The sequence below is a fragment of the Meles meles genome, chromosome 13, assembly GCF_922984935.1.
Source record: "Meles meles chromosome 13, mMelMel3.1 paternal haplotype, whole genome shotgun sequence".
Lineage (NCBI taxonomy): Eukaryota > Metazoa > Chordata > Mammalia > Carnivora > Mustelidae > Meles > Meles meles.
In genome coordinates this window covers 60,198,930-60,256,853 of record NC_060078.1, presented here as the reverse complement: position 1 = coordinate 60,256,853, position 57,924 = coordinate 60,198,930, and the positions used below count along the sequence as shown (strand labels likewise).

At 51.9% G+C, this 57,924-nt stretch overlaps 1 protein-coding gene and 1 long non-coding RNA gene across 2 annotated transcripts; both read left to right on the top strand.

The window, feature by feature from the left end:
- Window positions 1-12: 12 nt before the first annotated feature.
- On the top strand, window positions 13-1,563 carry LBX1 (ladybird homeobox 1). Its single transcript, XM_046028032.1, has 2 exons — window positions 13-337; window positions 1,043-1,563. The coding sequence occupies exons 1-2, from the start codon at window positions 13-15 to the stop codon at window positions 1,561-1,563; spliced, it is 846 nt and encodes a 281-aa protein (XP_045883988.1).
- Window positions 1,564-21,186: 19,623 nt separating this feature from the next.
- LOC123955623 lies at window positions 21,187-40,385 on the top strand. The gene is made up of 3 exons (XR_006821314.1): window positions 21,187-21,502; window positions 23,645-23,747; window positions 40,299-40,385. It is a non-coding gene; the product is annotated as an uncharacterized LOC123955623 (long non-coding RNA).
- Window positions 40,386-57,924: the final 17,539 nt, after the last annotated feature.

Sequence of the window (57,924 nt, the reverse complement as noted above, 5' to 3'; positions counted from 1 at the left end):
AACGAGGCCGAGATGACTTCCAAGGAGGATGGCAAGGCGGTGCCGGGGGAAGAGCGGCGGCGCAGCCCGCTGGATCACCTGCCGCCTCCCGCCAACTCCAACAAGCCGCTGACTCCGTTCAGCATTGAGGACATCCTCAACAAGCCGTCTGTGCGGAGAAGTTACTCGCTGTGCGGGGCGGCGCACCTGCTGGCGGCCGCGGACAAGCACGCGCCGGGCGGCTTGCCCCTGGCGGGCCGCGCGCTGCTCTCGCAGACCTCGCCGCTGTGCGCGCTGGAGGAACTCGCCAGCAAGACCTTTAAGGGGCTGGAGGTCAGCGTCCTGCAGGCAGCCGAAGGTAGGCGCCGCCGCTGGGTTCCCCTGCGCCCAGCACCCCACGCCCCGCTCCCTGTGCCCCACTCTTTGTGCCCTGTGCCTCTTGCCGCCTCCTCCCGCGCCTGCCGTCAGGGCCCTCCAGCCCAAGCCGCTGCCGCTGGGAGTGGAAATGAGTGGGACAGGACCCAAACCCTATTTTCTAGGGACCTCTGGATAGGCCAGAGTCCAGTGACCCAGGAGGGGTGGCGGGAACCCAAGATCTTTCCGCAATTTGCCTGGTCTGCTTGGCTCCCTCCTGTTCCCAGTGGCCTGGGCGCTCCTCGCCCTGTTGCTGGGTTGGAGAACGGAGAGCCTTTCAGCTAGGAGGACTTTTTGGGTATGGGGAGAGTCGGGGTGATTGGGAAGAGGCGTAGAACCAACATTTACCCAGCAGTCAGGACGTCCCTGTCTGGTTCCGTTGTGCTCTAGCGACCTCGGGTCTTTCAAATCAACTCTTATGTGGGGAGCAGAGACTAAAACAATTTCTCCTAGAGACTTCCGGTAGACAGTCAGGGGGAAGGAGGTTTGCCTTAAGCGAGTCTTGCCCTAGTCAGGGAGGGAGGCCGAATCAGATCCGAGAAGGGTATTGCAGCAGACCTCAGGCCTGACGGGCCTGGGTGGGGTGAACTAGAGCCGGGGTGTGGTCTCCTCTCCCCTGGCGCAAGCCTATCGTATGGTTTCCTCGCAGGCCGCGACGGGATGACCATCTTCGGGCAGCGGCAGACCCCCAAGAAGCGGCGAAAGTCGCGAACAGCCTTCACCAACCACCAGATCTACGAGTTGGAGAAGCGCTTCCTCTACCAGAAGTACCTGTCCCCCGCTGATCGCGATCAAATCGCGCAGCAGCTGGGCCTCACCAACGCTCAGGTCATCACCTGGTTTCAGAATCGACGCGCCAAGCTCAAGCGGGACCTGGAGGAGATGAAGGCCGATGTGGAGTCTGCCAAGAAACTGGGCCCCAGCGGGCAGATGGACATCGTGGCGCTGGCGGAACTCGAGCAGAACTCGGAGGCCGCGGGCGGCGGTGGCGGCGGCTGCGGCAGGGCTAAGTCGAGGCCTGGCTCTCCGGCGCTCCCTCCAGGCGCCCCGCAGGCCCCGGGCGCCGGGCCCCTGCAGCTCTCTCCTGCCTCCCCGCTCACGGACCAGCCGGCCAGCAGCCAGGACTGCTCAGAGGACGAGGAAGACGAAGAGATCGACGTGGACGATTGAGCGGTGCCCGGGATCTTCCACCGCGCCGGGCCCCTAAGCGCCGGTACGCCCACCGCCTCCTGGACAGCCGGACAGCCGAGGGGAGCTGGGACCTCCTCTGCAACTCCCGCCTTCTTCCCCCCGTCCCTGGCCCGGACTCAGCTCCCGGCAGCCGCCTCCTCCCTCTCGAAGCAATAAACCCGGGCTGGCCGGCCGGGCCGGCCGCCGCGCGCGGCCTCCGCCGCCCCGGGAGCCCTCGCCGTGCAATTCTGTATGGCTCCTGTATAAATATTTAAACTTATATAGCGGGTTCTTCCGACCTCGGCCTGACTTTTTTCTTTCTTTCTTTTATTTTTTTAAATCTCGGAGATTTCCATGTTTTCCAAGCTCTCGGGCTGCTGGGTTTGCTGAGGGCGAGGCACTATCGAGGGTAACGAACCCTGAATCCCGCGGTCTGGAGGAGGGGCCCACCCCGACTGTTTTGATTTTTCTCTGCATGTGGCGAATGCACTGGCCCTCTTCCTCCTCGCCTCCCTAGGCCTACTGCAGTTGACTTCTTTTATTTCCTTCTGCCCTTTTTCCCCCGGCGTGGGAAGGGGCTGAGGACAGCCGGGTCCTGAATTGCAAGTTTCAAATCGATCTTTTCTCCCCCATATCCTCCCGTCGGGCAGAAGTCTGTTTTCGATGCCATTTCTGCCTCCTGATCCCCACTAACGCTATTTTTAAGATTCTTCCTGGCCCTCTCTATCGGTTTTCTTGGATTGACTGCTGGGGTCCGGGTCTTCAGGACAAAGCAGGGAGAAATCCAACCAATCAACCAACTAAAATGGAACCCAAAGCCCTAGAATTATTTTTTACTCTTTTTAGAATTTTTTTGCATGTGACAGAGACTGAGAGGAGGCCAGCGGAAGCCCTCCCCCACCTCCTCCGCAGCTCTGGGTCTGACTGCAGTCTCTAACGCCCTGCTCCTGGCTCCACTTGCCCAGACAAGGGATGACTCGATGAGGGTGGGTCCCGCGTGCCCCTTCCCTGCTCCTGCCCTGCCCTCTCCGCCCAGGACTGTACCCACGGCCTCTTTCTCCGATAAATAAAGTCTTTGCCATTTTACTAGAACCGGCAGTGACCGTGTCTGAATGAGTGGGCCCTTTTCAGGGAAGCCGCGGCAGTCTCGGTGTCTCGCCGCTGCTCGCTGTCGGATTCCCCGGCCTTGGAGATTTGGAGGAGTTTCGGGGCAGGGGCGAGGATAAGGGGTGCGGGGAAAGCGGGAGAAGAGGGCGCTTCCGGCTCTGAAACACACGGCAGCTACCAAATTGTGGGTGGGGGCGACAGCAGCTGTCTTCGCCAGGTCGGGGTAAAAAGTGAGGCGTGTGCATTGCTGGGAGAAAGAGTGCATACATTGGGGGCGTCATGGATGGGAAGTTAATTTGGGGGGGAAACGGTGGGTAGATGGGGGGACTAGCCCTGCGTTCTGTGCATCCCATGCCCACCCCAGGGCATTCTTCCCAGTTCTGCGGGGGCGGGCTAAGCGTCCTGTGTACCTCAGGTATAGCTCAGGGGCAGCAGGGTGCAGCCCGAGAGCTCCCAAGTTTTGGTTCCGCCGGAGGGCCTTGCCCTTGGGCGGGGATGAGGAAAATGAGGCCGGCGGCGGCACCAAGGGCAAGCTGAATCGCGCACACTCGCACAGGGAGGTGTGAGCCCGAAGCTCTGCCAGTTGGGGTGAATTTCTGGCAACGTTCAAAAATTCTGGGCCCTGCAAACTCAGCTGGGGGCACAGACATCAATCTCCCAGGACTCTCTGGGATACCCACGCCCCCAGGGCGGCTGGGGCAGGGACGAAGGCAGCTTTCACTTTTCCGGACAGAGCGGGTTTTCTCTCTGGGCTTTTGTTGTCGCTGGGCTGGCGAGTGGCCGCTGTCACCAAAGGAGGGTCCCGCCTCCGGGCCGCGAGGCTCTCTTTCTCCGCAAAATTGATGTGAGAAATGCGCATCTGGTCTCGGGCAGGCGATGGGGCCCCGGGGCCTGCGTCGTCTCGGGCAGGCGATGGGGCCCCGGGGCCAGCGTGCGTGTCCAGGAGGAAACTAAGAGACAGAAACAGAAAAAAGGAGCACAGAAAGACACTCCAAAGGCAGAGCAAGAAAGCGGGAGCCTCGGAGACAGGGGTGGCGGTGGGGGGCCGGGTCGGGAGGAGAAAGAGAAAAAGCGTCGCACGGGCAGAGACTGAGAGATCGAGACTGAAAAGAAGGGAATGGGAAGGGAATGAGAAAGGGGGAGAAGAGAGAGGAGAGAGCGAAAGGAGGAGAGGCGGCGGGGCAACCAGGCGGGCGTGCGGCCGGTTCCTCCCGGGCGACATAAATCGCCCTCTCTCAGGATGGATGGGTCTGTAATTCGGAGCGCGGACCATGAAGGCCGGGACGAATGGACCCGGGCGGCCGCTGACAGGCGACAATAGCCGGGCCCAGCCCCCCGCGGCTCCGGGTGCGGGCGCGGCCGCGGCCCTCCGCAGCCCAGAGCGCGCCGGCGCTGGCGACCATATGGTTTTTGAATTTTCTTCACAATTTGTAGACAATTTGATGGATTAGGTCCCCGCGCGCGCCTCCCCGGCACAAAGGCGGCGCGGGGACCGCGGCGCGGCGGTCACCCGGGCATCTGCGCCCGCCGTGCGCACCCCCGCCCCCGCCCGGCCCCCGCCCTGCGCCCGGAGCCCGGGGCCGCCCGCCCAACACGCCCATGAATCCCAATGAAGCGGCCCTGGCACCTTCGGCCGCTCGCAGCTTTGCGGCCCCCGGCCGGGCCCTGCTGGGTCCCTCCGGGCTGGGGGCGGCGGCCCCGGGGCTGAGCCCACCCGAGCTGCGGCGCCCGCGGGGCGCGCAGCTAAGCAGGCGCATCGGGGCTGAGGAGAAACGGGGCCATTTATCCGCCCGTCTAGTTAAAGCGGGTTATTTGTTTGCTTCTCCGGCCTCCCCTCCCCTCCCCCTTCCCTCCTCCCCCTCCTTCCCCTTCTGCCTTTTATTCTTTTGTCTCTAAATGGATTTAATGAGCCTGAAAAACATGACAATTGAATATTACCAAGAAATAAAAAATAACGAGGGAGGAAGGAAGGAGGAAAAGAAAGAAGGAAAGAAGGAAGGGGAAGGATTAATAAAATAAAGGGAAAATCCATTCCGTTCAGCAATTGTTTATTGTGCGTCCTTTCTGCGCCAGGCCGCGCTGGGGGCTGGGGAAATGGAAACGAATCAGATCCAGTTCCTGCCCTCAAGGAGCTCCCAGTCTAGCTGACGAGCCCCATCGCACCCCCCTGGCGCTATCAGGAGGCCTGAGCCGAGGGGCAGGGAAATGCCCTTCGCAGAACTCCGAGAGCCGGCTCTGGGCTCGGGGCGGTGGGGGCTTCCCGGAGGAGGTGGCACTGGACCCAGGCCTTGAAAGATGAGAAGGAATTCGTTGTTTCTAGAGGTCAGAAAGAAGGGCGGGCAAAGGAAGGGCCAGACGGTCGTCGGTGGGAAGCGGAGAGAGGCTTACGCCCGAGCCCTGGGCTGAGCCGAGCGGAGGACGCCTGGGGAAAGCGGGGCGCCCGTTGGGTCCCGCACAGTTTAGGGCGCGAATTCCGGTCCCCCATTAGTCTCCTGGGCTCTGCTGGTTGCGAAGCCTCCGCCAGGCTGCCTGTGGGCTTCCGGAGCCCGGCTGCCAGCACGCGTGGACGTTTGGGCCAGTCTCCGTCCGACCGATCACTGCCGCCGTGGGGTAGTGTCCCGGCCCCTTAGCACAGGGAGGCGGCAGCGGTCGTGGGCAGGGCTACTGTAGGCGGCAGCTAGGGGCTAGGAGTCAGGGAGGCCTGGACTCCGACCTACTCTCTCTTCAGCTCTCCTGGCTCTGGCGGAAGCGCTCGGATGGCCTTGGCCGCGCTTCCGTAGCTACCACCCGGACCTGCGGTGTGAGAGGGCCTTGCATCCCAGCCGGCCCTGGGCCTCTTAGCGGCCGCCCACCCGGCCTGCGTTGGGGGCGGCCGCCGAGCCGTGTGCACCGCCTGCGTGCGCTCCGAGGGCGCGAGCCGCGCGCCTTCCGCGGTGTTCCCCGCGTGTGAGTGTACGTGTGAGCGTGGCGTGGATGGCGCGAGGGACTGGGGGCCCTGCGCCCATTCTCAGGGCGAGACTCTTTAAGGCTTGGGACCCTCTGGGCCACCCGCCCTTTGGCTGGAGTTCCTTCCGCGCCTGGAGCGGTGGTAGGCAGGTTCCCTGCGGACTCTGGCCTCTCTGCCGACCCACTTTCGATTCCTGGCCGCGAGGGGGAAACGGCCTGGCTTTGCCTCTTCCTTCCCTGTTTGGTGCGGGGCCTCCGCGCGACTTGCCAAGCTCCAGGACGCGGGCGGTCTCTGCTCTCCCTGCCTCGGACCCCGCGGCGCGTGGCCTGGCCGGACCCCACCAGGCAGGCCGGCGTCTCGGCTTTCCCCTCTCTGCCTTCCCCGGCCCGACCCGGCCCGGCCCAGCCCGGCCTGGCGGTCGGCGCCGGGTGAGGCCGGGAGGCGCAGTTCCTTATTTTACGAGGTGTCGGGCCGGTGTCAGACGCAGCTCCGATAAGTAATACTCCAGTCTGAGGGACCAGAACGTGGTAATTAATCCCAAAGACTTAAGTGTATTTTAGTTCAGGAGAAAAAAAATCACTAATTCAATCGTCCGGAAAATTGAAGTTTGATGCATGAGTCCCCCCTGAAAGGGACGGGCTGGGGCCGCGCGCCTCCCCTCCGCCCCTGCCCGTCGCCGCAGGGACCCCCTCCTCCCCACCCTTCTGAGCCTCGGGGTCCAGGGAAGTCCACTCACCCGGTCCTACATGTCCTCAGCCACGTGAACCCAGAGGCACCTTGGCTTTGCTCCCTACCCCCACAACCAAGCCCTCTTTCTTGGGGCCCAGAAAGTGGTTTGTGCTGAGACTACAGATACTCCCCCAAACAGGCACACCAGGGACGGGGTATAAGGGAGCCCAGGAGGAGTGACTGGGTAAGGGGCCCAGAGTGGGGAAGGTGAGGAGATGCGGGGTGAGGAGTGGGGTCAGGAGGGCCAGAGGTAGGAGGTTGCTGTTGTCAGGTGGAGAAGGACGTGGGGCTGGCATCGAGATGATGCCAGTGGCCACTAGAATTGCTGGGTGAGGGATGTGGGGCTGGAATGTAGAACTGTGCGTGCTCATGTGCAGGACTCCTTGGCCAGAAGTCAGCAGGCCTCAGGGAGCTGCAGCCTGACCCTTAGTGGGTCCAAAGGCCACATCTCCCAAAGGAGTGGCTCCTGGGCCTGGAAGTGAGGAAACGTGGGGGCTCCCCAGCCTGGTGCAGGCTCATGAGTGGGGAGCAATATGCTGGAGGGAGAATTACCACCCTGAGTTTGGGGGGGGGTCCCACCTCTGCACTCACAATCCATGGCCGCCATCAGCAAGTCACCTTTCTGCCTCCTAACAGTGGTCGGTCCCAGGAGAGACCTGAGGCTGAGAGGGAGGTGTGCCCGGCGAGCTTCACAGGCATCCATGGGGTGTGCCAAGGAGTGTGTCAGAGAATGCGTGCAACCAGAGACTGGGCATGTGCGGCTGATTGATGGAAACAGAGCATGTGCAGCTGGGGGTGACCGGGGGTGTGCTGCTGTGATTCTGTAACCAATTGTTGCCAACTAGTGTGTGCAACTAGGTGTGACTAAGTTTGTGCAATGGGGGGCGGCGGAGTAGCGCTGTCCTGGGGTGGGTGTGACCAGCAGGTGAGTGACTCCCTGGGGTGTGTGATGTGTGCAGGGAGCTGGTGGGAGCAGATAACCGGGAGAACCAACATCGATGTGAAACTGAAGCTACAGACAGACAACCAGAGTCCTAGCTCCGAACAGCTTTGATTCAGCAGGCTACTCAATTTTTCACTTACAACCAGGGGTGGAGAGCGGCCTGAAGGGAGGGGGGGAGCTCATGAAAGGAGTGAGCAGAAGGTGGGATGAAGGGCCTTAGCCTGGGCATGAGTCTGCTCTGAAGGCAGCTGAGGTCAGTATAACACTACGCAGGCAGGAACTCTGCTTGCTTGAGAACAGCTTGGGGTGGGGGTTATCCTTTGCTGTGCTGTTGGGGAAAGGCCAGTCGGTCCTGCCTGCTTCCTCCTTCTCCAGTTGGGCCCCAGGCTGAACCCCTGTCTCTAGAGTAATCTGCAGACCCACTTTGTCCCTACCAGTTCCAGGACTGCCTTGAAGGGCCAGGTTCCCCCAGCTCGTTCAAAGGAAGCTCCTCCTCCCCGTGAAGGCTCCCGTAAACAGGGAGGGTATACTTGGCACCACGCACAAGTGGGCTTGGTGGATTGGCAATGCCGCCAGCAGGGTTGCAGGTGACTGAGTCCTGTCCGCTTTGGAATCTGGTTGTGTTATGTGTGAGTGGGTGTGCAGGGACTGCTGTGCATCGGTGTGTGCATGTGGGCAAGGGCGGCCTTCCCCAAGAAGAGCTGGATGCAGCTCACTGTGTGTAAGCAGGGGTGGACTCGGTAGGGAAGGAAGATCAGTTACCTGTGAATATCATGGGACCTGCGTGGATTGAGTTATCAGTGTGTGTATATGGAGGTTTGAGAGAAGTTGTCGTCACATGTGGAAGGGGCATCTGACGATCTGGGACAGAGGAGTTCCTAACCTGATGTCTACACCTCTACCCCTACCATATTCTGGTGCCGAAGTCAGAAGTGGTGGGTCGGGGGCTCTGTGGAAAGGGATCTGCCGAGGGTCTGGGAGTCCCTGCCACCAAGAACCGGAGCCCTCCATTTGCCCTTCCTTAACCCCACCCCACCTCCACCCCACAGGGAAGCTGGGATGGGGGCTAAGGTGGGGAAGAGGTGACCCCTCCTACCTCTCAGAGACCACTCAAAGTCAAGTATGAGGTCTCCATAGGGCTGTCTCCCCTCCTCTGCCTTCTGTGATGGGGCCTACTGACCTGGATGCCTGAAGCCCCCTCTGGGACCACATGCCCACATGCAGATAAAGGACAAGCTCCGGTAGGCTCATGGTACACCAGGCATGGCCAGTCCAGAGTACACACAACAGGCACTCACTGTCACACAGACCTCTCAGACACAATGCAAGCAAGCCCGGGCAAGTCAGGCACCGGGTCACGCAGAAACCCCGTGCACACCCGCGACGACCCAGAAATACAGGACACCCAGAAGCAGTGCTGTCACGCACAACACAGCACACCCACTGAAAGAGAGGTGGCCGGCAGCGCCCACCACAGTGAAACACCAGCCCCACTGCTGTACACACAATGCCGACACCGTGACAGAGGCACAGCCCACAGTTACCACCCGCACACAGTGCACGCGCTTCCAGACAGTCTAGGCAACCACAGGCTTGGGTGGGGAGTTAGCCGGTGGAGGCGACTTTGGGGGAAATGTGGCGAATGTTCTGATGTTCTGAGAGGAGTCCAACAGCAGCAGAGGGCAACAAACAGCAGACAAGAGTGGTGGGGCAGGGCGGCTCCGGCTGTCTGGGGTTGCTCCCAGCCCTTGGCCTGGGAAAAAACCAAGTCCCCAACCACCTCAGAAATGCAATCAGAGCTGCCTGCCACCTACCCGCCCTGCACAATGGCTCTGGCTGGAGTCGTTATCATTTTTGTTAACTTTTTATCGACTGTTTGCTAGATGGCGTGTCAGTAAAGTGTATGATTTGAGATGAAAAATTAGGCAGATTAACCTGAGGGGAGAGCCTGATTGATTACTAAATAGGATCAATTTGAAAGTTTTAGTCCTGGCGTTTCTGCAGAGCCTCTTAATACTTCAAACTTCAATTTTACGGGCGATTGAACTAAGCATGTTTCTGACAAAATTGATATATGTATTAATTTGCTTTAACTGGTGATTAATTACTCTCCACTGAAAGAATTATATGGAGCTGTTTGCCTGCGATTTGCATATTAATCAAATTCTAGTTGATAATTCCACTGGTGGGGGGCTCGGGGGCGGGGCGTGGGGCGTAAGGGTGTGAAGGGGTGTTTGCTTGTGGGCCGGTGTGTGCGCCTGTGTATGTGGGGGGGCTCCCCCCCCTTTGCTCGCTCCCTGCTTAGCTGCCAGTTTAGTGCATTAAAACCAAAGATGCAGAACGAGTTTGCCCGGCTATTTGGCGGGAGCAGAAATTGCCTGTCCGGTTTTATGATCTGCTCAGCCTGAGCAGCCGGGTCCTTAATGTCCCCTGTCAAAGTGTCCGCGATTTAAAGGGAAAACGGCCCCCGCTTTAGCGTCGCGACGGCCTGACAAGGGGCGAGGCAGGGACGAGCACCCCCTTAAATAACTCCCCTTCCAGAAGGACCATGGTTCCTGGATGCACCCCAGCTCTGGGAACCCTCAGAAACCGAGCCATGTCCTTGCAGAGGTCCCAGTTCTTGTGATGTTCTAGCCACGCAGCGCTCCCCACCAACACTGATAGACACCGCGGTCGGGGGGGGGGCACATGCAGGCACAGCAGAGACCTAGAGATGTGGTCAGACACTTCAGACACTGCCACTTGAGCTGACGGGCAGGAAGCCACCCTCTTAGACACGTGCAAGCACAGCTACCCAGTCACACTCCTGTTCACTTAGAGCCCTGTTCTTGGGTCTGTCTGTAGACACACTCAGCTACCCACATGTACACCCAGACATACAGAACCGCACACAGCCGGGGAGCACACATAGGCACCCAAGTCACGTCCGCAAGGCCTTTCAGCCACATGTGGTCATGCACACTCAGACACACGCACATTTTCGGATCCACACGCAGACCTCGTCCACACACACCCAGGGCAGGGAGGCCCTCTCGCTTGGGGAATGGCACCTGGACACATGTCAATGCTGGCTCACACCCTGCCTGGCACACACAGTCCCCAGAGCCCCCTCCAGGTCCCCTTGCCTGGCCTCACTCTTTAAGCTAAAGGGGGCGGTGCCACTGAATCAACTTTTCCCATCTCTGGATTCAAAGGGTAGGAGTGTAATTAAAACCAGATAATTAATGAGACAATATTCCTCCAGCTACATCTTTAATGAACAAACCCCTTCAGGGCAGCCTCTTCTTCTAGGCTCATTAAAGAGAAGAAAGTTGGGCGGCTCACGGACTTCCCAGCACGTTAATAACGAATCGGGAGTGGGTGCCTGGGCCGGGAGCGCGGGAGCCACAGCCGCGCGCCCTGGCTCTGGTCCTCGCACCACCACTTTGTCCCGCTGCCTGCCCCCGCTCCCACCCCGGATTCCCCACCGCCGCCTGGTCCCACCCTCTCTGGCTACCCTCCAGCGGTCCCAAAAGCTGCTGTTCAGTGAACTCCCTGCTCTGTCTGGCTTCTCCCTGGCGGGCTCTCCAGCACTAGGCAACCTGCGCTCAGACGCCGCAGAGGGTCGGGCCACCCAGCTTCCCTCCCGCTGGGCGCTGGGCGCTCCAGGCTCTCTGGCTGGGTAGGGACGGCTCTGTGCAAGGGAAACCGAGGCAAGGTAGGGGCCAGAGTCTCCCTCTGAACTTCAGGGCCCTGGCGGATTGGCATAGGACTGGCATTTGAGCTGCGGTCCCAGGAAGGAGGGGGTTGGGAGGGGGGCGGAGGAACTGGCGGTGAGGAGTGGGGGTTGGGATAGAGATCACTTCATTTTCCACGCTCGCCCTCGCTCACTCTCAGGAACGCGCACTAACAATCACGTGCATGTGCACTCGCGTGCACGAGAGCGTGCATACACAGACACGCCCTCTTGCTCGTGCACCCACGTGCGGGATCGCGAAGCCTCGGGTCCAGACGGCGCGGCCCCGGCAGCCGGGAGAAACTGGCTTGGGCCTTCCCCCCGCCGCGTGAGGTCGCCCTTACTTCACTCTTGTTCAGGGTGGGAATCTTCGCTCGGCACGCAGCCTCCCGGGCCTGGAGCCGACAGCTCAGCCGGAAAAACTAGGAGCGAGCAGCGTAATGGGGGCCCAGTGCCCGGGGAGCCCTAGTCAGACCCAGGTGGGGGCGGTAGCTCTGGCAGCGGCTTTGGCGGAGGCGCTTGTGTTCGCCTGAGCTAGCTTTTAGGGATGAGTTATGTGGCAATGAGCGAAGTAAATCTGCATGCGCAAAAGATGCTAATTACTCTTAATAGCCTACCCAGACGCCCCGAGACTGGAAACCCAGAAACGTAAATCTGCTCCCGATAAATATTTTTAATTGTGAGATTTCCTGGAAAGAAGGCTTTGGGTGCGCGGGCCGAGGCATTTGGCTTTGGAGGGAGGGAAATGGCCCCCACTCCGGAAGCAGGGTCCGGAGTCAGGGCCCGGCGCACGGGCGCCAGGCGCGCGGGCCGAGCGACCTGAGCCCGGCTGGCCGGTGCTGGGTAAAGTTAGTGATGTATCGCATTAATTACCAGTGTGAGCTGCAAATGGTTCGAGGCCCAGGGAAAATTAATGGGAATCCAAATTCTAATTATGTAGCTGTTGTTAAAGAGTTTAACTAGATAGTCACGGAGAAAATTGGATTATGCATAGAAATATGCAGCCAGCGAGCGGTCCGGGGGATGGGTCGGGGGACGTTCAGCCAGGCCACCCCCTGCCCTGGAGGACACTCCTCCACTCAGAAGAAGGAAAAGACCCACCCCCGCCCCAGCGTGTAAATAAAAGTCCCCCGTTTTCCGATGACAGTGGCAGGGCGGGTCTCAGGATGGGAGGAGAGGCCGAAGCTTGCTGATGCGCGCGCTTGGATGCGGGTCGGTGTGGAGGTCCGGGGTTCCTGGGTCTCTCGGTCTGGGTAAGCGTTTGTGCCCATTTCTCAGGTCGTCTCCGGGTCTCAGCGACTCCTTCCTGCACCTCTTTCTGATAATCATATAATTACATCTGGGCGCTGTGGACTTACATTTTTCCCACTGTCAGTTTTCGGAAATAGCCACCAGCCGGAAGCCCAATTACACCCGATGTCTCGTCATTCACTTTATTAAGGACCCTGGATATGTTTCCATTTTCGCAGGAAATGAGGTCCGATCAAGCAGCACTAATACCTCGGGCCTCCGGGAGGGGGCGGGGACTCTAAGGGGCGGGCTCCAATCCCCCAGAGGCCCGCTGACGACGGGGGCGCCTAAGCTTCGAAAAGGGTGGGGCACTTTGGGGCGGCAGACACCCAGTTCTCCATTTCTCCCAATTTCCCCTAGAACCCTGGATTCATTCTGTCCCGGGACACCCACTCCAACAGGCCCACTCCCTCCCGCATCCCAGCGCGGGGGGCCTGGAGCTTCCGCCACGCTGGCCCTTTTGGGGGCGCGATCGGAGGGCCTGGGGAGTTGAGGGGACATTGCAGCCCCCAAAGGGAAAGCTAGTGCCCTTTCAAGCCCTCCTACCCCCTCCCACGAGCTTGGCAGCCTCTGAAGACGCTAAGGCCTATGGAGCTGGGCGGGTAGGCCTGGATGGCGGGGAGGGGGGAGGGCGGAGCAACACCTCTCTGTCCCAGTCGTCTCCCCTTTTAGTCTCTGATTCCGGATTTCTATCTCCCTTTCAACAAGAACAAACCGTCTCCCCGCCACCCCCCTACTTTAGAAAGGAAGCCGGCGGGTCCAGATCTCGCCACGAGCTCCAGTCGGCCAAGCCAGACCGTGCTCGGTGCGCCCCGGCCGCGGGCGGATTCTAGCGCCCCTCCTCTGACCTCGATTTCCTAGAGGACCGGGTGGGATTAACGCTTGCGCTGCAGGCAGGGCGACCCTGGGTCTCTCCAAGCCTTCCCTTCCCTCCACACAGGCTCCCATTTGAACTCGGAAAGGGAGGAGACGGGGAGGGATAGGACCTCGGGATGGTCTGGAGGGAGGACCCCAAGATCGGGGCATCAGAGTCTCAATACTTTGCAGGTGGTGGCTTGAAGCCAAACTGGGACAGGAGGGATCTTTTCAGGGAAGGCCGAGCAGAGAAGGACGCGTGGCCCCCGGGCCGTCCCTGAGGGACTTACTCTGATCTGGGAACTGGGTCTGGGTCAGATGCGTTTAGAGAGCGTCCCCCTTTCCTCCTGGGCTCTGAGGGGGATAGGGGGCCGTTTCTCAAAGCTTGGGGCCAACTCCCCAGTGTCAGCAGAGGGTGTCCGAAGGAAAAGCAAAGGAAGGGAAGCCAAAGATTCGGAGATTACAGCCCACTCCATCCACGTCACCCGGGGTGGAGTCTGGAAAGGCCCACAGATCTGGTGGAAACAGTCATGAGCAACGAGCTTGGATTGTTTATTCCGGGGTCGAATTCAGATTCTGAATTCTCCCAGTGACCTCAAAACAGAACTCAGATCCAGACAGACAGGTGGGCCAACAACAGACTAAAAGACCGAGGATCCTCATCCTTTTCCAGCTCCTGGGGAGGGTCTGGGGGAATCCTTCCTCCGTTTTCGCCTACGTGAGCAGTGCCTTTTGCTCCTTCTCCTCGCCCCTTCCAGGCCGCCTAGGAACCAGGGCTGCTCCTTAGCCCCCCAAGTACCGAGCTGTCCCCTCAGTTTCAGTTAGGACGGTCCTTGGACCGCAGCTGGCTCCTTCCTGCAGCCCTGGAGGGGTCTCCCAGCTAGCCCCCTCCACCTGAGCCACGGTTCAAAAAGCCGGCACTTCTCTATGAGGCGGGCTTCGAGCGCCACCTAGCGGCAGTTGTAGAGACGCGCAGCAGCAGCGTGCGCCGTCCTGCCACCGCTCCCTCTCCTACCCCTTCTGGAACCCCAAGTGCGACGCTATCCCCCACACACAGCACAAGCTCTTACGTGAGCACGCTTCACCTCCACTTCCTGGCCCTAAGCCGTTAGGAAAAGGCCACGGCAAGGCAAGGAAGAGCAGGCATATGGCTGGGGGGTGGGGGGGTAGGGGCTTCCCTGGAAACCCGCAGATGCTGGGAAGGACGCCCTTTCAAGGAATTGGGTATGGGGTGGGGCTTAGAAATGGGCCACCTCTGCCGCTGGGGAGGAAAAAGGGTCCTCCTGGAGGCATCGCAAGAGGACACTCCTCCTTTTAGGTGAGCGCCTAAAGGGAAGATTATGAGCCCGTAGTCATCCCTATTCCTACTCAAGCCCAGCCCTCCTCGGCAAGCACCTGGACACTTGAAGCCAAGGATCAGAACCCTCCCCGCTCTCACAAGTTGAGGTTCTTGCAACCGCCTCTGTGCTGGAAAGGTTAGGCAAGAGCTCCCTCTGCTGTCCATAGTTGGGTCCTGCTGCAGGCTGCCTTGCGGAGCGGCTTCAAAATTCAGACCAGTATAGCAGGATTTGCTTCTCTGATCTAGATCTGATGTGCTAGTGATCATCTTAGCCATCCCTCTGGCTTCAGAAAAGATATCCTTTTCCAAGATGGGCAGAATAGGTTTCTCTGGTCTTCATGGGTTTGCACAGCGAAGAAAGGACTCAGTCCTGCTGAGTTCCACCTCCACTGTTAGTTCTGTGCCAATCTTGGTTCTTCCCATTCTGCCTCTGGGCCAGCTGCCCCCCTGCTGATATGGTGCCTGGAAAGTTAGAAGTTTCTTCCTCTACAGTAAGACTGTTAAGCTTGACAGCAGGGGCTGTATTGCTCCTTAGCACTCTACAGATGGAAAGGTCAGGTGAGGAGAGTGCCAACAATTTCTGGGTGATAACCATCCACTCCCTGGCAGAAAACCCTCCTGAGGGCACTCACAATGCCTGAAACACCCTGATTCCCTGATACACCAAATAGTCCCTCACGCTGACGCAGGCTGCTGCCATCTATTGACACTGATCCCCCTGACCACAGCCACTCTGGCCGAGAGACCCTCCCATGGCACATTTCCCATCCCTGCACAACTAGGAGAAGCAAGGATCAGTGTGGGCAGGAATGCTAGACCGATGTGGGATAAGGCCGTCTGTGAAGGTCACTCTTGAGTCTTTAACCCTGATTTTGTGACTGTCCATAGAGAAGAGGGCGGGAGGGCAATGTGTGCCTATGTGTGTGACAGAAGGACGGATACAGGCTTTGAAGGCTCTCCTGTGACATGAGATCTGGTGACAATCTTTCATTTGAGGCGATGCTCTATGATTGTGGATAGGTGTCCTAGAGTTCAGATCCAGGTCCCCCTGCCCACCTGCCATATTCAAAACACAGGGCTCCCAACTGGACACTGATCAGAGTGAGCCACGGTGCTGGGAATTCCCGTGTACTCTAAGCAGCCCGAGAAAATGAGAGTCCTTAAACCCAAGCAGTAGATGGGGGGAGAGGTGAAAGAGAGTCTTCTGGCCTTTTCCATTCTTTCCCGTCCTCTCTCCAGATCTTCAGTGGTCTCCCATGAGGGGGCAGTGCCTCCAACCTCTTTGGAGTGTGGACATTTTGGGGTCCTTGGAGTCACTGCACTTACATGCGGGGACTCTGTGTCCCCTTCTCCTCCATGCAGGTCGAGGAGGAGGAGGAGGCAGCTGGGGAGGGGCTGCTGGGGGGCCTGGTTCTAGGCTAAGCTGAGCTTGAGAAAATGCTCATTTCAGGGCCCTACCCCAGAGCCACGGGAATTCCTGGGAGTGGGACCTGAAAGTCTTCCCTGGGATGTAGCAGCTCGCTCCCTCTTTGCCTCTTTTCCAGATTCTTGGGGGGGGTTTAAGGTTTATTTATTTGAGAGAGAGAGCAAGCATGTGCACCCCAGGGTTGGCGAAGGGCAGTGGGAGAGGGAGAGAGAGTCTCAAACTGACTCCCTGCTGAGCAACCCTGAGCTCATGACCTGAGCCCGGATCAAGAGTGGGATGCTTATCTAACCGAGTCACCCAGGTGCCCCTCTTTCCTAGATTCTTAAGGTCACCAATCTGTAAGCTGTGCAAAAGCTCTCCCCTTCCTATCCACTCCTCCTGGAACCAGCCAGCCCGGGTTTGAGCCTGTAACCTCCTAGCTGTGGGACCTGGGCGAGTCACTCCATCCGACTGAGCTTCCTCATCTGTGAGCTGAGGACAGTGATGTCTGCCTCAGTGTTTGCACTGAGGCCAGATGAGCCTAATGTCCCCAAAAGGAGCTTTGTAAAAGGCACATTTCTTTTCTTTCTTTCTTTTTTTTTTTTTTTTTTTTTTTTAAGATTTTATGCATGTGTTGGACAGAGAGAGAACAGGAGAGCACAGGCAGGGGGAGCAGCGGAGGAAGAGGGAGAAGCAGGTGCCCTGTGGAGCAGGGAGCCCAACGCAGGACCCTGGGATCATGACCCGAGCCGAAGGCAGTCGTTTAACCAACTGAGCCACCCAGGTGCCCCTAAAAGGCACGTTTCAGTACAAATGCTGGTTATTATTCAGTGCCAGGAATAAGGTGTTAATTAGTCCAGGAAAGCCTCCCAGGTGGGGGAGACAAGCCCCTCCTTTGGGATATCTCTGAAACTCCTTCCACTGTTTCTTCCCAGCTCTCCTTTCCCACCAAAGAAATGTAACTGATCTCTTTGGACAGCCACACCCTTACCCTTCCCATAAAGGAACTGGGTTTATCTAGTTGTTTCAATATTAACAAAGGGCTGCGCACCTACCTGGGTGTGGGGTGATCTCGATAAAACAACCACAACCACTACCACCACCACAACAATGACATCGACATCGCACAGGCTGAGCCCAGATTTAGGAGTTCTAAGGGGAAGGGCCCTGAGCGGTACCTTTCCATCACGGTCTCCAGGCAATTGGAATTCCTTTGTCCCCCAGACCCACCACCCTAGACTATCTGGTGTTATTAATGAGAAGCAGGCAGTGAGGCCCTACCAGAAAAGCTCCCCCAGAGACTTTCTGTCTCGGGTTTCTTCTAAGGCAGAGGCTGAGGTTGGAGTAGGGAGTAGTGAGCTGGGCAGACCAGGGCGACAACAACCATTGACTTTAGTATGACAGGAGGCGGGTCTCATGGAACGAGCTGGGCTTTGAGATGTGGGGATGGAGAACATTGTAAGGGTCTCACTCATGCTAGCCTGATAGTCTGGGCCAACTTCCTGGACCTCCTGGCACCCCAGTTTCTTCATCTGCAAAAGGGGAGAGACCCCTAGACTGACTCTCCTCCAGAGTGGCCGCACGTGGCCTCTGTGTCTAGAGAGGGGCTCGCATCTTCACAGAGATGTGCACGTGTGCGTGGGAATAAACGCAGAACATGCATCTCGTTCTGAAATTTACTCTTTTCGTTGAACGATAGATCTTGGATCTATTTCCATGCCGATATGCTGTGGTAGTACCTTATAAATTTTAAACTGCAGAACTGTTTAAATGTTACTTGATTTCTTTAAAGTTTTATCATTTGGGAAACAGAGAGAGCATGTGCCAGAGATGGGCTTGATCCCAGGACCCCAACATCCTGACCTGAGCCAAAACCAAGAGTTGGATACTCAACGGATAGAGCCACCCAGGTGCCCCAAAATGTTACTGGATTTAAATAGCAGACACGGGGGCCCCTGGGTGGCTCAGTCGTTAAGCATCTGCCTTCTGCTCAGGTCATGATCCCAGGGTCCTGGGATCAAGGGATCCCTGCTCAGCGGGGAGTCTGTTTCTCCCTCCCCCCCGCTTATGCTCTCTCCAGCTATCTCTCCCTGTTTCTCTCAAATAAATAAATAAAATCTTAAAAAAAAAATAGAGACAACACTACCCTTTGGAGAGGGCTGCGGGGCTGTGTCCTTGGGGTACAGTGTGTGGGCATGATGGAGGATAGGGAGGGCTGGTGAGCATGCATGGATGCCTCAGGAGCTGGTGATGGGGGCTTTTAATTACACACAGCCTGGAGTGAAAAGGAGGTGCTCAATTAGGAGCCTTTGGCTTTTAGGGAGTCACTCCCAGGAGTCTGCCTCCTTGGCTACTGGCCTTCGAGGGGCTCATATTTGGGACTTGGGCAAGGGGAGACCCATGGTCCCCTCTTAACGGCACATTAAAGGATAGCTGAGCTGCTGTAACAAAGGGGCCCCCAAATACAGAGGCTAAATGGGATGGATGTCTATTGTTCACTTCATGACAATGTAGTGTATAGACCTCTCTTCTGTATGCTGTCATAACTAAGAGCAGACTCTGGAACCGGGTTGCCTGGGCTCAAACCCAGCCCTTTGTGACCTTACAGAAGTTACTCAACCTCTGTGTCTCTGGTTCCTCCTCTATAAAGCTAGAATGGTAATAGACATGACATAGTAACTCTACCTCAGAGGATTGTCATGAAGGTTAAATGAGTTCAGTCCAAAAACTTATTTATTGAGTGCCTGCTCTTTTTTTTTTTAAAGATTTTATTTGTTTATTTAAGAGAGAGCATGAGAGGAGGAAGGTCAGAGGGAGAAGCAGAACTCCATGTTGAGCAGGGAGCCCAATGTGGGACTTGATCCTGGGACTCCAGGATCATGACCAGAGCCAAAGGCAGTTGCTTAACCAACTGAGCCACCCAGGCGCCCCAGAGTGCCTGCTCTTTGAGCCCATGGTGGCTCCCATCAGTGGGGTCAAACTGGCTGCTCTGGCTCCTTCCATCACATCTGTCTCCCAGTCAGGGGGGAGAAGGAAAGGGCAGTGAGGCACCTGGGTGGCTCAGTTGGTTAAGTGTCTGCTTTTGGCTCAGGTTATGATCTTGGGGTCCTGGGATCAAGCCCCTCCTGCCCTGGGCTCCAGGATCCGCAGGCAGTTCTGCTTCTCCTTCTCCCTCTGCCCTCCAGCCACCCCTGCCTCCACTTGTGCTCTCACTCTCTCAAATAAATACATAAAATCTTTTTAAAAATTAAAAAAAGAAGGAAAGGGCAAAAGAAGCAATTATCCATTCCTTCTAAGGTCATGACCTAGAAATGGCATACCTCTGACCCCTTTGTGAGGCTGGGAAGGAGTCTTCGGCTGTGCAATCCTGTGCCAGCTAAACACTCAGGCACACTAAAGAAGGAGACAGCAGATCTTGGTTGACAGCAAGCAGTTCCTTCTCTCCTTCTAGGGACAGCCGCATCTTACCCACATACAGCCCTGAGGAAGATAGGAACAGAGGGGGGGCGGGGAGCCTGAGGGGAAAAAATCTAAGAGGGATCACTCAAGAAGGGAAGTCGCTGAAACAGGGACGAGTTGATGGGAAAGGAGACACCAAGACTGGGGCTGCTAGCTTGTGGCCAGCATCTGGGGCCACGGAGATGTTGTGGGTATGCGGACCATTTTTATGCATCTGGATCTCCTCTATATCCTGACTCCCTCTGGGTTCGGAGTAAAGGTCAGTGGCCATCCTCTACTGGGAGAAAGGGTAGGTTATTTCGTGTGCTAGCCTAAGCCCAAGAGGAAGAAGACAGAGTATGCTGGGAGAGTCCTGGGCAGTGAGAGGCCAGAAAGAAGTGGCCCCAGGTTTTATGTCACCGAGGACAACGTGATGAGATTCCTGAGGATCCCAGGAGAAGCAGCTGACTGGTCTGCTCCAGCTGGGCGAGTCTGCCCTCTGACCTGGGGGATGGTGCCAAGGGCAGCTATAGGCAACTGATGAGTGGAGAACTTGAAGGCAGAGGGACAGTGTGATGACACTGAAAATTAGGAACCTTCGTCATCTCCATCATTTCACCCTGTTGTCTGGCTGCGTTCTGCCAGTATCGCTAAGCTCACAGGAAACTCCAGACCCAGGATTCCTACCCAGTGCCCAGTATCCCCGGCAGGTGGGGACACAATTGTGTGGGTGTGTGCTTAAATGTTCTTCTGAGTGGTGATGATATAGAGTGCTTTTATCAGATTCCTAAAGGGTCTGTGACCCAACAGAAGTTAATAGCATCAATTTCCTTTTCTTGGGGCATCTGGGTAGCTCAGTCGGTTAAGTGTTTGTGTTCGGCTCAGGTCATGATCCCAGGGTCCTGGGATGGAGTCCCGCATCAGGCTCCCTGCTCAGCGAGGAGCCTGCTTCTCCCTCTTCTTCTCCCCCTTGCCCTGCTCACTGTCTCTCTCTCAAATAAGTAAACAAAATCTTTTAAAATTTCCTTCTCTTTTCCTCGAATCTGCTATGAGGAAGCCACCTTGATTGGATTCCGAAGCTCCTGACTGCATATAAATGTTTGTGTAAGTTAAGTTTGAAGATGAGCAGGAATTCTGGAGCCCTTGCGCCTTGGAGGACAGCCAGTCAGGAAGAGGCTGAGGCCTGGGCCAGAGAAAGGGGAGAACAATGCCAGGGAGAACAGGGATGGTGGGGCGGGGGGAGCCATGCCTTTCCCAGCAGGAGGCTCTCTGGAGGAAGGGGGGGCTCACTGTTTTTGTGGACCCCAGCCAGAGAGGGAGGTCAGAGTAAGGGAAGCACAGAGGGCCAAGAAAGCACAGCAGGACTTGGGCCTTGGCCAGTGGGCCGTAAGATCTTGCTGGCTTCTTGGTTCTCTTCAGCTCCAGCCGTTTGCAAGTCTGGATTCCAGGAGGCAAGAGACTTCAGACAACCCATTCTTTGGAAGCCTGTGATGGGCTTTCAATGTATATCTGTTGACTGAATGATTGAATAAATAAAGCAAAATGGCTTCACGAGGGTTCGGCAGTGTTAATACATAACAGAGAGATACCAGGTGCTGTAAGTCGTTTGAAGCTCGTTTGGTGGGGTCCTGCATCACTTCAGCAAGTGGTTGTGCTGTGCTTGTCCAGAGCCTCACATGTGACTCCCTCATTCAGTTCCTGGAGTGACCTCAAGCCATGGGCATCAGGAGCCAGGATGCTCTTGGTATGGATGGTGACGTGAGACTGGGGGGCTGGGACACTGGCCCAGCGTGACAGTGCGCAGGCGATCAGACTCAAACCTGCTTCCTGAGGCTGCAGAGCCCAAGCTCGGCTCTTCCCACAGGATCACTGTGGCCAGCTCAGCCTTCTCCTCGGGCTGGCCAGGTTGCAGACTGTGTGGACAGGGTCACAGCTTCCCTTCCAGCATCTCTTCCCCTCCTTCCAGGTGAGGTGGCATCGACTCTCCAGCTTCTTGCAACTCCAAGTGTGGTCCTAGGACCCACAGCCTCCACATCACATGCGAGCCAGTTAGAAAGGCGGAAACTCAGGCTCCAGCCCGACCTGCTGAATCAGAATCTGCATTTTGACAAGATTCACATGTACATCCGGATCCCGGGAAGTTCAGCTTTGGATCTGCCTGCTGGCCGCAGGTAAGGGAAAACCCTGGCTAACCTGATTTGTAGGAAGCCGCTTCCCTAGGGACGCTGGGGCAGGGATGCCTGTCTCCTTCCAGAAAGGCAGCTTCTCTGGTTCTCTGTTCCATTTCCCGGGACTTCTCCTTTCCAAACCCTCCCTCCTCTTTCCACCGGAAAGCCACTCCTCCTGCCCTCCCCTACATCCCGTGTTACCTTTTTTTTTTTTTAATAAACTTTTAATTTCAGAATAGTTTGAAATTTACAAAACAGTTGCAACGGTAGCACAGAGAGTTCCCATAGACTCCTCCCCCGGTGCTCCCTCTTATTACTCTCTCCCAGTGAGTGTGTCCCAGCTGAGGAAGCACACTGGTGTATCGCTACCAGCCAACTCCACTCAATTTCACTTGAGTTTCCACGAACCAGGATTCTCTCCTGGGTCCCACACTGCATTTAGTCACCACATCTCAGTGTCGTCTGTGCTGTGACAGTTGCTCAGACTTTGTTTCTTGTGTTTTGTTTGTTCATTTTATACCCTTACCACTGTGGAGGAATACTGGCCAGGTATTTTGCAGAAGGTCTCTCCATTTGGCTTGTCTGGTGGTTTTCTCATGGTTAGACTGGGGGTGTGGGTTTGGGGAAGAAGACCGCAGAGGCGAAGTGCCCTTCTCATCACATCACACAGGGGGACATGTCACCAACAGGACTCCTCACTGATGATGTTATGCTTGATCACCAGGCTAATGGCCTGCCCCACCTAACCTTCCCTTTCTCCTTTCCCTGAGTCTCTACAGCTCCCCCTCCTGGTGGTTCGCCACCGTTTTAGTATTTAATAATAGGTTTGGGCACAACATCTCCCCCAGCCGCTCTCGGAGCCTTCATTCCTATCCCATTTAGGTTGCTGCTCGGTGCTTTTGCTACTGGAGAGGTGCATTGTTGAAACACATCCTCTGGGGTGCCTGGGTGGCTCAGTCGTTAAGCATCTGCCTTTGGCTCAGGTCATGATCCCAGGGTCCTGGGATCGAGCCCCATGTCAGACTCCCTACTCAGCGGGGAACCTGCTTCTCCTTCTCCCTCTCCCACTCCCCCTGCATGTGTTCCCTCTCTCACTGTCTGTCTGTCAAATAAATAAAATCTTAAAAAAAAAAACAACAACAAAACCCCACAACACATCCTCTGCCAACAGGAGCACTTGAGGTAGTCACGTGTCTCCTGCCTGCACGAAGCCTAAAAGCTAACCTGAAGCTGTCCACCAGGGCCTGGAGGCAAACAGGAGGCCGGGTGTCGAACAAGCCAAGATATGCTCCAGATGATTTAGGAAAGTGTATTCTACTCGGTAGGAAGGAGAAAATTAGAGTTAGATGAGAAAGTGGTGGGGAGCAGGGTGACAAGGACATGCGAGGGAGGGAGGTTTCCAGATGGGCCTGAGTGTTTGCATTGCTGTGTATTTTATTCTCAATTCTGAATCATCCCCTTTGTCGCGTTAAGCATCAGTTTTATGCCTCTGCCTTTAACACAAGTTGGTGATATTTTCCATGTAGAAGAGTAAGACTGAATAGAAACATTCTGCTGTCCTACCTGCTGTGAGCTTTCAGTCCGCCTGTGCTCTGCCCAGCAGCCTCCATCCCCACCTGAGAGAGACGTTGCCGAGTGATCGAGTGATCATGGAAGAAAGAGAAGTTAAAGGCATATGACAGGGGCTCCTCTGGGAGACTGGGAATGCGGGAAAGGAGACTCTACCTTCTGGGTGGAACGGATATCGTCAGAGTACTACATACAGGGGTGGGAAGAGGTGCTCAAGACTCACGCTGACCTGCCTCAGGCCCCGAAGCCCTACTCTCTGCCTCCCCTAGTAAAATCAAGAATCATCTTCAACTTCCAGAATTTTCCATTCAGAGCTAAGTCTATATGGTTGGTTCCAGGTTTGTCCAGAGATACTAAAATATTGGCATTTGTCCTTACTGAAAGGGCAAGTTATGATGTACATGCCAGGCTGGAGTCTGCCCATGGAATATTCTATAGGTTTCTTTGCCACCCTGCACAGGATGTGTGATGGTTCCCGGTAATATAGCACCAGTTCTCCCTCAGGGGTGGTAGTGGGCGATGGGGGGAAGGGAGGGGCAGTCGGCTGCCACCACCACAAAATCTGGTTGTTCACAGGAGAACCACTGTGGAAGAATGTTCTCTGCTCTCATTTGGGAAGAACCTGCCCTTTGATCCAGCTGGACACACCCTGGAGCCACACACCTTCCAACAAGGCGAGGTGAGGAGCAAACAGACACCCCAAGGCTATCGGCAGTGGTTTTCATCAGTTCTATTTAATGGCAGTGGCTGGAAACCCACCCAAAGCAGCCTCTGACCCTTCCCCAGAGGTGGGCGGCAGAAGCCAGAGTATGATCAGGCCTGGCTGACTGGAACAGGGGTGAGCACTGACCCAGACTGGGCCCAGAGCTATTCTGATTTGTAAAGGACTAGAGAGTGAGTAGAACATGTCCGTGGCCACACAGCAACCACATTCGGCCTCATGTGTGGAGAACTGAAGGAAGCTGGTCTTAAGTAAGATGCTTGAGACCGTGGGGCCCAGAGAGAAAAGGGCTGCCTGGCTTCTCGGCCTTCCTGGGACCTGGGCATGCCACTTGTCCCAGCGTTCCAGCGAACACCTATCCTTATAATAACTACCCTTTTTGTCTCAGCCTGAGTGGGATTCTGTCACCTAAGCCCCCAAAAAGCCTAAGACGGGGGGTATGGTAGGGATTCAGGGAATATCCCAGAAAGGAAAGGTGGGAAAACACTGGGGCTTAGGAACTAGAAAAATCACATCTCTCTTTCTCTCTCAATCTGCCCATCTGGTGCTTTTCTTGCCCCTATTTATCTGAACAGACCAGTTTTCTTTTTTGTCTCCATGAATAAATCCCCAACCACGGTGTCTGGGTGGCTCAGTCAGTGAAGATTACGGGTCTGCCTTTGGCTTATATCATGATCCCAGGGTCCTGGGACCAGGTACCACATCGGGCTCCTTGCTCAGCAGGGACCTGCTTCTCTCTCTGCCTGACACTCCCCCTGCTTGTGTGCTCTCTCCTTCTGAAAAATAAATAAAATCTTAAAAAAAAAAAAAAAAAAGTAGCCCCAAAGGAAAAGCAGGAATGGATTAGCTCACATCACTGATTTGATCAGAATGAAAAGGGCTTCAGGAACAACTGGATCCAGAAACAGCAACAATGTCACTGGGGGTCTACTCCTATTTGTGTTTGCCTCATTCCCCCATACTGGGCCTCTACGTGGGCTGTGGGGAAGGCTGACAATGCTAGGCTTGTATCACCTCAACTGGCGACCCCAGAGTAAAGAAGGGGCTCTGTCTCCTGTTACCTGTGCATAAATTAAGGACCCAATCTGACTCAAGTTCCCCTTCCTTGGGCTGATCATGGTAGCCAGGAGGGCAAGGATAGTCTGATGGCAGCCCCATTGTCTACATGGAAGGGAAGGGGGTTCCTTAAAGAATAGGGCTGGTTGGGAGGGTCCACCCTCCCAACCATGGTCTGCATGGTCTGCAGTATGATCCCTTTCAGGGGCTACGAGGGTGGCAGATGGAATAGCAAAGCTGAGTGAGAAAGATGGAAACAGTGGCTCCAGATCCTTCTCTTCTGTCTTCCAGATCACCTCCCCGTCAGAGCTCTGTCTCTGCAGATCTGAATCCTTCTGCCAATGGCTCTTTTGCTTCTTTGTGTTCTTGTGCTCCCTCCAACTTCAGTCTCCCGCTGTGACTCATTCTGCCTGGGCGCAGCCCACTGGCTCTGGGACCCTCCCTTACATCTGGAGGAGGATTCTGAGCGAGAGCCTGTAAGTCTCCCTGTGGGTTGGTATTGCCCACTGGGGCCAGAGGAGGTCAGTTTAGGGAGGACATGGTCTCTGCCTGGTACAACATCACTGGCCCAGTGATCCCGGCCTGGAGGATCCCACACCGAGATGACTTCTGTCCCAGGGAGACTCTTCAGAGTAGCCCTGCCAGCAGCAGTTATAAGTTCCTCTCTGTGTTGACTTCTGTCATCCTCAAGTCTTAAGTAAAGTTGTGTCAAATGCTAACAATAACAGAAAGACATTAGAGGTCAGGGGCCTGCAGGCAAACTCTGCCTTCAAAACCGAGACACGGGGAGACATCTGGATTACTTCACAACTCCAGTTGTCTCTCAAACAAGTCTGTTCAGACATCTTCAAATATGCATTTTAGCACTTCTCTCGGCCAGAGTGTTGACACTCGGCTGGCTTCCCCAGGGCTGAGTGATGCCTCGGCGGGTCTGTGTTGCACTCTCCTGGTGCTCGGAGGCGCAGGCATCGCCAAGAGGCAGGAGAAGGAGCCAGAAGAGCATTCCTGCTTCTCAATCAGTACCTTTTCTGTTTGCAAATCCCTCAGCACAAACCACTTAACACACGTGGACAAATCTGTCCAGACTTTCCAAAGATGCAATGCTTGGGTGAGGGATGAAGGACAGTCCTCCCCACACCTTGGCTGTGACTTCCTATTCCCCTTCCTCTCAGCTCTGTCTGAGATGATTCTCGGAGTTGACAAGAAAGCAGAAGCTCGGGGTCCTCAGGGAAGCGAGAGGATGGGTCTCATTGACAGCCCGGGGCTGTATGGCCTTTGGGACCCACTGTCCTGCAAAGGTGTGGAACAGCATCGTTCAGAATCTAAATTAATCCCAGGCTGTGTTAATTCAGTAACTTCCTTTTAGCAGCTTTCTTATTTTGAAAATATTAAACCTACAGAGAAGTTAAAAGAATAGTATAATAAACTCTCAAATGCCCTTTACCAAGATTCACTAATATTTTACTACATAGGCTCTATCGTGTCTCTCTTAGACACACACAGACACACAGATGTAAATCATTTTGGTATTTGAAAATAAGTTTGGTATTTGAAGATAAGTTTCAGACACTCTAACATCCCTAAACACTCAAGCACGTATCTCTTTTTTTTTAATATGTATATAAATTTATTTTTTTTTTCAGCGTAACAGTATTCATTGTTTTTGCACAACACCCAGTGCTCCATGCAATACGTGCCCTCCCTATTACCCACCACCTGGTTCCCCCAACCTCCCACCCCCGCCCCTTCAAAACCCTCAGGTTGTTTTTCAGAGTCCATAGTCTCTTATGGTTTGCCTCCCCTTCCAATTTTTTTTTTTTTATAAACATATAATGTATTTTTATCCCCAGGGGTACAGGTCTGTGAATCGCCAGGTTTACACACTTCACAGCACTCACGATAGCACATACCCTCCCCAATGTCCATAACCCCCTCCCCCTCTCCCAACCCCACCTCCCCCCAGCAACCCCCAGTTTGTTTTGTGAGATTAAGAGTCATTTATGGTTTGTCTCCCTCCCAAACCCATCTTGTTTCATTTATTCTTCTCCTATCCCCCTAACTCCCCCTGTTGCATCTCCATGTCCTCTTATCAGGGAGATCATATGATAGTTGTCTTTCTCCGATTGACTTATTTCACTAAGCATGATACCCTCTAGTTCCATCCACGTCGTCGCAAATGGCAAGATTTCATTTCTTTTGATGGCTGCATAGTATTCCATTGTGTATATATACCACATCTTCTTTATCCATTCATCTGTGGATGGACATCTAGGTTCTTTCCATAGTTTGGCTATTGTAGACATTGCTGCTATAAACATTCGTGTACACGTGCCCCTTCGGATCACTGCGTTTGCATCTTTAGGGTAAATACCCAGTAGTGCAATTGCTGGGTCATAGGGTAGTTCTATCTTCAACATTTTGAGGAACCTCCATGCTGTTTTCCAGAGTGGTTGCACCAGCTTGCATTCCCACCAACAGTGTAGGAGGGTTCCCCTTTCTCCGCATCCTCGCCAGCATCTGTCATTTCCTGACTTGTTAATTTTAGCCATTCTGACTGGTGTGAGGTGATATCTCATTGTGGTTTTGATTTGTATTTCCCTGATGCCGAGTGATGTGGAGCACTTTTTCATGTGTCTGTTGGCCATCTGGATGTCTTCTTTGCAGAAATGTCTGTTCATGTCCTCTGCCCATTTCTTGATTGGATTGTTTGTTCTTTGGGTGTTGAGTTTGCTAAGTTCCTTATAAATTTTGGATACTAGCCCTTTATCTGATATGTCGTTTGCAAATATTTTCTCCCATTCTGTCAGTTGTCTTTTGGTTTTGTTAACTGTTTCCTTTGCTGTCAAGCACGTATCTCTTAAGAACAAGGACATTTTCGGGGTGCCTGGGTGGCTCAGTGGGTTGAAGCCTCTGCCTTTGGCTCAGGTCGTGATCCCAGGGTCCTGGGATCGATCCCCACATCGGGCTTTCTGCTGGGCAGGGAGTCTGCTTCCTCCTCTCTCTCTCTGCCTACCTTTCTGCCTACTAGTGATCTCTGCCTGTCAAATAAATAAATAAAATCTTTAAAAAAAAAAAAGAACAAGGACATTTTCTTACCTGTCCTTAGGACAACTACCAAATTAAGGACATGTCACTGATACACTAAAATCTAGTATACGGTCCTTATTCTAACTTTGCCCTTCATCTCCTGCTGTCTTCTGTAGCAATTTTTTTTCTCAGGTTCAGTACTGATCCAGAATTATTATGTGTTGTGGTTTTTCTTGTTTTTTAATTTTTTTGCTTTTTAAAGATTTTATTTATTTATTTGACAGAGAGAGAACATAGGCACAGTGCGTGCAGAGGGAGAGGGAGAAGCAGGCTCTCGGTGGAGCAGGGAGCCTGATGCAGGACTCAATCCCTGGATCTTGGGATCATGACCCAAGCCGGAGGGAGACGCTTAACTGACTGAGCCACCCAGGCGTCCCTCTGTTATGGTTTTTCATCTGGAAAAGTTATTCTCAGTTTCTCTTGCCTTTCATAATACTGACTTTTTGGAAGAGTTGGGATGTCTGACAGGTTTCTAGGATCTATTCCGTTTCTGCCATTGGGAAGGGGAAGCCACAAGAATGATGCTGAGTCCTCCTCAGCGTGTCAGGGGTTAAGCACGGCTGTGGAGTCAGACTGCTGGTGTTGGGACCTTGGTCTGGTCGGCTACCAACCTGTGTAACCTTGGGTAAATCCCTGAAGCTCTCTGGGTGGGCTTTGCTTTTGTCACCTGGGAAATGGACAGGATAATACCTGCCCCATGAGACTGTTGTGAGGATGAGACGGGCTAATGCACGGGAAGTGCTTATTGCTCAACAGACAGACAGACACTGTAGGCCACGGTGAGCCCCAGAGCTTCACTTACAGGCCCCCAGCCCCAGGGTCGCCGTCTGCCTGAAGTCAGAACCAGTCTGAAGCCAGAACCAGTGACTGCTTACTTGAGAGGCTGGTGGGTGAGAGGAACAGGAAGGAGCTCCCCACCCTGTGGTGCTGGGAAGGCCGGGATGACTCACTCACTTGTTTACACTGTATCTCTCACCTGCTTTCAGAAAGACTTTGAAGTGGCTCATAATTAAAGCCTCAGGTGCCTCAGCCTGCTGGGACTGGAAAGACCATGTCCTGGCTGGAGCGGGCCTGGGCGGGGGAGGCTGGCACAGCTAGGTGGGTCCTGGGAGGAGGGCCTGACTTCCACCGGGGGAGGGGTGGAGGATGGCAGGGATGAGAGACTAGGAAGGAAGCCGGGTGAGCCCTGACTGACCACCAGGTGCAGAAGGACAGAGGGGACTGGAGGCTGGAAGTGTCCAGATGGAACAAAGAAATGGGGAGGAGGAGCCCTGAGAAGGGCTCCACAAAGACTCTGCAGTCTGGTTGGTATTTGCTGGGTTGCGGTCTTTGGGCTTAGACCATCCTGTAGGATATTCGTGTTGGTCAGCCCTGGGCCCTCCTGCAGCCCCAAGGCTAATGCCTTGGGGCTCAATGAGAAGCACTAGCTTCTCCTCTCCAGAGGGGGGGGCCTCCCCCCCACCCCGCCCTGGGTTTCCAGGGGCCTCTGGCCTCAGGCTGAAATGTTTATTAGAGGAAATCCTGTCTTCCTCCTACCCCCCACCATCCCCCCCCCCCATCTCCCTCCCTCAGCCCTTCTCCAGCAAGAGCTGGGCCCTACCCACCCCCATCTTAATGCTGTCAGGAAGTCCCTGCCCCCATCCTCCATTCTCTGCCACTCTGGGCCTGAGCTTTGTCTGCCCCTCCCCCACACCATTTCCTGCCTCTCACCTTGAACGTCCTGACTTGCCCCGCCTCAGCTCTGCTCAGGTTTCCTGAGGAGGCACGGTGATGGCATCCCGCACTACACCAAGTTTTGGCAAGTCCAGCCCAACTGACAGACTTTCTGTCACACTTCCCTACAGCTACTTAAACCATACTTTACCTTGTAATGGAATAGCTTCCATTTCCGGAAGTGGAGGGGGCTCACCCAGGTGGGATTAAACATGATGACAGTTCCCAAAGTAGGAGCTGGAATTCAGGCTAAAAAGATGGCAAGATTTGGGGGAGAGAGAATCAGAGTTATAGAACCAGCAGCTGCTGGGTTGTGGGGCTTCCCGAGGGGCAGAGGTGGTCACTGGGCTCAGAGGATCTCCGCCTCCACCCCTGCCCTGCAGAAGGAAACCCTACCCCTGAGATCAAACTTGGGGAAGAAGGAAAACAAGGTGAGAGGGAGCCCAGAGAGTAGAGGAGAGAGTATAAGGGCTAGAGCTGCACTGGCCTAATACCTTGAAAACCAGAGGACAGGCTGGTAGCTAGATTTATTGTGGGGATCATTTCGTTATGTATAGAAATGTTGAATCATTATTGTATACCTGAAACTGGTATGATATTTTGGGTCAACTACACATTGATAATAAAAACAGTGTGCAGGATTTTATATGGAACATAGATTTTCAATACATTTGGGTAAATACCAAGGACCACAGTTGCTGGATCATATGGTAAGAGCATGTTAATTTTGGAAGAAACTGCCAAATTGTCCTCTGAAGTGGCTGTACCATCGTGCATTCTCACCAGCAGTGGATGAGAGTTCCTATTGCTCCACGTCCTTGCCAGCATTTGGTGTTGTCAGTGTCCTGGATTTTGGTCATTCTGGTAGGCGTGCAGGGGTATCTCATGGTTTTAATTTCCAATTCCCTAATGACACAGGGTGTGGAGCATCTTTTCATGTGTTTATTTTCCCTCTGCGTATCTTCTTTGGTGAAATCTTTTCAGGTCTTTTGTGTATTTTTTTTATTATTATTTTTTAAAGATTTTATTTATTTATTTGACAGACAGAGATCACAAGTAGGCAAAGAGGCAGGCAAAGAGAGAGGAGGAAGCAGGCTTTCAGCAGAGCAGAGAGCCCGATGCGGGGTTCGATCCCAGGACCCCGGGACCACGACCTGAGCCGAAGGCAGAGTCCTAACCCACTGAGCCACCCAGGCGCCCCTTTTGTGCATTTTAAAAATTGGATTGTTGGTTTTCTTATTTCTGATTGAAGAGGTCTTTGTATATTTTAGCTAGCAGGACTTGATCAGATGTGTTTTTTGCAAATATTTTCTCCTAGTCTGTGGCTTGTCTTCTCATTCACTTGGCAGTGTCTTTTGCACAGCAGAAGTTTTTCTTTGTGGTTTTTTTTTGTTTTTTTTTTTGCTTTTTTCTCTCTAAAGTCACCTTTATTCCCCTTTTTTTTAATCCCCCCCTTTTTTTAAATTTTAAGATTTATTTATCCATTTGAGAGAGAGAGCACATGCGAGAGAGAGCGGGGACAGCGGGGGAAGGGGTTGCAGAGGGAGAGAGAGATCCCAAGCAGACTCTGAGCTGAGTGAGCCCCACTCAGGGCTCCATCCACTGATGCAGGAGATCATGACCTGCGCTGAAACAAAGAGTCAGACACTTAACCGACTGAGCCACCCAGGCACCCTAGCGCACCAGGAGTTTTTAGTTGTGATGAAGTCTAGCTTATCAATTATTTTTTTCATGAATAGTACCTTTGGCATTATATCTGAGGCCATACCCTAGGTCACCTTGGGTTTCTCCTAACCTATCTTTTGATGATGGCTCTTCAGGGAAGCATAGAGCCGTGTCTTTGCAGAGAAACCACCAGCTCATCACAGGGACACCTAGTGAGTACGGCACCCAGATGTTCAGTCAGTTATCACAACAGCTAGAACACACAATCTCAAACAACAAGCTCAGTTCTTAACCATTCATCAGTGAAAACTAGAAGCTGAACTTCTTCACATAGAGGAGCAACACTGGGAAAAGAAGTTGTTCCTGGAAAGCACAGATTCATTTAACAATGAACTTGAAAGGGTGTGTGGTTCACGGGTGGAAGTGGATATAGAGAAAATTGCCGCTGAAATTGCCCAGGCAGAGGAACCGACATGCAGAAGGCAGAAAGTGGCCACAGAGCCAGTCAAATGGGGTCAGAGTGGTGCTGTTCTTGAGGTTAGCGAGCAGCTAACCAAACCGAACCAAAGAAAGGAGGTAAGAAAAACATTCCCCTGGAGACAGAGGAGATGCTCTGAAGATATTACAGAAAGCCAAGAGAATGGTGAAGAAGGCACGTCTGCTGCTGGGGACAAGGGGAGGGGGCAGGAGGAGGGACCGATGCTAGTGACGCCGGCTAGAGGAGCCGCCACCCGATCCAGTACCAGAAGGTGGAAAAAAAGAAATGTTGCCTTGTTTGATGTGTTCTAAATAACTTTGTAAATGAAAAAGTATTCTTTGAGTTAAGAAGAGAACAACAACGGAGGGATGGAGCCTCTAGAGGCTGCTTTTAGGCCACAGGCTTGAGCAATGGGAACTTGATCAAGGAAAGAGCCCAAAGCAGCCCCGGGGCTGAATGCAGAGGGGCTCATTACAGGACCCATCTCGAAATAACCATAGGCCCTAACTGACCAATTACGACCGACCGGGAACAGTTCCCCAGACTGCCCAAAAAGGGAAAATTGCATGCATTCCCATACTTCTCACTCTGCCCTAGAACTGTGGTCTCACAACCGCCTGGTGGAAGATGGTCTCTCCTCTGCTGTCCTGCCCTCTGCTCCCTTGCGGTGCATTCAATAAACTTCTGTCTCCTCTGTTCTGGGTGAATTCTTTCACTTCCCACACTGCTGGCCCCCGCCCAATTGGAATGCCCCCCATTTGGTGGTCCCCATCCAATCAGAGCACCCCACAGAGCCCTCCTCTCACTATCACTGCATGGCTGATCAGATGCTCCCACCCAAGACTTGGAGTCCAAATGGAGAGACAGGAAGGAGGAAATGGACAGGCATCCCTTGTCCATGTCAGTGTCTACCATCGTCCCTGTCCCACCTTTCCCGTCCCCCTCCTCCTCCGGGCAGAGGGCACTGGCCAGATTGCTCTGGTGTGAAGCTATTCCTATTGTTCCTCCTGCCTGGCTTTGGGTTTCCTGGCTTTCCCAGACTCCTTCCAAATCGTCGCATCTTGTTTCCGCTCAGTTAGCTCTTTAAGTTGGTTTCTGTTGCTTGCCGTCAGGGACTCTAACTGACACGTGTCAGGAGATGGCTCTCCCAGCCATGACTCTGCATTTCCTCCTCGTCCCATACTGACAAACTGGAGCTCTGGACGCCAGCTTTAAATGTTTGAGACAACCAATCTGATTGACCACCTTAAGTTAGGTTGGCCCAATCAGCCTGGCTCCAGAAGAGGACAGAGCAACATGACACTGGCAAGGCGAACAGAGAGGCGGACGGGACACAGACCCACGCGTGATTAGGCCGACAGTGCAAAGCCTAATTCCCAGGGTCCCAGGGGTCCCCATCACACTATAGACATTGTAAATATGCATACTCGTCAGGAAACTACTTTGGCAGCTGGCAATAAAGCATATTGAGAAAGGGGCACTTTTTTCCCAGTTCTTAGCAAGGGGTGCCATGGGCTACCAGCAACCCAGTGGGGCCCACTCCCCAGCACGAAGGGGCTTGGTAGGCAGCTCTTAGAGAAGATAACACGGGCCAGGTCCACCCCACCAGCGGTTCTACATATCACACGTAGCTGGGAGGGGGGGAAATCCAGGGGCCTCGATGTCTGACATACACATACCATTCCCTCTTCGTGGGCGAAAACTGGTTGTGAAGCCCCTCACATTTAGAGACTAGTTCAAGGCTTTGGAATGGATGATTTTGGAGAGGACGATGGTGAGAACGTCTGGGCAGCAAAGTCTGACGAGCCAGGTTCCACCCACGGGGTTCAGGGCACACGCCTAGCAAAAGGCACCAAGGGGGCGCCTGGGTGGCTCAGTGGGTTAAAGCCTCTGCCTTCAGCTCAGGTCATGATCCCAGGGCCCTGCTGAGCAGGGGGCCTGCCCCCCCCCCCCGCCTTTCTGCCTACTTGTGATCTCTGTCTGTCAAATAAATAAATAAAATCTTAAAAAAAGAAAAAAGGCACCAAGAGATTTCTCCTCTCTGCAGCTCCCCTGGAGAGCCTTCATTCATTTGGTCACTAGCTGTGGGTCAGCTCTGCATAATGGGCTGGGTTGGGGACCAGCACGAACAAGAGAGCCAGGGTCTAGTCTAATGCAGGAGACAGGCCACGAATATTTCCTAGGTTATGCACGTGCTAGGAAAGGGGTATGAGGACAGTGCCCTTACAATGAAGGGATCCGACTTAGGGGTCAGGAAAATGTAGGATGAATAGGATTCAACCAGGTAAAAAGTGGGGTAGCACAGAGAGGGCGGGTTTATTTAAGCTATAGCCAAATCTCCTGTTAGAAACAAGCTGAAAACATGCAGTGGGTCAAATAAGATACAAGCGCTTTCTCTCCTATAAAGTTCTAGCAGCAGGCAGGGTCCAAAACGAGTGGGTGTCTCAGCTCCAGGAAGTCAGACCAAAGTAACAGTGGTTTAGGGGCACCTGGCAGGCTCAGTGGGTAAAGCGAGTGCCTGGTGATCTCAGGGTTGTGATTTCTAGCCCCGAGCCCCATGTCAGGGGGTTGAGATTACTTAAAATCTTTAAAAAGCAACAACAAGGGCACTGGGGTGGCTCAGTGGGTTAAGCCTCTGCCTTTGTCTGGGGTCATGATCTCAGGGTCCTGGGATTGAGCCCCACATGGGGCTCTCTGCTCAGTGGGGAGCCTGCTTCCCTTCCTCTCTCTCTACCTGCCTTTCTGCCTACCTGTGATCTCTGTCAAATAAATAAATAAAATCTTTTTAAAAAATAAAAAGCAACAACAATGACAAAAGCACTGTGGTTTAAACAAGAGAGAAATGTACTTCTCCCTCTCAGGGCAAGGTCCAGAGCTAGAGAGGCCAGGGTTGGTGGGAAAATTCTGCTCCGTTAAGTATGCAGGGAAATTATTTTCTAGGTCAGCTGGGGAAGCAGAACCACTGTATCACGGAATCGGTGACTTAATAGAGGAACCAGACTTTGCACAGTTGTCAAGGGAGTTAGAGAACTCAAGGTCATGAATAGGAGTTGGAGGATCCCAGAAAGCCACGACTTAGCTTTCCAGAAGCACTGCGCCCATAAGAAATGAATGTTCATTGAAGCGTATAAAATGCCAGACTTTGAACAAGAAGAAACAAAATAAGCCAACAACCAGGAAATTAATTGAAATGATAATTGACGTCATCTCCTTTTAAAATTTTTTCTCAGCTCTGTTGGCTTTAGATCAAAGTTCTACCAAACCCACTATGTTACGTGTGTCTTTTTATTCTGATTCTTTATATCTGGGGCCCTGTTAATCCTGGGGAGACAGATCTCTGAGGCCAATTCCTAGAGACAGCAAAGGATTCACTTGCAAGCGCGCCTTTCACATATAAGCTAATGGGGCCAGTGCCCACACCCCTCTACCTCTTCTAGCCAGTCTTCCCGCCCCAGGCCGCCAGCATTTCTTTGCCCCCATCACCCCTGAGGCCAGGGACCAGGCTACTAGGCACAGCCCCTAAACCCAAGAGTCCCCTGAAATTATTTAAACCAGCCAAGCCTAAGCTTGCTTACCTTGCCTTATATCATCGCCGCCTGGCCACGTGCCTCTGAGCAATTCAGTCTGTACTCCACGAGGGGACAGATGAGTGTTGTTGGCTGTGAGACAGGAATCTGCGGCATCCTAAGTATCCATCATTAGGACAAGTAAAGGGGACAGACAGATGCATTCTATGGAGTGAAGAGACAGCAGTTAGAAGCAGAGGGTTTGAAAAATATAGAGGAACACGACAAAAGTAAGGACCAGAAAGAGATCTAAAATGCATACGTATACAAAACACAATATATTTTTCAAAGATACGTACATACCCAAAGACAGAAGCCAAATACAATATATTAAGCATCTTTGAGGGAAAGGGGAAATCGGAGCAGTACTAGAGGTAAAGGGAAGAAAAACAAGCACACCAGAGAGAGCTCAGAGACGGCCCTGTATGAGCCCATGACCCCGAGGCATGGTCTGGGGCTATGATGAATCAATCTCCCCATCAGAAGCCCACCCCAGCCAAACGCTCTCCTCCCCCTGCCACACAGACCTGCGTAAAAGCTACATCCTGGGCCAGATCGTTGGCTCCCTTAAATCAAGTCTGGGTCCTCTAAGGTGGGGAGCAGAAGGACATTCGGGTGGCTCCTGGGCTACAGGCAACATTCTATTTGTTGACCTGCATGATGGGGTATTCATTTTATAACTAATTGTTAAACTCACAAATAAGGTGTGTGGATTTTTCTTTATTGTTCTTTACATCTCATTTAAAAAAACATGACCTCAGGAGCCTGGGTGGCTCGGTCAGTTAGGCATCTGCCATCTGCTCAGGTCATGATCCCAAGGCCTAGGGATCAAGCCCTGCATCCCCGCTCGGCCAGGAGTGTGCTTCTCTCTCCACCACTGTCCGCCTGGCTTGTGTTCTCCCTCTCTCTCAATCTCACAAAAATAAATAAATAAAATATTTTTAAAAATAAATAAATAAATAAAAACATGATCTCTTGGGGCACCTGGGTGGCTCAGTCCATTAAGTGTTTGATTCTTGATTTCAGCTCAGGTCATGATCTTGGAGTCGTGAGATCTAGCCCCATGTCAGACTCTGAGCTGAGCATGGAGCCTACTTGGTAGTCTCTCTTACTCTCCCTCTGCCCCTCCCCTTCCTGCCCTTGCACATGTGCGTGCTCACTCTCTCTCTCTCCTCTCTTAAAAAAGCAAACACACACACACACACACACACACACACACACACCTGTCACAAATGACCCCTGGAAGGTCATTTGGAGCTTCTTTAGTGAAATAGGGACGGGGGCTTTGAACATTCTTTGCTCACCTTGCCACATACCTCTCCCTGCCTCCTTGTCTCTGAGGGCTACTGAAAAACACAGTTTCAAAAGCTTCAATGTAGTCCACCCCTTGTTTCACTGAGAAGCAAACTGCAGTTTGTGTGGGGCACCTTTGGGATGGCCTCTTGTCAGCTTCCAAAGGGGGCTAAATCATCAGTGGTTGTAATGAGTCATGATAAAACTAAGGCCAAGGGATGAAGGCTCTGGTCATTTTGACCCCAGAGTCAGACTGCCCTCTAAGTGTCAGGCACTGAGCTGGGCACAGATGGTGGAGGTCTTAGTCCTGCCTGCTGGACAAGCCAGAAAGTAGCCCAGTAACTGACCCATGAAGTCCATCCATGTGCTTCCTCTGCCTGGAAATCCTTCTGCTGTCCTTTTTCTGACCTTGTCAGGTCCTGTGCTTGTCAGTCCTCAACCCCAGCCAGAGAGTCCTCTTGGGAGAGAGTTAAAAAGGGAGCATACTGATTTCCTGCCAGCCCCCACCCGAACCCAGGTTCACCTCTTTGGCTTGAAGCCATCTGTCAAGATGCAGCCTTTTTCTCCTTTTTAGAAGTTACCTGCGTGTCAGTTTCAGTGTGTGTTTAAAAGATGTTCCATGGGTGAGGGAAAAAAGGATTAAAGTGGCTTATGAATATTCCCTTTTCCTGGTACAACTTAACATCCCATAAAGTTAAGTGTTAGAACTCTTCTTTTCATCTCTATTTCACAGAAGATGACCATGGAGGTGATGGAGCTTGCCCAAGGTCACCAGCAGAGTCTAGAATGGACAACCGATCTGTCTCACTCCAGAGCACCTAGGCACCTAACCCTCTCCAGAAGCTATCTGGGTGGGGGTGGGGGGAGGGTGTTCAAAACCAAGTACATTTCTAACTCTGGAGGAAGACTTGTAGGAAAATACCTTCTCATCCCCTCTGGAGAGAGTCTGGGGTCTGTGCAGAGAAATGAAGCTCTGCTGGCTTAGATGGTCCTGGGGTGCCAGGGCTCAGTGCCTCATCTCATCCCGGTTGCTCTAGGGGTGGGCCCCGTGGATTCTTCGCCTGGGCAGGAAGAACCAGGAAGGGAGGGACGCCGGGTGGCTCAGTTGTTCAAGCATCTACCTTCTCTTCAAGTCATGATCCGGGTGGGCCTGGGATTGAGTCTCCCAAGGGGCTCCTTGCTCAGCGGGGTGCCTGCTTCTCCCTCTGCCTGACGCTCTCCCTACTCATGCTCTAACAAATAAATAAAATCTTAAAAAAAAAAAAAAGAACAAAAAACGGGGAAGGGTGAAAAGGACATAAACTGGTGGCTATTGGGGGGAATTAGAGCTACCAATTCTGCGCTTTAAGGGGAAACACAAGAACAGGGCCGTCAGGAGCCACTTGAGCTCTGGCACACAGAACACTTCGCAGGGGCTGCCAGTGTCCGGGAAGTGGGCGCTTTGTAACAGCTTTATAAGGTGGAAAAAACTAGCCTCCCCGGGGAGACCCGTCACACTGCCCGCGGAGGGACTGGAGCCGGAACCCACCAAAACAGCTGATGAGCGCCACCTTGTGGCATGTTGGGGGATGGCAGCCCCAGCTCCCGCAGGGGCGTCTGGGGAACTTCCTTCCTGTCCCCCACCCCACCCCCTATCCCCCCACCCCCCTCCCCGGGTCTCCCTCACTGGAACTGCTGGAGCGCCCACGTTGTGTTGGGTCTTGCACGAGCCATTTACATCCACCAGCTCACCTTCACAACAGCGGACCCCAAACCGCTTCTCTTCATTAGCACCTGTCCTTCCCTCCATCCTCGGGCGTGAGCTGAAGCCTTGCTTCCTCCCAGATGGGTCCTCTGTCCCCCACTCAGGGTCCTGTACCTCTGCTTGCTACTTCTGGAAGGTCTGCCTAGCTGGTTCTCTGATGCTTGGTGCACTTTACTACTAATAGTTTACTTAATGGTGTATCTTCACCAACGGGCCATAACTTCCTCAGGCAGCTTACTCTCCTTTACCAATCGTGGCGGAGAACTGAATTAACTTTTTTCAGATGAATAAATGATGAATGAGAGAGTATGCCTGGCATGTATAGCTTGGACGCCAGCATGACACTGCAGCCTGAAGTGATGCAGTGCCCCAAGCTGGCACTCCCTTTAGGGAGAGTGTCTCTAAAGGGCATTGATCTTGGGACACCTGGGTGGCTCAGTCGGTTAAGTATCAAGTCCCACATCAGTCTCTTCACTCAGTGGGGAGCCTGCTTCTCCCTCTGCCTTCTGCTCTCCCTGATTGTGCGTGCTCTCTTTCCCTGACAAATACATGAAATTTAAAAAAAAAAAAAAAAGACCATGAATCTTGAAATCTCAAGCACATTCCCTTGCACAACCCCAGATGACTACATGTTATATTCCTTTGTATTTGCTCCATTCTTTCACTGATGAGATCCAGGGAGAGAGGAAGCAAGAGAGGGATTTTATGACATAATTGTCTGGTGTTGAAACAGGGTCCTAGAGGAGGTTGGTCCTGGCCATGGTTGCTGAAATGGGTGTAGAGAATCCATTAGGTAATGACCCCTGGAAGGTGAGCCCTAAGAGGACATTTACTTGTTTATTTTAAAGATTTGTTGATTTATTTTAGGGGGAGGGAGGGGCAGAGGGAGAGAAAATTCCAAGCAGACTCCACGCTGAACATGGAGCCCAATGCAGGGCTTGATCTCATGATCCTGACATCATGACCTGAGTGGAAACAAAGAGTTGGATGCTTAATGGACTATACCATGCAGGCACCCCCTAAAGAGGACACTTAAATTGGTCTCTGATCCCAGAGCTCAGATCAGTGGAGTCAAAGACCACACCACCGATCTCTCACTATATTGCCTTTTGTGAGGTTTTCATACATGACTTTGGCCTCTTCTGGTTAGAGGTTTGTCCTCATTTGTCATCTGTGTGTAGCAGTAGAAATGGTAGCAGCGTCAGCAAAATCTTGGGCTCCCCAAGTGTGCTACAGAAACACCTTTGGCAATTCTCAGAGCACTGGGCAGACATCTAACAGTCTATTTTTACAGACGAAGAAACTGATACTGAAAGACTAATATAACTTGCTCACAATCACACAGCTGGTAATTGGCAGAACCAGGATGGCGATCCAAGTCCGTGGCTCCAAATGTGTGCTCTTGAAATTTGTTTTGAATCAACAGTACACTCACATGACACAAAATCCAAACGGTTCCAGACAGTGACGAGTCAGACTTCCAGCCACCCACTAGCTCAGGTGTTCCCCTTCCCAGAGAGCCAGAGCTGGAATTTTCTTGGGTATCTTTCCCGAGCTTGTCTATGCCTATTCAGACATACATGTTCTCTCCCCACATGTGGGGGGCAGCCTAGCACGTGCCCTATTCTGCTTCCTGTTCTTTACACCCCACCCTACACCTAGAATTTGCTCTACATCCTTCTCACTCTTCTCATGGCCGTATACTATTACACTGATTGATAATTTATTGTTCTGGTCCTCTGCTGATGGACACTGAATTTGTTTCCAATCCTTGAGATTGCAAATAATGCTCCAGTGACTATGTTGGTACGCATGCCATTTGACACGTGTGTGCATATGATGGAATCAAAGCCTCTTAAGGCTTTGACTGTTTGCTCATTTATTCCTTTGGCCATTCATCCATCTAGGCCCTGAGGACACCGAGATGAGTAGTACCTGGGTTTCCTCCCGGAGGAGTGTGCACCTTGGCAGAGACGGTGAGCAGGGCATGGAAGAAGTAAGTACTGGCCATTCTGCTTCTGGAAACCTGAGGCTGACAACTGGTCTGAGGACTGACCTTCTCTGAGCTCCTACTAGGATGCTGGGACTAAACTGTGGACCACACTCTTCTTCATGCTGCCCTGTGCCCTTCCCAGGCTTTCCTGTGTATGGCAGTTTTCTGCCCCATTTGTCAGTCTTCATTTGAGTAGTTCTGGGAGGCTGGTTGGAGATGGTAAGCAGCAGGTGGAGAATTGAGAGCGCCCTCTTGTGGATCTCTGTGGAGGCAGTGTGGAAAGACCCTGGATAACCCACCTCTCTCCTGGTCTTCTGATGCTCAGTTGGATACCCTCAAGACTCCTCCTTTGCCTCAGGTGGTAAGGGCATAGGGGAAAAGTCCCCCCAAATCCTGGCACCCCCTACTAGAGAGTAGAGGCTCAATTTTAGGGGTATCCTGTGCCCTGAGCTTTAGGATATGAAATCGAGAGAAGAGAAGGAGTCAGAGAAAAGGAAACTGGGAAAGCAAAAACAAAAATGAAGGAAGGATCAGAGATGGAAAAAATAGGGGCACCAAAAAGGGGATCACACCAAGGGGAAATTACAAAGGATGGCCTCTGGAGCTTATGGTCTCCTGGGAGCAAAAGACAAGTTTCTTCATTCTCCAGGTTCATAGACCTCTGTTAGTCCCCAGACACCCCTCTCTTTGCAATTAAGATAGTGATGCTCAAACCAGCACCCAATAAGTGGGGCCCAAATCTAGCCAACTTGAGCAGGGCTAGCCCTTAAGGAGAGCTATCCCTGCAGCCCCTCCCCAGTTGGGAAAGACTTTGAGTTGGACTTATGGCCTGGTCTAGCCCCCCACCTTTTTTTTCTTTTTTAAGATTTTATCTATTTATCCATCAGAGAGAGAGGGAAAGAGCACACAAGCAGGGGGAGCAGTAGAGGGATAAGCAGGGTCCCCACTGAGCAGGGAGCCCGACATGGGACTTGATCCCAGGACCCTGGGACCATGACCTGAGCCGAACGCAGATGCTTAACCAACTGAGCCACCCAGGCATCCTGGCCTGCTGTAGCCTTATGAATTTGACCAGCCCCAGGAGAGACAGTGCCTCCAGGCCCCAGACCGGCCCCTGGCTCTACTCCACACCCAGCCTGTCTGCTAACCACTGGCGATGGACATGCCAAATATATCTGCCTGTTCCACCAGCAGGGGCAGCTGAGTTCTGAGTCCCTGTTTTCTGAGACCAAAATCCCTCTGAGGCTGGCCTGGATCCTCACTTTGGACAGGCAGCCAAGGCTGGGGGGATGCTTGCCTTGTATGGCCATGGTCACAGGGAGAGAGTGTGGGATACAGATGGGAGGAGAAAGGAGAGTCCTGGTACTGGGAGATTTTACAAGTGTGGTAGTCTCTGTGATGGTCCCCAGTGATCCCTGCTTCCTTTGTAATCTCTCTCCCCTTGTAGAATCACCTTCTCTTGAGTGTGGGCTGCACCTTGAGACTTACTTCTCATGAAAAGAATATGGCAAAAAGTGAGAGAATATCACTGCTGAGATTAGGTTATGAAAAGACTGTGTATTCCATCTTGCTTGCTTTCTCAGGCTCTCTTGCTTACTTGCTCTGAGGAAGCCAGCTGCCACCTTGTGAGGCGCCTTATGGAGAAACTCACATGGCAAGGAACTGAGGAAGCTACTAGCAAACAGCCAGTGAGAAACTGAGGTCTTCTGTCCTCAGTCCAATAACCCATGAGGAATTGAATTCTGCCAGCAACCTTGCAAATGAACTTGGAAGTAGATCCTTCCCCTGTCAAGCCTTCAAATGAGATTGCAGACCCAGATGATACCTTGATTGCAACCTTGTGAGAGGAATGCACACTAGAAGGTTGGATGAATGTATAGTGGGTGAATTCGTAGTATCTACCACACCTTCCACTGAAAGTGGAACTCCATCCCCACCTCCCAGAAATTCATGGACTGAATCCAGCTAGCCCATATCCATAATCCCCTCCCACCTTCTTCCCAGCCTAATTAGCTCAGGGAAGAAGGACCCTCCCTATCCCACTGACTGTAAAGTTGTCTTGTTTGTTTTAGTGAAACATGGCCTTATTCTCTGGGTACAACCAATGTTCAGTAATTCTCACTCTGCCTGCCCTTGAAATGCCAAGGTCAGCCTGTTGGGCTTGGAGTTATTGTTACCCAAGTCTTCAACTATTCTTTTTTTTTTTCTTAAGATTTTATTTATTTGACAGAGAGAGAGGAATCACAAGTAGGTAGAGAGGTAGGCAGAGAGAGAGGGGGGCAGTAAGCAGGCTTCCTGCTGAGCAGAGAGCCCGATGTGGGCTTGATCCCAGGACCCTGAGATCATGACCTGAGCCAAAGGCAGAGGCTTAACCCACTGAGCCACCCAGGAGCCCATCCCAAACTATTCTTACCAAAATTTCTGCCTTCACACAGGAGGCCCTAATTAGGAGAACCCCCAAAAAGAGGAATCTTGGCTTATTGTCACTCGAAGGATTCCCCTCAATGCCAGCCAGCTTTGGAGAATCTCAATCCTCGGTCCTCTCCAGGTCCTATCTCCTGCTGATGGAACGATGAGGGAGGGGAGTGGCCCTGAATTTCTATTACCCTAAGATGTTCTTGCTCTCCATGGATGAGAGAAGGAACCCAGGAACAGCCCTGAGACAGGCACTGGGACAGAGTCAGTTATAACTCAGAGGATGGCCTCTGGACCTTATGGTCTCCTGGGAGCAAAAGACAAGTAAATAAGCACTCAAAAAACCTCATGAGTGTGATGAGTGAAGAACACCAAGGGCATCTTGGGAACTGGGAAGAAAGCCTATTTCTTTCCCAGCGGCAGGGGAGGCTTTGCAGAGGGTAAGAGTTTACTGGGCCCCAAGAAAGAGAAGACATTCCAGAAGAGGAAAAGGCATGCACATGGCCACAGCAGTTAGGAGAGGGTATGGGGCTCTGAGCGAACTGCACGCTATTTGGAAAGCTGGCACTCCAGTGAGACAGGGAGACAGGAACCACTGAAACACCTTTTTAAAAAAATTTTTGCTGACGTGGAAAGATGTCCAAGATAGGTTATCAAATGAATAAAGCAAGTCACATGAGAGTGTGTGTGGTGTGATCCCTTTGCATTCTGTGTTAAGGATATATGTGTCTATGCACCTGCTTCCTTGTGAACGTCTGGAAACTTACTGACAGAACGCACAAGAAATCAACCCTTGAGGAGCTGGATTGGACCAGAAAGGAGAGGAGAGAAGAGAAAGGAGAGGAGGAAGAGGGGCACTCTTCCTTTTTACCCCATTCACTCTGTACTGTTTGCATTTGCATTATTTTACCATACTGGTGTGTTCAAAGAATTTAATGGAGGAAGTGATGTAACCATATTTTCCTTACAGAAAGATCACCTTCCCAAGATTTGGGGAAGAGTTTGAATGTGGGATGGATATTACATGTTATTAAAGAATTATTGTTGATCTGAGCCACATATGAAAAGAATCTTATTTTTCAGAGGTAGATAGTATGATATCTAACATAAGAGGATTTCTAAGCCCTGGGGAGATTCAGCAAAAGGGGGACCCCATGAATTTACCTGTGTGAGTTTCTGCAGCAGGGCTCTGTGGCCTGATAAAAGAGAAAGCATGCAGTGGGGATGTAGCTGTGGGCCTGGGGTTTGTCAGTGACATGGGTTAAATGCAAGGACAGGCTGCATTTGGGGGAGGGGGGGTTCTTGGCCATATGGAGGAGAAGGAGAGCCAGGAAGTCTGCAGCTACAGTGAACAGCTGTGTGTATATGTGTGCTTGGCTAGTCCACATCTGGACACATTCCAATTCAGGAGGAACCCCCCCTTTATGTGTGACTTGGAAGAAGGCAGAAGCTCTTCTGCCACTAGAGAAGCAAGGGGCCAGAGATTTCTCTCTCCATCCCACTATCTGCTGCCTGTGGGCACACGACCCGAGTCAAGCTGATTAATGCTCCTCCCTGGGATGACTCAAAGATATAGGGACAGGTGAAAAGTTATTCAAAGTAGGAGCATGGGCTGGGAACACAACACCAGCAGCATTGGAGACATCAGTGTTCAGGGGGACTCCAGCCAGAATATTCTGGTGGTTTGACCTTGGCTGTATTTCTTGTCTTCCTAGTTCTTGAACACTGGTTCTTCAGCATTTATATGGATTCTTTGAGTTACCCAACTCTTTTTAGTTTTTTTAAGATTTACCGATTTACTTGTCAGAGAGAGAGACATGGAGAGAAACACACAAGCAGGGGAGAGGGGCAGGCAGGTCTGGCAGAGAGAGAAGCAGGCTCCCTGCTGAGCAAGAAGCCCTACCCTGGGATCATGACCTGAGCCAAAGGTAGCAGCTCAATGGATTGGGCCCCCCAGGCATCCCTGAGCTACCCACTTCCTCTTTTTTAACATTTTATTTATTTATTTGACAGAGAGATCACAAGTAAGCAAAGAGGCCGGCAGAGAGAGGGGGGAAGCAGGCTCTCTATTGAGCAGAGAGCCTGACACAGGGCTCGATCCCAGGGCCCCAAGACCAAAACCTGAGCTGAAGGCAGAGGTTTAACCCCTGAGACACCCAGGTGCCCTGAGCTACCCAATTCTTTTCAAAAAACTCTCTTTACTCTTTTATATTTAAGGTAGCCAGAGTTAATTTTTGTGCTTGCTGCCGAAAACCGTAAATAGTACATAAAATGATACCAGACAAATGATGGCAGGTGAAAGATTATAAGGAAAATGGGAGAAATGGGATCAGTTATTTGGCTTAGTTAGCGCTATAGGTCTACTGGAATTCAGGAATGGGAATTAGGTGGCCTATGCCATACAGTACACACCATCTAATTAAGTTACTGCTGTGATCACCTAGAATGAAGTATCCACAGAGGACAGGATTTAGGAGACCATAGGGAAAGGAGTACCTGCTTCTAAAACCTCAGAACAGCTTCTAGAAGTTGGATAACAGCTCAAAATATTAACTTAAACCCACGGACTTTCTATCGTTCCTGGAAAATATACCTTATTTCTTGTATCAACAGGACTGACATAAACGAAAACCAATCTGAAAATTTGATCCTATTGGTTCTTGAACTATAATGTTAGACAAATCATAGTCTTATAAAATTAGGACATTTGGTTAGGAACAAAACAGGAGCCCTAAGAATCAGAATAGGGCTATGTAAGAGACATTTAGAGGAAACCCTCAACGATCACCGAGCGTCCCTCACCAGCTGAAGCAGCTCTTCCCCACTGTCTGGCAATGCCTTTCCCTTGGCTGATGATGTGACCTCTTCTGGAGTTACCTTGCAAGAGGACATCATTTATTCTCAAGCTCCACCAGTCCTACCCAACATTTTCTTTAGGTATGTCAAATCTCAGCTTGCCAATTTGGGGGGATGGTTCTCTTTGAAGGAGCACATCGTTGACAAACCTGGACTCCCAGCTGCCCAAACTAGAACACCAAATTCAGCATACATCAACAAATTCGTATTGAATTCACATTACAATGTCACAAGCAGTAGAGCCTCATAGGAATCTGAAGATATATAAAGATAGGCACACTGGAGAAGATTTATCCTGTGCAACTTGACCACCCAAACATTATGTCCCTGGAAAGGGTTCCTGATGTTTCATTCTCAGAGAACTTGGAAAGTGCTTTGGTGAAGGAAATAACAGAAGCACTTTAGTAAACCGTTCTCTGTAGGTTAGAGATGCTACTAAGAGATGGTGAGTGGCTCTCTGTTTCAAAGAAAATGAATTGTGTGCTTTATTTATTTTTACTCTTTAGAGGGGGAGAAGGGGAGAGGGAAAGAGAGGATCTCAAGCAGGCTCCATGCCCAGCACAGAGCTCAACATGGGGCTCGATCTCATGACCCTGAGATTTTGACCTGAGCCAAAATCAAGTGTCAGAGGCTTAACCGGCTGAGTCACCCAGGCAACCCAAACTCTATACGCTTTATAGCAAGTAGCAGCACTTAAGTAGCACAGACAAATGTAAATAGCACATTAGGCAGCCGAGGCCCTTGAGCATTATAATTATTTTTGCTTCTTCTAATTAAGTTCCTGAAACTAAAATATCCCATTAAGGTGCCACTTGATCAGGATTTTTTCAATGATAAAAAATGGTGAGTAGAAGTTTGAGTTGAGTAACTGTGTCAAAACTACAAATTATTTCCCAATATCTATTTTCCCCTTCTCTCTTTTAGAAATAGGACCTCTGGGATGCCTGGGCAGCTCAGTTGGTTAAGCGGTTGTCTTTGGCTCAGGTCATGATCCCAGCATGCTGGGATCGAGTCCCACATCAGGCTCGTTGCTCAGCAGGGAGCCCGCTTCTCCCTCTGCCTCTGCCTGCCACTCTGCCTGTGCTCACTCTCTCTGACCAAAAAAAAAAAAGAAAGAGGGCGCCTGGGTGGCTCAGTGGATTGGGCCGCTGCCTTCGGCTCGGGTCATGGTCTCGGGGTCCTGGGATCGGGCCCCGCATCGGGCTCTCTGCTCCGCGGGGAGCCTGCTTCCTCCTCTCTCTCTGCCTGCGTCTCTGCCTACTTGTGATCTCTCTCTCTGTCAAATAAATAAATAAAATCTTTAAAAAAAAAAAAAAAGAAAGAAAGAAAGAAAGAAAGAAAGAAAGAAAGAAAGAAAAAGAAGTAGGACCTCTGATTTTCAGCGGACCAAAGGGCTACCAAGAATACAGACTACACTTCCCAGCATCCCTTGCAGCTAGGTATGGCCATGTGACTAAGCTCCAACCAATAGGATGTGAGTGACAGCAACCTGTATAATTTCCAGGTTGTGTCTTTAAAGGTAGGGGTTATATCCTTCTTCCTCCTCTTTCTCCAGCTTGCTACTCAGAATACAGAAGTGGTTATGAGACATTTTGGAATGTGGGACAGGGCAATATTCTAGTGATGGTGAGAAAACAAGCTAAAAAGGAGCATAAATCCCTGGATGACCTTGTGAAATAGAGACAGCCTACTAGCCCCTGGACAGCCTACATTTAGGTTGTCACATAAGAGAGAAATAAACTTCTATCTTGTTTAAGGCTCTGTTATTTTAGGTCTCTGTTACTTAAAGAATAAGTGAGTAAGGAATGACAATAGAGAGTAAGCCCCCAGTGATACAGAATGTGGGCATCTCTTTCAATGCCCAGACCTGAGTCGTTTTACAGACCCAACGCCCCTTAAGTAAAAAGGAAATTAAGCATTTGTAATGAGGAATTCTGTAATAACAGCACAATAATGTTCTTTAATAATTATAGCTACCAAGACACCTGGGTGGCTCAGTTGTTAAACGTGTACCTTTGGCTCAGGCATGATCCCAGCATCCCGGGATGGAGCCCCACATTGGGCTCCTTGCTCCGGGGGGAGCCTGCTTCTCCCTCTCAAGCTCCCCTGTGCTTGTGTTCCCTCTCTCGCTATCTCTCCCTGTCATAAATAAATAAAATCTTTGAAAAATAATTATAGCTACCACTAAGTATGAACCAAGCACCATTGCAAGTGCTTTACATGTATTAGTTCGTTTAATCCTTGAAACTTCCCTATAATTCATATACCAAGAAAAGGTAATGAATACCTTGCAGCAGATACAAAAATTAACTCAAAATGGATTATAGATCTAAAAGTAGAATTTAAAACTATAAAACACTTAGAAGAAGCAGAAGAAAATCTTTATAAATTTGGGTTAGCCAAAATTTTCTTAGTTATGACTACAAAAGCACTATCCATAAAAGAACAAACTGATAGACTTCATAAAATTTTTTAAACTTGTGCTCTTCAATAAACACTGCTCAGAAAATTAAAAAAAGAACCACAGACTGGAGGTAAATATTTGCAAAACACATATCTGATCAAGGATTTGTATTCAGAATATATAAAGAGCTCTCAAAACTCAATAAAAAGAAAGTAAGCAATCCAATTGTTTAAATCAGCAAATGATTTGAAGAGACACTTTACCAAACAGAAATTAGGAAAGATGATGAACATCATTACTCATTAGGGTAATATAAATTAAAACTACAATAAGATATCATTACTCTAAAATGGTTAAGGGGTAGGTGCCTGGGTGGCTCAGTGGGTTAGGCCTCTGTCTTCAGCTCAGGTCATGATCTCAGGGTCCTGGAACCAAGACCCGCATCAGGCTCTCTGCTCAGCAGGGAGCCTGCTTCCCCCTCTCTCTCTGCCTGCCTTTCTGCCTACTTGTGGTCTCTCTCTCTGTTAAATAAATAAAATCTTTTTAAAAAATGGTTAAGGGGCGGGGCGCCTGGGTGGCTCAGTGGGTTAAGGCCTCTGCCTTCAGCTCAGGTCATGATCCCAGAGTCCTGGGATCGAGCCCCACGTTGGGCTCTCTGCTCAGCAGGGAGTCTGCTTCCCTTCCTCTCTCTCTGCCTGCCTCTCTGCCTACTTGTGATCTCTGTCAAATAAATAAAATCTTTAAAAAAAAAAAATGGTTAAGGGGCACCTGGGTAGCTCAGTTGGTTAAGTGTCTGCCTTTGGCTCAGGTCATGATCTCTGGGTCCTGGGATCAAGTCCCATATCGGGCTCCCTGCTCAGTGGGGAGTCTGCTTCTCCCTTTCCCTCTGCCCCTCCCTCCTGCCCATGTGCAATCTCTCTCTTTTAAATTAAAAACAAAAATCTTTACAAATAAATAAATAAAGGTTAAAAATTTTAAAACTGAACATACCAAGTGTAGACCAGAATATGGAGTAACCAGAACTCTCATTCACTGCTCATGGAATTGCAAAATGGCACAAGCATTTTGGAAAACAGCATGGCAGTTTCTTATAAAGCTATACAAACATACACACATACATACATACATACATACATGCGTAATTACTCTATGACCCAGCAATCCCCCCTTCTGAGTATTTGCCCAAGAAAAAGAAAACTTACATTCGTATAAGCCCTAAATATGAATATTTATATTGACTTTATTCATAACTGCCAAAAGCTGGAAATAACCCTAGTGTCCTTTGACTGGTAAACAGATACACAAACCATGGTACATCCACACAACATAATACTGCGCAGCAACGAAAAGTAATGAACTACTGATACATGCAAGAATATGGATGAACCTTCACGGCATCATGTTAAGTGAAAAAAGCTAGACTCAAAAGGCTTCATACAGTATGATTCCATTTACATGACATTCTGGAAAAGGCAAACAATAGGAACAGAAGGCAGATCAGATGGTACAGGATAACCAGGAGCTAGGGATGAGGGAGAGACTGCCTACAAAAGGGTATGAGGGAATTTGGTTGATGGGGGAGGAAGGGTGATGAAAATGTTCTGTATCTTGGTTGTGTGAACTCCTCCTCAGCCATGAGCACCGAGCTGAAAGACCACCTCCTATAGGAAGTCTTCCCTGGTTGCCCCTCCCAGGCTAGTTTGGGAACACCTCCTACTGGTTTCACCAACAGGGACATTCACCATACTATACTATTATAATTTGTGAGCCTCTGCAGTGGTTACACAAATGGGTACATTTGTCAAAACTCATAGAGCCCATAAAAAGGGCAAATTTTATTATGTATAAATTATATCTCAAACCTGACTATAGAGGGGGAAACTACCCAATAAAGTAGGGCACCCATTCCACAGTTCAAGAAACTAAGACACAGAGAAATTTCTAACCCACGCCCACTCCAGATCTGTGCTCTTGACCACAGAACTATATTGAATTCTCTATCAACCTTCCCTCAAGGAAGCCTCAACTATTCTCAGGGAAATTAAGACCTAGAGAAAGAAACATTTACCCTTTCAGAGGTTATTAGTCACTGACTTTCAGCTAACACAAGTGTCCCCGTGATCCATCAGCCCGAGTGGAGGTTTATGGGGGTCATGAGATAATTTTTTGACTCAACCAGCCTTGCCATGGGCCGGTGGGATTGCAAACCCATTCCATGACTGTCCTCCTTTTTCATGCTCAGGAACTAGCAAAAAATACACTTTGGGAATCCAATAGTTGGGAAGGCAAAACAGAAGCCCCTGGAACTCTTACTTGCTACCAAAATAGTAGGCCAAAGCTGCATTGGGTCACTGGGGTGGCTCAGTCTGAGCACCAGACTCTTGATGATGGCTCAGGTTATGACCTCAGGGTCATGAGATTGAACCCCATGCCAGGCTCCATGATCAGTTGGGGAGTCTGCTTGAGATTCTCTCTCTCCCTTTGCCCCCCCCCCCCACAAATAAGTAAATAAATCTTTAGGGATGCCTGGGTGCCTCAGTCAGTTGAGTGTCTACCTTCAGCTCAGGTCATGATCTCGGGGTCCTGAGATTGAGTCTTGAGTTGGGCTTCCTGCTCAGTGGGGAGCCTGCTTCTCCCTCTGTCTGCTGTTCCCTCTCTGCTTGTGCTCTCTCTCTGACAAATAAATTTAAAAAATCTTTAAAAAAAATCTTTTTTTTAAAAAGGCTACACCTGGGACACCTGGGTGGCTCAGTGGGTTAAGCCTCTGCCTTTGGCTCAGGTCATGATCTCGGTGTCCTGGGATCGAGCCCTGCATCAGGATCTCTGCTCAGCAGGGAGTCTGCTTCCCTTCCTCTCTCTCTGTCTGCCTCTCTGCCTACTTGTGAGCTCTCTCTCTGTCAAATAAATAAATAAAATCTTTAAAAAAAATAAAAGTGAAGGCTGATGATTCCTATCACATCTCCATTTCATTATCAAGAGATGGTAGAACATGGGTGAGGCTTGGAGAAACTTCCGATTTTCTTTTTTTTTTTTTTTAATATTTTATTTATTTGACAGAGAGAAATCACAACTAGGCAGAGAGGCAGGCAGAGAGAGAGGAGGAAGCAGGCTTCCCACGGAGCAGAGAGCCCGATGTGGGGCTTGATCCCAGGACCCTGGGATCATGACCTGAACCGAAGGCAGAGGCTTTAACCCACTGAGCCACCCAGGCGCCCCGAAACTTCCTATTTTCTACAGCACATCAAGGCGCTATGTGGAGCCTGTGCCATGTTATAGTGGAGGCACTTCTCATGGCCCAATAAAGAACCAAGGGCCTTTTTATTCCCCTCAAAAGACAATAGCTAGAGTACCTGGCTGGCCCAATCAGTAGCGCAAGCGACTCCTGATCTCTGGGTCATGAGTTCAAGCCCTACATTGGGCATGGAGCCTATGTTTTAAAAAAAGGTAAAAATTAAAAAAAAAAAAAAAAGGAGGCCTGGGTTTGCTATAAATCACTCGGTGTACATGAGACACCAAGATGGACTGAGCTGGCGGCTATCTGGTCTACCTAGCCATGTGCTGGCTGTATCCTTTAGAGTTCATCAAGTAGAAAGGGAATCTGTGGGAACAGGGCCAAGTAGGTCCTGAAGGCATAAGCAGCATCCCGTGCAGGCCGCTCACCAGGGCCTGGATAGGGGGAGGTGGACCACAGGCCTAGGGTGTAAATTTATGGAGGCTCTCACTCAGGCACTGACCTGGTGTTTGCATGACTCTGACAGTGGGGGCCTCCCTACATTTTTTACCACAGGCAGCTAACTTGCCCCTGCCCCCACACCATGATGTGCCCTCCCCCACTCTACATCTCTGAGCCCATGGGGAATCCCCAACACCGGATGACAGAGAAAGAAAATTCTCAAGTTTAGTTTGTAATGCAGTATGCCACCCGTGGCCAGAAATGGCCCATTGTTGTACAGAAGAGAAGAGAACCTTCCTCATGGGCAGAATGCTGAACAGTATCTTTTGTGGCCCACTCCGTCTGTAGGGAAAGGCGGCCTGAAGTAAGGATTTGTACTGTGTGTATGGGCGGTGGCGAAGGCTTGAGACAGATGGCACCGACTTGAAAGGAATGAGATTAAAGATTTGGGGGCAAGGAAGAGGAAGGAAAAACCGTAAAAAAGAATCTTTGGGGATGGATATAGAGTATGAAAATATTTGTGTTTTATGGACTTGGTCACTAAAAGCCTCCCACTACAGAAAGTGTTCTTAATCTTCAACTGGGGGGGATACCTGGGTGGCTCAGTGGGTTAAGCCTCTGCCTTCGGCTCAGGTCATGATCCCAGGGCTCAGGTCATGATCTCAGGGTCCTGGGATCGAGCCCTACATCGGGCTCTCTGCTCAGTAGGGAGCCTGCTTCCCCCTCTCTCTCTGCCTGCCTCTCTGCCTACTTATAATCTCTGTCTGTCAAATAAATAAATACAACCTTTTATTTATTTTTTTTAAGATTTTATTTATTTATTTATTTGACAGATGGAGATCACAAGTAGTCAGAGAGGCAGGCAGAGAGAGATGGGGAAGCAGGCTCCCTACTGAGCAGAGAGCCTGACACCGGGCTCGATCCCAGGACCCTGAGATCATGACCTGAGCCAAAGGCAGAGGCTTTAACCCACTGAGCCACCCGGGTGCCCCTAAATACAATCTTTAAAAAAAAAAAAATCATCAAGTGGAGATAACCCCCACCTCCCCGGATCTTAGTCTCCCTTCCCAGGGAACCCCAGGGCCTGCTTTGGAACAGATGGCCCCCAGGTTGAGATGATATCTCTGTATGAGCTCAACATCTCACCAAACAAGCCTGGCTACTATCACTGCAAAATGCCCAACTGGGCAGCAGCAGCCATCAACCCCAAGTTCCCCACACTGTTCTAAAACCCCAGGGAGACCAGGGCGCTATCTAGTGGAGGGTTTGGGTGTACCGTCACTGGGCATCAAGCTTCTGCCAATACTCTCATCCACGGATTTACTCTATGCCTTTTAACTATCTGATTTCCCACACACCATTGCTTCTTAACAAGAATTTGTTTTGCACTTAACAACAACAACAAAACAACAAACTAATGTCTGTGAGATTCCCTGACCTTACTTCTGTATCCCACCAGCCAGAAGCAGCTGACTTTGTAGATCCATGGGATGGTTTAGTAAAGCCTACAGCTTGTCCCCTCAAACCTTCTTCCTTTCTCCTGAGCATATGGGTGTCCACCCAGGGACTACATGTCCCAGCCTCCCCCCTCATTGATTCTCCTCCATGTAATGTGGATGGAATTGAGAGGTACAGCTTTCAAGTCATCTTCTTAAAGAGCTTGTCTTGGAGTTGCCGCACCCTTTCCTTCCTGCTGGCCAGGATGGACAACTTTGGAAGGTACCTGTTGAGGCTGGCAGAGTTTTCTCATTAGCCTGAGTCTCTAGATGTGTTTACAGAGCAGAGCTCTCTTTCTTCCCTAGTTGTAAGACAAAAACAAACTTTTATCTTCTTTGAGCCAGTGTGTTTTTGGAGTCTATTTAGAACAATTGGAATTTTGTGGTGGGGGGTGCAGTACTTCAAGGAGGGGCATATGCTTTGAACTAGTGATTGATATCAGGATGTTATTTCTCCCAGAGCCCAAACATATGGGTCCAGAAAGAGGGGTGGCACTCTCTACAAGTATCCAATACCCTCTCATTTCCTGTGACTCTTGTTTCAGCTGGATTAAGGTTAGAGAGTCCTGGAGGGAAGAAAGTTCCCACCAGGAGAAACAACATTTTTACTGCATCAGGAGAAATTGCTGCCTGGTCACTTCTGGTTGCTCTTGTCAATGGATGGATGGGTTAAAGGGGGATAGTGAGATTAGCCAAGGTAACTAATACTGAATATCAAGATCTAGTAGGATTTTTACTGTACACAACAGGCAATGAGAAGCATTCATGGAATCAAGGGGGCTCCCTTGGGTTGCCTCCCAGTGCTATTATGTCCAGTGGTAAAAGTTAATGGAAGGCTACCAGAGCCTTCATAGGCAGAATCATCAAGGACTCACATCCTCAGGAACAAAGGATTGCTTCTTCCCTGAGTAGAGAACACAAACCTGCTCACTTGCTAGTTGAAGGCAAAAGAAACATGGCATAGAAAAGGGAGGAGGGATGTCATAAATACAGAACAGAATCTCATATTGCAGAAAGAAAGATAGGGGCTTTCACCTCCTAACCTTTATCATGGTAGATGCTTGTACATTTCAACTTATTTGAATTTTTCCAGTTTTTATTCCCTTGCTGTTGTATTATTATGTACAGTGGTGATTAACATTATAATTTGGTCTGGTCCACAGGTTGCAGAAGCTGAGACAGGATTCCAATGGAACTAGAAGGGAAATAAACAAAGATCCTGGCCTGAGCCTAGAGCTAATAAGGTCTGGATTTTCTCTTTGGGGGTCAAGTTGAATACCGTCTGTGTGAGTGATAACAGCATATGCTGGATGGGAGCATTTTGGGGGGGGGGAGGACTGTAAATTCAGAAAGAAAAGCACATGTGGATGTTAAGCCACAGAGGGTGGACCATAGTGACATCATTTTCTTTTTTTAAAGATTATGTATTTGAGAGAGAGAGCACAGAGCGAGCAGGAGAGAACAAGAGTGCCGGGAGGGGCAGAGGGAGAAGCAGACTCTCTACTGAGCAGGGAGACCCACTCCAGGTTTGGGCTCCATCCCAGGACCCCGAGATCATGACCTGACTGAAGGTAGATGCATCTGACTGAGCCACCCAGGCGCCCTGTGACATTATCATTTTCTTCTTTTTTAAACCTAGCATCTGAACACTCTCCTGATTTTGGGAGATAGTCCCCAAATGAGGTAAATATTTGCTTTTCTTTTTTTAAAGATTTTATTTATTTGCTTGACACACAAAGAGAGAGAAAGAGAGAGAGAGAGAGAGAGAACACGTGCACAAGCCGGGGGAACAGCAGGCAGAGGGAGAAGCAGACTCCCCTCTGAGCAAGGAGCCCGATGAGGGCCCTGGGATCATGACCTGAGCTGAAGGCAGATGCTTAACCAACTAAGCCACCCAGGTGTCCCTCAGTTTTTGCTTTTCACATAGAAACCTAAGGGACTACATTCTCTCCCCATCTCTGCCAGCTGGTGCCCAGACATGTGTCCTAGATTTAGCCAATCAAATGATCCCACATAACACTTGGAATCTTGAGGGAGTAAAGGTCACAAAGATGGAAGGAGACAAGAAATGACACATGGGGATGCCCATGCCGAGAGTCTAGTGACCGGGTGCCCGCAGCAGTGCCCTAACCAGGGTTTCCTGCCCTCTGACCCTGTGGTGTTTCCTAAAATGGATTTTCCTTAATACTTCAGCCTTCTTGCCTATCCTAGCATCCCTGCAATAAGGAAATTTTTCTCTTGAGTTAGCTGAACCCAGACTTCGACACTGATGGGCATGGAGAAAATCAAGGGTTCAAGGAAGGGGAGTAATCTCTGCAGGCTAGAGTTGACAAGTCTTCTCCGAACCTTATGTGGGTGAGACAGGCTTCTGTCCTGTACTGGCTGGAGAGATGATGTTTCCTACAGGTCTCTTTTGTGGACTCTGGTGGCTAAGAAGGCCCATTTATCAGGACAACTGGTGTGGCTACTGATAGCTGCCAAGCCTGCAGCCCAGAGATCCCTGGACTGAGCACTCCTACCCCCCTACTCCTGCATCCAAGGGCCATAAAGGCAGAGATGCAGGCAAAGTTCAGCTCTCTGGAGAGGAGCAGTCAGGGCTGGGGTTGGCTGGCTCTTTCCCCACAGGATTTCTGCCCTTCCCAGGAATGCGACAGCAGCACTCACCGTTGGCTGTGAGGACCCTCCCAGCACAGCTGCGGGCCAGCTTCCCAGCCCCACGCGTGCAGCTGTGCTTTCTCCCCAACTAAAACATAACAGCACCTGGCATTCTCTCTCCGCCTTGCCCTGAGAGGCGCAGGGCACAGGTGGGACTGGAGACAAGGAGGCTCTGGGTGGCGCTTATTTGCATCCGAGAGCCACGGGGAGAGTGAGCCTTTCTCCTTCCAGGTTGGACCGTAGAGCCCTGGCCCTTGTCCTACTGGCCACTGGAAGAATCCTGACCCGAGGGACCGCACTCTTCCCACGGTTTCTAAGCGCTTACCTTTCTGCGGCCGGGTGGTCCGGCTCCCGGGAGCGGAGGCGCGGTGCCCGGTCAGGGCCAGTGGAGCGCTGCTTTGAAGTCTCTGCCCCAAACTCACTGGAGGGAAATCTGACGCCCGGGGTCCCTGAGAGGGGCGGGACCGGCTCGGCGCCCCTTTCCCATCAATACTGGAGGAGAGTCGGGGGGATGGTCGGGAGCCCGCAGAAAAAGCGAGGGAGCCTCGCCCTCTCGGTCTTGAGAGGCCCGTGCCGCCTGGGACTTGCGCGGGACTAGAACGCGAGCCCTTCTCGGCCACCGCCCCAGGGCGCCGCCTCCCGGGACACCCACCGCAGCCCAGGACGGCGCCGGGTGGCCGGATTCACTTCCAGGGCTCCCGCGGCGGAGCGCAGGACTCGCCGCGGAGGAAACGGCCGGGTTGGCGGAATTCTTCGGGCGGTCGGGCCCGCAGTTCCCCCCGCCCGTGGAGTCCCGGCCCGAGCCGGCGGGAGGAGCGAGGCTGCGGGCCGGTCGGAAGCAGAAGGCGGACGCACGCTGCTGCTTCCTCCCGACGGCCCGCCCGGCTTCAAAATGAGCGTCCGTCTCTCGTCCGTTTCGCATTTCTCGTTTGCAACCCAACTCGGCGTCCCCTGCCTGAGTGTCCTTTGCTGTCCGGGGCCGCAGTCCGGACGCTTCTGGATCGTTCACTGAGCTTCCTGGCAGAGCTCCGGGCCCGGACTCGCGGGAGGCGGCGGCGCGAGCAGAGCTTCCCCACGCCGGGGGCCGCTCCTGGCAGGGGGCCGCTCGCTGGGCTCCCGTGAACGGGGGGTGACGCCCCGTGACAAGCGAGGAAGCGACACTGCTGCGTGGAAGGGGCCGTGGAGCCCACCCCAGGGCAGAAGGCGCAGGGATTGCGGGGGGTCTCCTTTGAACTGGGAGTTCTGCTCGGTTTGTGCAACCAGGGGCCCCCAGGCCTTCGAAGACCGGCTGCTTCAGCCGACGGCCTACGCGGACGCGTCGCCTTCTCTCCCACACCGCCGCCGCTCCAGTTTCCACGGCCCTAGAAGCCTCTCCCACCGGATCTGGGCGGCCAGTGCCACCAGCCCTGCGCACCGGCCGGAGGAGCCTTCGCGGGCCGGTGCCCCGCGTGCCCGCCGTGGAAGGCCGGCTCCTCACTCTCCCCTAGGACAGGAGTTAACGCAGAGTTGATCTGGGACTTCTGCGGGCTTAGTAAACAGTCTTCTCCCTCTCCTCCTGCCCACCCCAGAGCGGAATCCACCCCATGTCCGTCCTCTGCTGACCCGAAAGAGCCCAGTTTCGGGCCTGAAGTATGAAAGGGAAGGAAGTTCAAGCCTGTGGATACGATTATCCAAGGTGATCTGCCCGAGTGTGAGTTCGCAGGCCTAGGCTCCCCAGCAAGCTTGTCAGCGAGCTGGAGCTGGCTTCCCCTAGACGGCTAGCGGAAGGGCCCCTTGAGCGTTTTCCTGTGAACCTACCGCATCCCACCCGAAGCTTGTGTGCCCTGGAGAGGAGGGGTGGCCATGCGGCCAGGTGGGAACAGAGGCGTTCCTCTGCCATCCTGCGTTTGCCTGGACGGGAGGCAAATGGGACGGTGAGATCTGGAACAGCAGTTGGTGTGTAGCCAAGACCTCTTGGGGGAATGAGGGGGTAAATGTCTAGACTGTTGACCTGTGTGGACACGGGTCTCAGCGTGAGACCCAGGCTGAGTGACACTGTGTG

What these genes read in the sequence shown, in the direction of transcription:
- LBX1 (XM_046028032.1), top strand. Translation starts at nt 13, where the DNA reads ATGACTTCCAAGGAGGATGGCAAGGCGGTGCCGGGGGAAGAGCGGCGG. An exon ending in CGTCCTGCAGGCAGCCGAAG is followed by an intron (nt 338 to 1,042) that starts GTAGGCGCCGCC and finishes GTTTCCTCGCAG; the next exon opens with GCCGCGACGGGATGACCATC.